General features: G+C 47.0%; 7 protein-coding genes across 8 annotated transcripts in view; 3 read left to right on the top strand and 4 right to left on the bottom strand.

The window, feature by feature from the left end:
- Positions 1-6,056: 6,056 nt before the first annotated feature.
- Positions 6,057-9,908, bottom strand: LOC109881800 (mitotic-spindle organizing protein 1). The gene is made up of 3 exons (XM_020473907.2): positions 9,641-9,908; positions 9,165-9,310; positions 6,057-6,671 (listed from the first exon to the last, which is right to left on the bottom strand). The coding sequence occupies exons 1-3, from the start codon at positions 9,693-9,695 to the stop codon at positions 6,657-6,659; spliced, it is 216 nt and encodes a 71-aa protein (XP_020329496.1). The 5' UTR covers positions 9,696-9,908; the 3' UTR covers positions 6,057-6,656.
- A 31-nt stretch (positions 9,909-9,939) lies between these two features.
- LOC109881804 (BORA aurora kinase A activator) lies at positions 9,940-18,112 on the top strand. Of its 2 annotated transcripts, none has more exons than XM_031813359.1 (10): positions 9,940-10,058; positions 10,372-10,539; positions 10,988-11,094; positions 12,271-12,401; positions 12,555-12,665; positions 13,137-13,390; positions 14,110-14,266; positions 14,648-15,339; positions 15,636-15,776; positions 17,292-18,112. In XM_031813359.1, exons 2-10 carry the CDS (start codon positions 10,387-10,389, stop codon positions 17,313-17,315), a joined length of 1,770 nt encoding a protein of 589 aa, XP_031669219.1. In that variant the 5' UTR covers positions 9,940-10,058; positions 10,372-10,386; the 3' UTR covers positions 17,316-18,112. The 2 variants fall into 2 exon arrangements, with proteins under 2 accessions (XP_031669219.1, XP_031669220.1); XM_031813360.1 differs by lacking the exon at positions 9,940-10,058 and adding an exon at positions 10,137-10,252.
- Positions 18,113-18,194: 82 nt separating this feature from the next.
- On the bottom strand, positions 18,195-19,866 carry LOC109881803 (exosome complex exonuclease RRP44-like). The gene is made up of 4 exons (XM_031813370.1): positions 19,672-19,866; positions 19,081-19,239; positions 18,875-18,997; positions 18,195-18,687 (listed from the first exon to the last, which is right to left on the bottom strand). The coding sequence occupies exons 1-4, from the start codon at positions 19,768-19,770 to the stop codon at positions 18,619-18,621; spliced, it is 450 nt and encodes a 149-aa protein (XP_031669230.1). The 5' UTR covers positions 19,771-19,866; the 3' UTR covers positions 18,195-18,618.
- Positions 19,819-27,090, top strand: LOC116359777 (protein aurora borealis-like). The gene is made up of 8 exons (XM_031813332.1): positions 19,819-20,066; positions 21,243-21,373; positions 21,527-21,637; positions 22,109-22,362; positions 23,082-23,238; positions 23,620-24,311; positions 24,608-24,748; positions 26,264-27,090. Exons 1-8 carry the CDS (start codon positions 19,819-19,821, stop codon positions 26,285-26,287), a joined length of 1,758 nt encoding a protein of 585 aa, XP_031669192.1. The 3' UTR covers positions 26,288-27,090.
- Positions 27,091-27,166: 76 nt separating this feature from the next.
- Positions 27,167-39,405, bottom strand: LOC116352981 (exosome complex exonuclease RRP44-like). Its single transcript, XM_031813355.1, is given in 21 exon segments — positions 27,167-27,659; positions 27,847-27,969; positions 28,053-28,211; positions 28,644-28,812; positions 29,024-29,238; positions 30,133-30,289; positions 31,136-31,222; positions 31,581-31,708; positions 31,827-31,911; positions 31,997-32,061; positions 32,705-32,806; positions 32,963-33,079; positions 33,321-33,467; positions 33,950-34,087; positions 34,302-34,580; positions 35,304-35,471; positions 35,730-35,803; positions 38,011-38,101; positions 38,103-38,205; positions 38,612-38,769; positions 39,187-39,405. Coding segments are annotated over 21 exon segments (2,853 nt in total). The 3' UTR covers positions 27,167-27,590.
- An 8,375-nt stretch (positions 39,406-47,780) lies between these two features.
- On the top strand, positions 47,781-52,271 carry LOC116359788 (sciellin). Its single transcript, XM_031813371.1, has 5 exons — positions 47,781-47,910; positions 49,283-49,351; positions 50,756-50,861; positions 51,726-51,828; positions 51,948-52,271. Exons 1-5 carry the CDS (start codon positions 47,882-47,884, stop codon positions 51,962-51,964), a joined length of 324 nt encoding a protein of 107 aa, XP_031669231.1. The 5' UTR covers positions 47,781-47,881; the 3' UTR covers positions 51,965-52,271.
- Positions 52,272-55,392: 3,121 nt separating this feature from the next.
- LOC116352781 (transforming growth factor-beta receptor-associated protein 1 homolog) overlaps positions 55,393-70,000 on the bottom strand; it is a 20,909-nt gene continuing 6,301 nt past the window's right edge. The window contains 8 exon segments of the mRNA XM_031813458.1: positions 55,393-59,467; positions 59,779-60,227; positions 62,073-62,232; positions 62,741-62,899; positions 63,209-63,352; positions 63,600-63,657; positions 64,141-64,326; positions 64,501-64,739. Coding sequence (XP_031669318.1) covers positions 59,276-59,467; positions 59,779-60,227; positions 62,073-62,232; positions 62,741-62,899; positions 63,209-63,352; positions 63,600-63,657; positions 64,141-64,326; positions 64,501-64,739 — 1,587 coding nt within the window. The 3' untranslated portion in view covers positions 55,393-59,275.

Raw genomic sequence — 70,000 nt, forward strand, 5'->3', positions numbered from 1 at the left:
GCAATGAGAGAGAGACAGACAGACCGAGACATTAGCCACATTTATAGCTGGTTCTAACATGCGCCCTTTGTGATTTTGATTTTGATCAGATTTTACATGTGTAAACTGGCAAGATCAGGATAAGATCAAGACAAGATCAGAACAAAGGAAACATGTAAGCGGCAGTCATAAACGGGGCTAGAGAGAGGCAGGAAAGAGGAGAAAGGAGAGGAGTCAGACAGGGTAGAAAGAGGAGACAGATAGACAGGGTAGAGAGAGGAGACAGACAGACAGACAGACAGACAGACAGACAGACAGACAGACAGACAGACAGACAGACAGACAGACAGACAGACAGACAGACAGACAGACAGACAGACAGACAGACAGACAGACAGACAGACAGACAGACAGACAGACAGACAGACAGACAGACAGACAGACAGACAGACAGACAGACAGGGTAGAGAGAGGAGACAGACAGACAGGGTAGAGAGAGGAGACAGACAGGGTAGAGAGAGGAGACAGACAGGTTAGAGGAGAGGCAGAACGACCGTCAGACCAGCAGCCATCTGCTCATCTCCTGTTAATGAACAAAGCAAACAGCAGGAGTCAAGGCCAGCTCAGCTCCGCTCCAAACCCGGGTTCTTTTTATTGACAGAAACACACACACTTTAATTGTATTAGGCTTGATTAAAAACAGAGGCAAGGACACCTTTCAGACCTTACTGCTCTCCGCTTCAGTCAACTAACGGTAATGGAGTTGCTAGGCTGCGTTCCTGAGGAAGAGTCACTCGTTGATCTGACTACAGGCCCAGGACTGAAGTAACTGCTGTCAGACCTTACTGCTCTCCGCTTCAGTCAACTAACGGTAATGGAGTCACTCGTTGTTGATCTGACTACAGGCCCAGGGTCGAAGTAACTGCTGTCAGACCTTACTGCTCTCCTCTTCAGTCAACTAATGGTAACGGAGTTGCTATGCTGTGTTCCTGAGGAAGAGTCACTCGTTGTTGATCTGACTACAGGCCCAGGGTTGAAGTAACTGCTGTCAGACCTTACTGCTCTCCTCTTCAGTCAACTAATGGTAACGGAGTTGCTAGGCTGTGTTCCTGAGGAAGAGTCACTCGTTGTTGATCTGACTACAGGCCCAGGGTTGAAGTAATTGCTGTCAGACCTTACTGCTCTCCTCTTCAGTCAACTAATGGTAATGGAGTTGCTAGGCTGTGTTCCTGAGGAAGAGTCACTCGTTGTTGATCTGACTACAGGCCCAGGACTGAAGTAACTGCTGTCAGACCTTACTGCTCTCCTTTTCAGTCAACTAATGGTAACGGAGTTGCTAGGCTGTGTTTCTGAGGAAGAGTCACTCGTTGTTGATCTGACTACAGGCCCAGGGTCGTAGTAACTGCTGTCAGACCTTACTGCTCTCCTCTTCAGTCAACTAATGGTAATGGAGTTGCTAGGCTGTGTTCCTGAGGAAGAGTCACTCGTTGTTGATCTGACTACAGGTCCAGGGTTGAAGTAACTGCTGTCAGACCTTACTGCTCTCCTCTTCAGTCAACTAATGGTAACGGAGTTGCTAGGCTGTGTTCCTGAGGAAGAGTCACTCGTTGTTGATCTGACTACAGGCCCAGGGTTGAAGTAACTGCTGTCAGACCTTACTGCTCGCCTCTTCAGTCAACTAATGGTAATGGAGTTGCTAGGCTGTGTTCCTGAGGAAGAGTCACTCGTTGTTGATCTGACTACAGGCCCAGGACTGAAGTAACTGCTGTCAGACCTTACTGCTCTCCTCTTCAGTCAACTAATGGTAACGGAGTTGCTAGGCTGTGTTCCTGAGGAAGAGTCACTCGTTGTTGATCTGACTACAGGCCCAGGGTTGAAGTAACTGCTGTAACGTTCACTGTGCCTATGGAAAAAGGCTTCTAGGAAGTACACTGTATACTGAGTAACCGATACTAAGGTCACAATGTTTAAAGGGGAAATCAGCAGTTGCTACATCCATTTTTGGACTTAATTTGTATAAATTAATGATATGTACCCATTGATTCTTGAAGAATATAAAGTATTAATGCCTCATGAACTCAGTTCAACTGTCGTACCCCGTCAGAACCCAAAATATAAGCCTGTTTTACTCCAGTGTTTATAAACAAAGTACATGTAAACAAACACGATATGAAACATGGTTCAAATGAACATGTTGATATCCTGGATGGTCAGTCCTTGCATCAATAGCTCTAACTATAAACTGTAGATCGGTGAAATTTCTCCAGCCCCATCCCTCAGCCTTTTACCGAAACAGGGGGGGGGGGGCCGCTTTGTTATCGTTTCTACTGCTGATTGCCGCTTTACAAGCAGACGATTGAGCTATTTGGAAATGTGATGATAACAAAGACAGGTCTGATTTCCATCATTAACTGTAGGCCTACAATATATTTGTAATGTAATCATCATTGATTGTAATATGGTTAGTCTCAGCAGCCACAGCTGGCTGTATCCAAACATCCCCATTGGTCATCAACTATTATTGTAGCCTACAACATGATGATGATAAACTCTCGTATTTACAGCCTCAAGATGATGATGATGCTGTTCATCTCGCGCCGTATTCGATACCGTGGGTCCCGTGCGCAGCACATATCAAATACCAAACAGATGGCTGGTAGACAAACAAGCTAATTTATCTCCGAGCCAGCGGCGGGGAACAAATGGAAGTCTTTTCTCACCTACCGAAGCTAAATGTTGATTTTTCTTCTCTTCTTCATTCCTCCACATTTAGCAGCTGGCTGCCTGCGCGTTTCACATCAACTCAAATGAAAGACAATCTTGTTTTCATTAATTTCCAACACAGTGAGTCTCTTGTTATGGAGATTAAAACGAGTCTGTGATGCCCATCATTTGTCTTGATGATAGACTGGGGGCCCCAACCCAGAGATGCCAATACACTACATACGGTTTGCCTGGGTAGATGTATCTATTAAATGCCTGCCTGTATTTGATAGACCACATGTGTCTTACTGCTCCCACAACACAGGAAACAAATGTTCAGCCACTGTGCAGGGCACCTTGGAAGGGCCCTGCTGAAGGGAACAACTACCTGCAACCAGTAGCCTTGTTAACAGTTCATCTTGCACCCTTAAAAAACAACAACACCCACCCAAGATTAAGGCAGCAGGGGGTAACTGCCCCCCCAACACATTCCCTAGTCTGTCACTGCTCTTACTCAACAACAAAAATGTCCTCATTGCAACTTTTGGAGATATTTCAACAAAACGATTTTGTGATAAGTTGATAAAATTATTTGAAATGTTGTAGATATATATGAATATAGTTAGATCTATAATTGTTGTTTAAATATACAAGTAGGAGAGCCTTAATTAAGATAAATAATCAAGAGAGAAACATGTAGATTATTTTTTAGAAAAGTAGTAATATGTTGGATGAGTGCAGCAGTTTTTAAATTGGCATCTCTCCCCCTGTTTTCAGTCACAGGTGGGGACTGGATTAGGTCTGAGCAGTGCAGGAGTTAGACTCATGAGTTGTGCTCCAATTTGACTGGGGATGGCTTTATTTGTGACCTACACTACCAGTCAACAGTTTGGACACAACTACTCATTCAAGGGGTTTTCTTTATTTTGACTATTTTCTACATTGTAGAATAATAGTGAAGACATCAGAACTATGAACTAACACATATGGAATCATGTAGTAAACAAAAAAGTGTTAAACAAATCTAAATATATTTTATATTTGAGATTATTCAAAGTAGCCACCCTTTGCAGGGTAGCCTAGTGGTTAGAGCGTTGGACTAGTAACCGGAAGGTTGCAAGTTCAAACCCCCGAGCTGACAAGGTACAAATCTGTCGTTCTGCCCCTGAACAGGCAGTTAACCCACTGTTCCTAGGCTGTCATTGAAAATAAGAATTTGTTCTTAACTGACTTTCCTGGTTAAATAAAGGTAAAATAAATGTAAAAAAATATTCTACAATGCAGAAAATAGTGAATATAAAGGAAAAACCGTTGAATGAGTCGGAGTGTCACACGTTGGACAGGTACTGTATGTACACGTTGGACAGGTACTGTATGTACACGTTGGACAGGTACTGTATGTACACGTTGGACAGGTACTGTATGTACACGTTGGACAGGTACTGTATGTACACGTTGGACAGGTACTGTATGTACACTTTGGACAGGTACTGTATGTACACTTTGGACAGGTACTGTATGTACACTTTGGACAGGTACTGTATGTACAAATGCAATAGCAGAACATAAGCTGCCACATCAATGTTACACTGAATTAATTAGTTAAGTTATTAAATGTTATACCCTATTGTCATTTTATATTATTAGTTATATTCATTCCAATTTTTAAAAAATGTATTAATTAAAAACAACTATTGAAAAACCTTTTGATCCTGAATGAAATGTTAAAGACGGTTGGGATTTAAAACCTTGCATTATTCAAATCATATTTAGTGCAATTGTACATCATGGATTGTATTGAAAAGGAACAAAGAGCAAAGAAAATGAATGTGCAGGTGAGTTAAAAAGAGGGACTTAATATTAATGGTGACACCATTCCCCCCCCCACATATTTTATTTAAATAATTTAAATAAAAACAACTAGACTTAGATTTCCAGTATTACTTACTAAAGAATGTCTAAATTAAACTGATTAAATGGATTTTAACACTCTTGTGTGAAACCCTATGGCACAATCTGCTACCGGGGTAACTGGCACAATCTGCTACCGGGGTAACTGGCACAATCTGCTACCAGGGTAACTGGCACAATCTGCTACCGGGGTAACTGGCACAATCTGCTACCGGGGTAACTGGCACAATCTGCTACCGGGGTAACTGGCACAATCAGCTACCGGGGTAACTGGCACAATCTGCTACCGGGGTAACTGGCACAATCTGCTACCGGGGTAACTGGCACAATCTTCTACCGGGGTAACTGGCACAATCTGCTACCAGGGTAACTGGCACAATCTGCTACCGGGGTAACTGGTACAATCTGCTACCGGGGTAACTGGCACAATCTGCTCCCGGGGTAACTGGCACAATCTGCTACCGGGGTAACTGGCACAATCTGCTACCAGGGTAACTGGCACAATCTGCTACCAGGGTAACTGGCACAATCTGCTACCAGGGTAACTGGCACAATCTGCTACCGGGGTAACTGGCACAATCTGCTCCCGGGGTAACTGGCACAATCTGCTCCCGGGGTAACTGGCACAATCTGCTCCCGGGGTAACTGGCACAATCTGCTCCCGGGGTAACTGGCACAATCTGCTACCAGGGTAACTGGCACAATCTGCTACCGGGGTAACTGGCACAATCTGCTCCCGGGGTAACTGGCACAATCTGCTCCCGGGGTAACTGGCACCGCAGGCACTTTAAAACACCCCTTTCCTAAAAACATTTCATGAAATAACTAAACTAAAAAAGTGAACAATAGCCATTTATTTCCCTTTCTAGTTGATTCACCAAAACATGACCTTCATCCACATACAATGTTTTCTCCAAATGTAGCTTTTTTGTGTCAGCAATTAGACATTGTTCTTAGGGGGGGGGGGCTAGTTACCCACTAGTTCCCTACCTCCTTTGTTCTTATTACTTGTGCAGAGACATTTTCCTGAGATCTCCAATTGAAAGATATTTAACTACGCAAGTCAAGAGGAAATTCTTATTTACAATGACGGCCTACCCCGGCCAAACCCTAATGACACTGGGCCAATTGTGGATGCTGCCCTATGGGTCTCCCAATCACAGCCAGTTGTGATACAGCCTGGAATCGAACCAGGCTGGTTCCAGTGTAAGAGGTAGTGACACCTCTTACACTGAGATGTAGTGCCTTAGACCGTTGCGCCACTCAGGTGTCCAGGTGTCCTTTTCAGAGAATTCCTCAACAGAAGAACATTTCAGACAGAGGACTTGGAGGATATAGTATCTACACCTATTTATGACTCTTTTTAATTTAACTAGGTAAACTTTTCTACTGGAAAACTGTGTAGTACTTCTGAATTATCATATCATGATCTAATGAGTAAGTAAAGAAACACTGCCACCTGGTGGATATAAAATGCAACTACTTTTAATATTGAGTTCCATCCATCATTGACAATCCTGGACACTTCGAGAGAGAGAGAGAAAAAAGAACTTTGACATGCCAGACATTGAAGGAAAAAAACTGACATTAAATTAATATAAAACTACACACAATTCGCAATAAATAAGACTTATTTTTTTACACATCCAAAAAGCCATGAAGGAATCGAAAACAACCCATCATTGTAGCACTGTGTGATGATGGGGAGTGCCAATCATTAGGCTTCCTTCAGTCAGAAGAAAGACGACTGAACTGACAACCTATATGATTGAGGGAGGGAGGGGTACTGAAACACTGGATATCAGGGCATTGCAGTCATTCATATTGTCAGATTGCACACCAAGCTGATGACAGGAACACAAGGAGAATTGGCCACTGATGTTGCCAGACCAAATGTTAAAACACACACCATATTTCTTCAAATGAAGCCGGGGATCAAATCCAGAGGCACGAGGAATAGGTCAGGGTAATAGACGCTCACTATTTGGCAATATTGTGAAATTTGACTGCGTGAAAAGACTTCCGCTCAGCAGAATTGTTTTGTTGGGATCCGTCTCAGATCTTCAGTTGTCAGAGGCCTGGAACAGAAGGTAGACAAATATTGGCAGATTTTTTACACATGAAGTTTGTGACTAAGTTTGTGACTACAGGTGCAACACAGTGGTGAGGCAGAGATGGAGGTACCGAGATCCAGTCAGAAAACATCTAGCCTATCAGATTGAAGCATAATGGACTTATTAAAACAGTGCCAGTTATGTGAAGGATAACCACAGCAATTGACCTTGTCCTGTACAGGGCAGAGTCTAATACAGGGCTCTCCAACCCTGTTCCTGGAGAGCTACGGTCCTGTACAGAGCAGAGTCTAATACAGGGCTCTCCAACCCTGTTCCTGGAGAGCTACGGTCCTGTACAGGGCAGAGTCTAATACAGGGCTCTCCAACCCTGTTCCTGGAGAGCTACGGTCCTGTACAGAGCAGAGTCTAATACAGGGCTCTCCAACCCTGTTCCTGGAGAGCTACGGTCCTGTACAGGGCAGAGTCTAATACAGGGCTCTCCAACCCTGTTCCTGGAGAGCTACGGTCCTGTACAGGGCAGAGCCTAATACAGGGCTCTCCAACCCTGTTCCTGGAGAGCTACGGTCCTGTACAGAGCAGAGTCTAATACAGGGCTCTCCAACCCTGTTCCTGGAGAGCTACGGTCCTGTACAGGGCAGAGTCTAATACAGGGCTCTCCAACCCTGTTCCTGGAGAGCTACCGTCCTGTACAGGGCAGAGTCTAATACAGGGCTCTCCAACCCTGTTCCTGGAGAGCTACGGCCCTGTACAGGGCAGTCTAATACAGGGCTCTCCAACCCTGTTCCTGGAGAGCTACGGTCCTGTACAGGGCAGTCTAATACAGGGCTCTCCAACCATGTTCCTGGAGAGCTACGGTCGTGTACAGAGCAGAGTCTAATACAGGGCTCTCCAACCCTGTTCCTGGAGAGCTACGGTCCTGTACAGGGCAGAGTCTAATACAGGGCTCTCCAACCCTGTTCCTGGAGAGCTACCGTCCTGTACAGGGCAGAGTCTAATACAGGGCTCTCCAACCCTGTTCCTGGAGAGCTACGGCCCTGTACAGGGCAGTCTAATACAGGGCTCTCCAACCCTGTTCCTGGAGAGCTACGGTCCTGTACAGGGCAGTCTAATACAGGGCTCTCCAACCATGTTCCTGGAGAGCTACGGTCCTGTACAGGGCAGAGTCTAATACAGGGCTCTCCGACCCTGTTCCTGGAGAGCTACAGTCCTGTACAGGGCAGAGTCTAATACAGGGCTCTCCAACCCTGTTCCTGGAGAGCTACGGCCCTGTACAGGGCAGTCTAATACAGGGCTCTCCAACCCTGTTCCTGGAGAGCTACGGTCCTGTACAGGGCAGTCTAATACAGGGCTCTCCAACCATGTTCCTGGAGAGCTACGGTCCTGTACAGAGCAGAGTCTAATACAGGGCTCTCCAACCCTGTTCCTGGAGAGCTACGGTCCTGTACAGGGCAGAGTCTAATACAGGGCTCTCCAACCCTGTTCCTGGAGAGCTACCGTCCTGTACAGGGCAGAGTCTAATACAGGGCTCTCCAACCCTGTTCCTGGAGAGCTACGGCCCTGTACAGGGCAGTCTAATACAGGGCTCTCCAACCCTGTTCCTGGAGAGCTACGGTCCTGTACAGGGCAGTCTAATACAGGGCTCTCCAACCATGTTCCTGGAGAGCTACGGTCCTGTACAGGGCAGAGTCTAATACAGGGCTCTCCGACCCTGTTCCTGGAGAGCTACAGTCCTGTACAGGGCAGAGTCTAATACAGGGCTCTCCAACCCTGTTCCTGGAGAGCTACGGTCCTGTACAGAGCAGAGTCTAATACAGGGCTCTCTAACCCTGTTCCTGGAGAGCTACGGTCCTGTACAGGGCAGAGTCTAATACAGGGCTCTCCAACCCTGTTCCTGGAGAGCTACGGTCCTGTACAGGGCAGAGTCTAATACAGGGCTCTCCAACCCTGTTCCTGGAGAGCTACGGTCCTGTACAGAGCAGAGTCTAATACAGGGCTCTCCAACCCTGTTCCTGGAGAGCTACGGTCCTGTACAGGGCAGAGTCTAATACAGGGCTCTCCAACCCTGTTCCTGGAGAGCTACGGCCCTGTACAGAGCAGAGTCTAATACAGGGCCCTCCAACCCTGTTCCTGGAGAGCTACAGTCCTGTACAGGGCAGTCTAATACAGGGCTCTCCAACCCTGTTCCTGGAGAGCTACGGCCCTGTACAGAGCAGAGTCTAATACAGGGCTCTCCAACCCTGTTCCTGGAGAGCTACGGCCCTGTACAGAGCAGAGTCTAATACAGGGCCCTCCAACCCTGTTCCTGGAGAGCTACGGTCCTGTACAGAGCAGAGTCCATTTAGTCCTAGTCCCATTGAGTCTCTATAGCAGGGCCCACGGGAGAAACTTGGTCCAGACAACATTTGGTTCTCAAAAGTGTGGGCAACCTTGTTCTATTGTGTCTCTATTGACTCCATTCTGTAAGTACCTATCCCTGTCCCCTGAACATGGCCTTACTTTTAGTGAATCGGAGGCTTTACGTAGCTCCTTGATGACAGAGGACAGGGCCTCTGGGTTGATGCCCTGCTCACACAGCCTGACACAGATAGACAGAGACTCCATGTCCAGTCCTGTGTTCAATAGCCTAGAGATCTCCAGCAGCACTTGTGGGGAAAAGTAGGAGAGAAAATAACAACATGAAATTGGCACCCTAGCTACCCATTGTCTGGCACATAACGAGCTGTATTGTTTAAACCATGTCGCCTTTCAAGATAAGTGTCCTCGCTAATACTGTTGTGTGGTGGACTGTTGCCATGGGTACAGAACGAAATGTGATAAATAGCTAGCTAGCTAAAGTTACCTAGCTAACTACCTTACTGTCAAGCCAATCTTGAGGCATTGCAATCAATAGTGTGTCACATGTGTTTTTACCAATATCTAGGTTCTACAACAGACATTATCATAACCTAGCAAGCTAACGTTAGCTAACTCACCATCCATCGTTTCTCGGACAGCATTCATGTTGTTAGCATTAGCACTGCTAGCCATGATCAATTCGTGTGGGACCTCCGAGAGTAACTCAACAGCAACTTCAACAGTTCAAGCTGATTTACAAAAATACTTCTACTATCACAACCCCGTCATTTGGATAAATTAGAAATAGTACATTTGTTGATAAAGTCTACCATGAGTATATACTTTGCTAGTTAGCTTACTAACGACCACACAAGCGAAAGGAAGTGACGTCGATGTAAATTTGGAGCGTTCTGAAATCTTCAATCGGATTGGTTATCAGGCACTTCCTGTTAATTTCTATTGGTCAATGGGGGTTGTGGGAAAATTGAAATTAACGTTTGAAACAACTGACTCTGGAACCTTATTTTGGTTGTGTTGAAAACTTCTGCAGCTGCTGTAAGTATCAGGGCTCTAATATAAAATAACATATCGAATAGATCTATCAAATGAACCTCTCAGAATAGTTGCCGAAGCCTTAGCTAGCCAGGCATTTAACGAAACGTTTGGGATAGCTAGTATGTAATACATTGTGGGACCAACAGCCAGCGAGTTTAGCTAACGTTAGCTAGCTACTCTTTCACGTAAGCAAGGTTTGTTCTCCTGATAGTATTACAGTAATTGTTTGGCTTTCTCTAGTACTTAGATTAACATACTATTTATACTGGATCAAAGCTGATTAATGTTTGAATTCCTGCATCAATGGGTTCAGGTTTGTGGCCAGACTATGGGAGATCTTCCAGATGTCCAGATCACTCCTGAGACTCCAGGGAGGGCAGCTATCCGTAACCCCTTCGAGAGCCCCAACGACTACCATCGCCTGCAAGAATCTGTGGTCCCCAGCCCCTCTGTCTTCAAGTCCTCCAAGACCTCCGCAACCGTAAGTGTAAACCCACACTGAGTGTACAAAACATTGAGTTGCCTTTTGACCTCAGAACAGCCTCAGTTCGTCGGGGGCATGGACTACAAGGTGTAGAAAGTGTTCCACAGGGAAGCTGGCCCATATTGACTTACAATGCTTCCCACAGGTGTGTCAAGTTGGCTGGATGTCCTTTGGTTGGTGGACCATTCTTGATCCACACGGGATTGTCATCCTAATATTTTGTACACATTTATGGTCTGGTCTCATACATATCTTGTGTAGTTCACCCACTTCGATAGCCTGAAGGACATGATCAGCAAGTCAGTTAACATGTTTGTCTCCTTCAGAAGTCCTGTCATTGTCCTCTTGTGAACGTAATCACCTGTTTTACAGAGCCACCTGGTGACGTTCCTTCAATCACTACCTGAATTGTTATTTTCAACGTTTTCTTGATCATTGTTTTCAGACACCAGCCAAGTTTAAATGGGACATAGATGAGATGTCTAGCCTGCTTCCTGTGGACATAGACGCTGAGGATATCCACCGCCAGTCCTTGTACCTCAGTCAGACCAGGTGAGGAACTAGTAACCAGTCCTTGTACCTAGATCAGACCAGGTGAGGAACTAGTAACCAGTCCATGTACTACAGTCAGACCAGGTGAGGAACTAGTAACCAGTCCTTGTACCTAGGTCAGACCATGTGAGGAACTAGTAACCAGTCCTTGTACCTAGGTCATACCAGGTGAGGAACTAGTAACCAGTCCTTGTACTGCAGTCAGACCAGGTGAGGAACTAGTAACCAGTCCTTGTACTGCAGTCAGACCAGGTGAGGAACTAGTAACCAGTCCTTGTACTGCAGTCAGACCAGGTGAGGAACTAGTAACCAGTCCATGTACTGCAGTCAGACCAGGTGAGGAACTAGTAACCAGTCCTTGTACCTAGGTCAGACCAGGTGAGGAACTAGTAACCAGTCCATGTACCTAGGTCAGACCAGGTGAGGAACTAGTAACCAGTCCTTGTACCTAGGTCGGACCAGTCCATGTACTGCAGTCAGACCAGGTGAGTAACTAGTAACCAGTCCTTGTACTGCAGTCAGACCAGGTGAGGAACTAGTAACTAGTCCTTGTACCTAGGTCGGACCAGTCCATGTACTGCAGTCAGACCAGGTGAGGAACTAGTAACCAGTCATGTACCTAGGTCAGACCAGGTGAGGAACTAGTAACCAGTCCATGTACCTAGGTCAGACCAGGTGAGGAACTAGTAACCAGTCCTTGTACCTAGGTCGGACCAGTCCATGTACTGCAGTCAGACCAGGTGAGTAACTAGTAACCAGTCCTTGTACTGCAGTCAGACCAGGTGAGGAACTAGTAACTAGTCCTTGTACCTAGGTCGGACCAGTCCATGTACTGTAGTGAGACCAGGTGAGGAACTAGTAACCAGTCATGTACCTAGGTCAGACCAGGTGAGGAACTAGTAACCAGTCCATGTACCTAGGTCAGACCAGGTGAGGAACTAGTAACCAGTCCTTGTACCTAGGTCGGACCAGTCCATGTACTGCAGTCAGACCAGGTGAGGAACTAGTAACCTGTCCTTGTACTGCAGTCAGACCAGGTGAGGAACTCTGACCAGGTTAAGGTTCACAATGCACACAAGACAAATGGGGAGCACTTTGAAATAGAACCGCTGCTGAGAGGTTGGGGGTATTGGTTTATTGGTCTGGTAACAGCTTTGTTTTTTTGAAAACATCCAGGATGGATTCTGACATCGAGGAGAAACGTCAGAATGCCATCGAGCAGTTTTTCACTAAAGGCGCCATTGTGCCTTCACCATGGACCGAACCAACAAGCAAACAGAAATCAGCACAGATGCACTTTGGGAAGAGTAAGTGAATCCAATGAGTTGGAGTTGAGTCGCTTTTCACTCACCAACACACACACACACACATTATAGTGTTTTATTTTCTATTTCCTGAATAACTGTTATGTTCAGCTATTTCTATGGATGTTAAAAATGTGTAAATGTTTCTATCTTCAGGTTCCATGTCCCCACTGATACTAGAAGAGCCACTACCAACTAAAAAAACCACAGTAGGCTGCCAGACAGTCCTGTCCTTACCTGTGGACTTCCACCTGGACAAAATATTAGGTAAACCTTTACACGTCCGTGAACACTCCATACACGTCATATTTATCTCTGTGCAGATAAAACTTATCAGGTCTCAAATAACCTCTCTGTCTGTCTCTGTTTGTGTCACTGTTTGTGTCTGTCTCTGTCTGTCTCTGTTTGTGTCTCTGTCTGTCTCTGTTTATGTCTCTGTCTGTCTCTGTTTATGTCTCTGTCTGTCTCTGTTTATGTCTCTGTCTGTCTCTGTTTATGTCTCTGTCTGTCTCTGTTTATGTCTCTGTCTGTCTCTGTTTATGTCTGTCTCTGTTTATGTCTGTCTCTGTTTATGTCTCTGTCTGTCTGTCTCTGTTTGTGTGTCTGTCTGTCTGTTTGTGTCTCTGTCTGTCTGTCTCTGTCTGTCTCTGTCTGTCTCTGTTTGTGTCTCTGTCTCTGTTTGTGTCTCTGTCTGTCTCTGTCTGTGTCTCTCTCTCGGCTGTCCCTCGCCCACCCCAGGAGAATACTACAGATTGAAGGAGGTGTCTCAGCAGGATCAGGTTCAGGAGACCCTGAGCTCCTCGTCTCTGAGACGGAAGTTGTTTCTGGATGGCCAAGGGAGTGGCTCGGAGTCCTCTAACCCCCCCAGCCCAGAAGGAGGAGGAGGGGAGGGAGAGCCCCCTGGGGGAGGGGATAGAGATTTCCTCTCACCCATGAGTGCCTCTCCTCTGTCCTGCCCGTTGTCTGGCATGTCTGCCCTGACCCCCTCCACTGTAAGTGTGCCACTATTCAATGTGAATGGTGTCTGACCAGTGTGTACAATTACAGTTTAAGGGAAACATGCAGCAAGTGTGGTTTGTTGCTTTGGTTCTAAGCATGGGTTGTTATTATCACAGGGCTGCCCAATCCTTTTCCTGGAGAGCTGCCATCCAAAAGGTTTTCACTGGGTCGGGTTAGTTACAACTGGGGTTGGAGTGAGAACCTACAGGAGGATAGCTCTCCAGGAACAGGGTTGGAGTGAACCTACAGGAGGGTAGCTCTCCAGGAACAGGGTTGGAGTGAAAACCTACAGGAGGTTAGCTCTCCAGGAACAGGGTTGGAGTGAACCTACAGGAGGGTAGCTCTCCGGGAACGGGGTTGGAGTGAAAACCTTCAGGAGGGTAGCTTTCCAGGAACAGGGTTGGAGTGAACCTACAGGAGGGTAGCTCTCCAGGAACAGGGTTGGAGTGAAAACCTACAGGAGGATAGCTCTCCAGGAACAGGGTTGGAGTGAAAACCTACAGGAGGGTAGCTCTCCAGGAACAGGGTTGGAGTGAACACCTACAGGAGGGTAGCTCTCCGGGAACAGGACAGCTCTGCTATAGCAGATGCTATATTCCTTCTAAAGTGGTACTGTGTATAACATCTAGGAGGGAATCTGTGTGAGGAAGAATCACAAAGGATTTCAAATAAAGACATAACCACTCGTTTCCTCTCTCTCTTTGTTTCAAAGGGTCTTTTCTCGTCCAGCCCTATCCAGGGTCGTTACCGAACCTACAGCCTGGGAAGTGTCACCAGCCCCTTGTGCCCTGAGCGGTCTTCTCCTGCTGGCTTCCAGTCCCCTGCCCTGTCCCCCATCGGGCCCCAGTTCACACAGACACCCGTAGCAGGTATACGAGACTGTTAAAGAGGTGTTTTACGTCCTTAATGGCATAATGTGTCTTAAATGTTCTTGTTATACCATAAATCTGATGCGGCTTTGGAGACAGTATCTATGGAAACTGATTGAATACGTCTGTGCAGATTTGCACAGTCATCTTTTACGGACCTCGACCTGTTGAGTCAAGTCATTAGGTGAAAAGGTATCCATGTTGTTGGTCATTTGAGTGATGCTGTGATTGTCTTTCTCGTCTAGGAGAGAGGAGGAAAGATATCCATGTTGTTGGTCATTTGAGGGATGCCGTGATTGTCTTTCTCGTCTAGAAGAGAGGAGGAAAGATATCCATGTTGTTGGTCATTTGAGTGATGCCGTGATTGTCTTTCTCGTCTAGGAGAGAGGAGGAAGCTGAGCTTCGTGACCCCTGAAGGTGTTCCCCTAGACATGGACATCAACTCCTGTACAGAGAGCCCCTATGTAGATGGCTGTTCCCCCATCCGCTTCTGCTCCTCCCTCCAGCCCCCGGGCCGGACCCAGGTCAACCCTCAGCTCAGACCCGGAGCCCGCTGCTGGGCCTCACCCCCAACCATCTCCCCCAACCCTTCCCTCCAGCCCCCGGGCCGGACCCAGGTCAACCCTCAGCTCAGACCCGGAGCCCACTGCTGGGCCTCACCCCCAACCATCTCCCCCAACCCTTCCCTCCTGGACCAGGGCAATATATGTCCTTCTACTTCACTACCACCCATGGAGATGGGCTCCTGTTCCCCCTCTCCGGTGCCGTGTGTACCCAGGACCAGTGGGGGTCTGCTGGGGATGGAGAGGCTGTGTGAGGGGGGTTCGGGGATGGACCAGCCTCTGTTGGACTCAGTGAAGATGGAGGAGGAGGAGGAGGAGGTGGAGGAGAACGGCGAGGTGGAAGTGGACATCCCTGTGGAAGAGGAGGAGGAGGAAGGAGGTGTGACTCCTGTTGGTGTCCGGTTGACCAGCTCCCGTGTGGGGGCGAGCGTGATGGCAGCGGAGGCGTCTCATCTGTTTGTGTCTCTGCTAGCTGAAGGAAGCAGCATCCCTTATGATAACAGCATGCAGGTCTGTATCCTGACGGCCGTCTACTGACTAAACCGCTCTAATCACAACAGAATAGACCTCTGACAAGCTGGACACCAATTTTAAATTTCAGAAAAGGCATTTTCATGTTTATAATTTTTTGGGGAAGAGTTACACTGACATGTATGTTACAATGACTGTGTTTTTGACACATTATTTTGCACTAAAATGTTATTGGGTTGAATGTACACAGATGGATCACGTACTTTGAATTATTCTTCTATTTTTGATGACCATGTTAATGGGAGTGATTTGAACTGCCTGTTTGCTCTGTGTAGGTGGACAGTGGGTACAACACATACGCTGGCACCGCCAGCCTGATAGATGCCATGAGTTCAGACAGCCAGAGTAAGGAGTCGTTTGACGCAGCACACAACCCCGACGAGGTCTTCCCTCACAGCAGACACACTAAGACCAAGGTAACGGAACCCACACTAAGACCAAGGTAACGGAACCCACACTAAGACCAAGGTAACGGAACCCACACTAAGACCAAGGTAACGGAACCCACACTGAGACCAAGGTAACGGAACCCACAGCAGACACACTGAGACCAAGGTAACGGAACCCACAGCAGACACACTGAGACCAAGGTAACGGAACCCACACTAAGACCAAGGTAACGGAACCCACAGCAGATACACTAAGACCAAGGTAACGGAACCCACAGCAGATACACTAAGACCAAGGTAACGGAACCCACAGCAGACACAAAGACCAAGGTAACGGAACCCACAGCAGATACACTAAGACCAAGGTAACGGAACCCACAGCAGATACACTAAGACCAAGGTAACGGAACCCACAGCAGATACACTAAGACCAAGGTAACGGAACCCACAGCAGACACACTAAGACCAAGGTAACGGAACCCACAGCAGACACACTGGGGTAACGGAACCCACAGCGGACACACTGGGGTAACGGAACCCACAGCAGACACACTGAGGTAACGGAACCCACAGCAGACACACTGAGGTAACGGAACCCACAGCAGACACACTGAGGTAACGGAACCCACAGCAGACACACTGAGGTAACGGAACCCACAGCAGACACACTGAGGTAACGGAACCCACAGCAGACACACTGAGGTAACGGAACCCACAGCAGACACACTGAGGTAACGGAACCCACAGCAGACACACTGGGGTAACGGAACCCACAGAAGACACACTGGGGTAACGGAACCCACAGCAGACACACTGGGGTAACGGAACCCACAGCAGACACACTGGGGTAACGGAACCCACAGTAGACACACTGAGGTAACGGAACCCGCAGCAGACACACTGAGGTAACGGAACCCGCAGCAGACACACTGAGGTAACGGAACCCGCAGCAGACACACTAAGACCAAGGTAACGGAACCCACAGCAGACACACCGAGGTAACGTAACTGGGGGTAGAAGCTGTTCAGCAGTCTGGCGGCCGGGGGGGTAGAAGCTGTTCAGCAGTCTGACGGGCGGCCTGGGGGTAGAAGCTGTTCAGCAGTCTGACGGACGGCCTAGGGGTAGAAGCTGTTCAGCAGTCTGACGGGCGGCCTGGGGGTAGAAGCTGTTCAGCAGTCTGACGGGCCTGGGGGTAGAAGCTGTTCAGCAGTCTGACGGCCTGGGGGGTAGAAGCTGTTCAGCGGTCTGACGGCCTGAGGGGTGGAAGCTGTTCAGCGGTCTGACGGCCTGGGGGTAGAAGCTGTTCAGCGGTCTGACGGCCTGGGTGGTAGAAGCTGTTCAGGAGACTTTTGGTCCCAGACTTGGTACTCCGGTACCTCTTGCTGTGTAGCAGAGAGAATAACTTAGATTGCTGGAGTCTTTGACAATGTTTAGGTCTTTCCTCTGACACCAGAATTAGATGGTATTTAATGTGTGTTTACACGTTGCTCAACCATGATTTGTCGTGGTACAGCTTATGGACAATCCTTTTTTGTTTTCCAGACTGTTTTTCCTCAACCCCATTGAGTGAGCTGATTGGAGGAGAACACAAGGAAGCCCCTCCCACCTTCAACCTCCCAGCTGAAGCTAATGATGATGTTTTGCCATGTTTTAAAGCGGCCGTGTCGGGGTGTATTCATTAGTCGGATTCTGTTGGAAACCCTTTACTCTAGACATGGAACCTACCTGAATTTGTCCAATAGAAACAAACTGTTGCCAAACACTTTTATTTAGAGTGAATCGTGTACTGAATAACACCCCGGCTAAGTGACAATGTTAAGATGCCGCCATTCGCACAAATGAACCTTGAAATGAATTCCTATTGGCGCTAGCTATCCCTCGTAGTGGAGTTGAAATGGCAGCCTATATAGTGCACTAGCCCTGTGGGCGTTGGTCAGTAGTGCACTATATAGGGAATAAGGTGCTGTTTTGGAAAACTTAGTGTTGACATGAACAAGGGACAGATGAAACTTGACTTTCAGTTATGTATTTTATATTCTTGTTGATTGTGAATTTAGCATTATTTTTAATCAGTTAAACAATTACGGGAATGTGAATTGTGATAAAGGGTTTTTATTGTACATTGTTATAAATATTTGTATAACTGCAGAGCTCCCCTTTAATCAAAGCGTTTTATGGAGGAAGTGTTATTGAATGAGTAACGTTCTGACTAGACCACTGAGACACATTAAATGTTGTACAACTGGAAGGCTAGAGGCTCTATGTTCTGACTAGACCACTGAGACACATTAAATGTTGTACAACTGGAAGGCTAGAGGCTCTATGTTCTGACTAGACCACTGAGACACATTAAATGTTGTACAACTGGGCTACTCTTCAGTTTCCTGGCTACATGTGAATTAAAGGCACCTACTCCAATCACAAAACAGAGACTAGCCAAAGAGATGAGAAAAGGAATATTGGCTAAAACCAAGAGCTTTATTGAGAGTTGTACAAGGTAACATTCCTTCCAGAATAGACCGTACAAACCCCATGGGTCAGGACTAGAAATACAATATATCATTATGTCTTGCCACAGTATATCATCCCATTCTACAGGTTACTGGCATCCCATTAACATTTACCTGGAAAGATGACATTCTACAGGTTACTGGCATCCCATTAACATTCTATAGGTTACTGGCATCCCATTAACATTTACCTGGAAAGATGACATTCAAGGAAAAAAGCTTCTGACTAAAGGTTTTAAAATCATAAACATATTAACCACAGGATGTTCTGTGATTGTAATGTAGAAAAAAGAACGCTAAACGCTAAAATAACTCTAAACTGAGCTCGGAGAAAAGTTTCAGTCTGAGGATGGTGTTGTTCAACGGTCCAGTTTAGCTCTCTTGACCTCTGGTTCTGGTTCAGACGGTGCCACACTCACTCCAGAGATCTAGAAAACAACAATATTAGTTACATGTCCAAGCCTGAAATTAGTGATTTGACACGACAGAAGGCTATTTTACCTCGTCGGACACAAACTGTTACCTGAACATGGTTTTAGTTCATAACTTCATGGAAATTACCACTATAGGATCTCTGTAATTACAGAGAGATTCAGTTTGAAACAACAAACGTACCACAGGTTCGACCAGGGACATCCTTATCTTCTGGTGCTGGACGTTGGACGCATCCAGACTGATGGTCACTTTGACCTTGTCAAACATGTTGAAGGAGTGGCCCTCCACCGTCAGACTAGGAGCCTGCACACACACACACACAGTTACAGTTGATCCATACACACACCAAAAAAGCTTTAATTTTCTCTGACACACAGCGAGGGTACCTCTTCGTTGAAGATCAGTTTGGGGCTGGGTTTATCTTTGTTCTCAAAGAACACCGTTCCCTCCAGACCAAACTTAGGGATGAGGACGATGATGGCGTTCTTCCTCACAAACAGGATGAAGCCCTCTTCGTTCAGGATGCCTCTGCTCTTGAAGAACAGCTGGAGGAAACAACACATTATCTCGTCAAACAGATGGAAACAGGGAGAGACTGCCCGGAAATGTCCAGTAAGAAATGTTATTTTTCAATTTCCGTTGCAAAGCATTTTGCTACAGTGCACTAATGAATATGACCTAGTTGTCCTTTTGTAAAAATGGGTCCCTCGTCTTCAATGGGACTTCCTGGTTAAATAGTTGTGAGTCCAGTACCTGTGTGTGGAAGGCTAGAGGCTCTAACAGGTCAGTGTGTTGGGTGAGTCCAGTACCTGTGTGTGGAAGGCTAGAGGCTCTAACAGGTCAGTGTGTTGGGTGAGTCCAGTACCTGTGTGTGGAAGGCTAGAGGCTCTAACAGGTCAGTGTGTTGGGTGAGTCCAGTACCTGTGTGTGGAAGGCTAGAGGCTCTAACAGGTCAGTGTGTTGGGTGAGTCCAGTACCTGTGTGTGGTAGGCTACAGAGGCTCGCTGTGCGTACTGGGCCATCTTGTGTCTGTAGTTGAGGTTGTTGCAGAGGGCAGACTGCTTGTGTTTGTCCATCAGGTCTGGGTAAGTGCTGTCTGCTCCAATGGCTACAGCCAGCAGCCGATGCACGATGATGTCAGAGTATCTGTAGAGGTTACAATCACATCAGAACCAGTCAGGGTAGAGGAAGGGGGGGTGTGGACGGACCAGTCAGGAGTAGAGGAGGGGTGTGGTCCAGTCAGAGGTAGAGAGGGGGGGGGGGTGGACCCAGCCAAGTTTAAATGGGACATAGATGAGATGTCTAGCCTGCTTCCTGTGGACATAGACGCTGAGGATATCCACCGCCAGTCCTTGTACCTCAGTCAGACCAGGTGAGGAACTAGTAACCAGTCCTTGTACCTAGATCAGACCAGGTGAGGAACTAGTAACCAGTCCATGTACTACAGTCAGACCAGGTGAGGAACTAGTAACCAGTCCTTGTACCTAGGTCAGACCATGTGAGGAACTAGTAACCAGTCCTTGTACCTAGGTCATACCAGGTGAGGAACTAGTAACCAGTCCTTGTACTGCAGTCAGACCAGGTGAGGAACTAGTAACCAGTCCTTGTACTGCAGTCAGACCAGGTGAGGAACTAGTAACCAGTCCTTGTACTGCAGTCAGACCAGGTGAGGAACTAGTAACCAGTCCATGTACTGCAGTCAGACCAGGTGAGGAACTAGTAACCAGTCCTTGTACCTAGGTCAGACCAGGTGAGGAACTAGTAACCAGTCCATGTACCTAGGTCAGACCAGGTGAGGAACTAGTAACCAGTCCTTGTACCTAGGTCGGACCAGTCCATGTACTGCAGTCAGACCAGGTGAGTAACTAGTAACCAGTCCTTGTACTGCAGTCAGACCAGGTGAGGAACTAGTAACTAGTCCTTGTACCTAGGTCGGACCAGTCCATGTACTGCAGTCAGACCAGGTGAGGAACTAGTAACCAGTCATGTACCTAGGTCAGACCAGGTGAGGAACTAGTAACCAGTCCATGTACCTAGGTCAGACCAGGTGAGGAACTAGTAACCAGTCCTTGTACCTAGGTCGGACCAGTCCATGTACTGCAGTCAGACCAGGTGAGTAACTAGTAACCAGTCCTTGTACTGCAGTCAGACCAGGTGAGGAACTAGTAACTAGTCCTTGTACCTAGGTCGGACCAGTCCATGTACTGTAGTGAGACCAGGTGAGGAACTAGTAACCAGTCATGTACCTAGGTCAGACCAGGTGAGGAACTAGTAACCAGTCCATGTACCTAGGTCAGACCAGGTGAGGAACTAGTAACCAGTCCTTGTACCTAGGTCGGACCAGTCCATGTACTGCAGTCAGACCAGGTGAGGAACTAGTAACCTGTCCTTGTACTGCAGTCAGACCAGGTGAGGAACTCTGACCAGGTTAAGGTTCACAATGCACACAAGACAAATGGGGAGCACTTTGAAATAGAACCGCTGCTGAGAGGTTGGGGGTATTGGTTTATTGGTCTGGTAACAGCTTTGTTTTTTTGAAAACATCCAGGATGGATTCTGACATCGAGGAGAAACGTCAGAATGCCATCGAGCAGTTTTTCACTAAAGGCGCCATTGTGCCTTCACCATGGACCGAACCAACAAGCAAACAGAAATCAGCACAGATGCACTTTGGGAAGAGTAAGTGAATCCAATGAGTTGGAGTTGAGTCGCTTTTCACTCACCAACACACACACACACACATTATAGTGTTTTATTTTCTATTTCCTGAATAACTGTTATGTTCAGCTATTTCTATGGATGTTAAAAATGTGTAAATGTTTCTATCTTCAGGTTCCATGTCCCCACTGATACTAGAAGAGCCACTACCAACTAAAAAAACCACAGTAGGCTGCCAGACAGTCCTGTCCTTACCTGTGGACTTCCACCTGGACAAAATATTAGGTAAACCTTTACACGTCCGTGAACACTCCATACACGTCATATTTATCTCTGTGCAGATAAAACTTATCAGGTCTCAAATAACCTCTCTGTCTGTCTCTGTTTGTGTCACTGTTTGTGTCTGTCTCTGTCTGTCTCTGTTTGTGTCTCTGTCTGTCTCTGTTTATGTCTCTGTCTGTCTCTGTTTATGTCTCTGTCTGTCTCTGTTTATGTCTCTGTCTGTCTCTGTTTATGTCTCTGTCTGTCTCTGTTTATGTCTCTGTCTGTCTCTGTTTATGTCTGTCTCTGTTTATGTCTGTCTCTGTTTATGTCTCTGTCTGTCTGTCTCTGTTTGTGTGTCTGTCTGTCTGTTTGTGTCTCTGTCTGTCTGTCTCTGTCTGTCTCTGTCTGTCTCTGTTTGTGTCTCTGTCTCTGTTTGTGTCTCTGTCTGTCTCTGTCTGTGTCTCTCTCTCGGCTGTCCCTCGCCCACCCCAGGAGAATACTACAGATTGAAGGAGGTGTCTCAGCAGGATCAGGTTCAGGAGACCCTGAGCTCCTCGTCTCTGAGACGGAAGTTGTTTCTGGATGGCCAAGGGAGTGGCTCGGAGTCCTCTAACCCCCCCAGCCCAGAAGGAGGAGGAGGGGAGGGAGAGCCCCCTGGGGGAGGGGATAGAGATTTCCTCTCACCCATGAGTGCCTCTCCTCTGTCCTGCCCGTTGTCTGGCATGTCTGCCCTGACCCCCTCCACTGTAAGTGTGCCACTATTCAATGTGAATGGTGTCTGACCAGTGTGTACAATTACAGTTTAAGGGAAACATGCAGCAAGTGTGGTTTGTTGCTTTGGTTCTAAGCATGGGTTGTTATTATCACAGGGCTGCCCAATCCTTTTCCTGGAGAGCTGCCATCCAAAAGGTTTTCACTGGGTCGGGTTAGTTACAACTGGGGTTGGAGTGAGAACCTACAGGAGGATAGCTCTCCAGGAACAGGGTTGGAGTGAACCTACAGGAGGGTAGCTCTCCAGGAACAGGGTTGGAGTGAAAACCTACAGGAGGTTAGCTCTCCAGGAACAGGGTTGGAGTGAACCTACAGGAGGGTAGCTCTCCGGGAACGGGGTTGGAGTGAAAACCTTCAGGAGGGTAGCTTTCCAGGAACAGGGTTGGAGTGAACCTACAGGAGGGTAGCTCTCCAGGAACAGGGTTGGAGTGAAAACCTACAGGAGGATAGCTCTCCAGGAACAGGGTTGGAGTGAAAACCTACAGGAGGGTAGCTCTCCAGGAACAGGGTTGGAGTGAACACCTACAGGAGGGTAGCTCTCCGGGAACAGGACAGCTCTGCTATAGCAGATGCTATATTCCTTCTAAAGTGGTACTGTGTATAACATCTAGGAGGGAATCTGTGTGAGGAAGAATCACAAAGGATTTCAAATAAAGACATAACCACTCGTTTCCTCTCTCTCTTTGTTTCAAAGGGTCTTTTCTCGTCCAGCCCTATCCAGGGTCGTTACCGAACCTACAGCCTGGGAAGTGTCACCAGCCCCTTGTGCCCTGAGCGGTCTTCTCCTGCTGGCTTCCAGTCCCCTGCCCTGTCCCCCATCGGGCCCCAGTTCACACAGACACCCGTAGCAGGTATACGAGACTGTTAAAGAGGTGTTTTACGTCCTTAATGGCATAATGTGTCTTAAATGTTCTTGTTATACCATAAATCTGATGCGGCTTTGGAGACAGTATCTATGGAAACTGATTGAATACGTCTGTGCAGATTTGCACAGTCATCTTTTACGGACCTCGACCTGTTGAGTCAAGTCATTAGGTGAAAAGGTATCCATGTTGTTGGTCATTTGAGTGATGCTGTGATTGTCTTTCTCGTCTAGGAGAGAGGAGGAAAGATATCCATGTTGTTGGTCATTTGAGGGATGCCGTGATTGTCTTTCTCGTCTAGAAGAGAGGAGGAAAGATATCCATGTTGTTGGTCATTTGAGTGATGCCGTGATTGTCTTTCTCGTCTAGGAGAGAGGAGGAAGCTGAGCTTCGTGACCCCTGAAGGTGTTCCCCTAGACATGGACATCAACTCCTGTACAGAGAGCCCCTATGTAGATGGCTGTTCCCCCATCCGCTTCTGCTCCTCCCTCCAGCCCCCGGGCCGGACCCAGGTCAACCCTCAGCTCAGACCCGGAGCCCGCTGCTGGGCCTCACCCCCAACCATCTCCCCCAACCCTTCCCTCCAGCCCCCGGGCCGGACCCAGGTCAACCCTCAGCTCAGACCCGGAGCCCACTGCTGGGCCTCACCCCCAACCATCTCCCCCAACCCTTCCCTCCTGGACCAGGGCAATATATGTCCTTCTACTTCACTACCACCCATGGAGATGGGCTCCTGTTCCCCCTCTCCGGTGCCGTGTGTACCCAGGACCAGTGGGGGTCTGCTGGGGATGGAGAGGCTGTGTGAGGGGGGTTCGGGGATGGACCAGCCTCTGTTGGACTCAGTGAAGATGGAGGAGGAGGAGGAGGAGGTGGAGGAGAACGGCGAGGTGGAAGTGGACATCCCTGTGGAAGAGGAGGAGGAGGAAGGAGGTGTGACTCCTGTTGGTGTCCGGTTGACCAGCTCCCGTGTGGGGGCGAGCGTGATGGCAGCGGAGGCGTCTCATCTGTTTGTGTCTCTGCTAGCTGAAGGAAGCAGCATCCCTTATGATAACAGCATGCAGGTCTGTATCCTGACGGCCGTCTACTGACTAAACCGCTCTAATCACAACAGAATAGACCTCTGACAAGCTGGACACCAATTTTAAATTTCAGAAAAGGCATTTTCATGTTTATAATTTTTTGGGGAAGAGTTACACTGACATGTATGTTACAATGACTGTGTTTTTGACACATTATTTTGCACTAAAATGTTATTGGGTTGAATGTACACAGATGGATCACGTACTTTGAATTATTCTTCTATTTTTGATGACCATGTTAATGGGAGTGATTTGAACTGCCTGTTTGCTCTGTGTAGGTGGACAGTGGGTACAACACATACGCTGGCACCGCCAGCCTGATAGATGCCATGAGTTCAGACAGCCAGAGTAAGGAGTCGTTTGACGCAGCACACAACCCCGACGAGGTCTTCCCTCACAGCAGACACACTAAGACCAAGGTAACGGAACCCACACTAAGACCAAGGTAACGGAACCCACACTAAGACCAAGGTAACGGAACCCACACTAAGACCAAGGTAACGGAACCCACACTGAGACCAAGGTAACGGAACCCACAGCAGACACACTGAGACCAAGGTAACGGAACCCACAGCAGACACACTGAGACCAAGGTAACGGAACCCACACTAAGACCAAGGTAACGGAACCCACAGCAGATACACTAAGACCAAGGTAACGGAACCCACAGCAGATACACTAAGACCAAGGTAACGGAACCCACAGCAGACACAAAGACCAAGGTAACGGAACCCACAGCAGATACACTAAGACCAAGGTAACGGAACCCACAGCAGATACACTAAGACCAAGGTAACGGAACCCACAGCAGATACACTAAGACCAAGGTAACGGAACCCACAGCAGACACACTAAGACCAAGGTAACGGAACCCACAGCAGACACACTGGGGTAACGGAACCCACAGCGGACACACTGGGGTAACGGAACCCACAGCAGACACACTGAGGTAACGGAACCCACAGCAGACACACTGAGGTAACGGAACCCACAGCAGACACACTGAGGTAACGGAACCCACAGCAGACACACTGAGGTAACGGAACCCACAGCAGACACACTGAGGTAACGGAACCCACAGCAGACACACTGAGGTAACGGAACCCACAGCAGACACACTGAGGTAACGGAACCCACAGCAGACACACTGGGGTAACGGAACCCACAGAAGACACACTGGGGTAACGGAACCCACAGCAGACACACTGGGGTAACGGAACCCACAGCAGACACACTGGGGTAACGGAACCCACAGTAGACACACTGAGGTAACGGAACCCGCAGCAGACACACTGAGGTAACGGAACCCGCAGCAGACACACTGAGGTAACGGAACCCGCAGCAGACACACTAAGACCAAGGTAACGGAACCCACAGCAGACACACCGAGGTAACGTAACTGGGGGTAGAAGCTGTTCAGCAGTCTGGCGGCCGGGGGGGTAGAAGCTGTTCAGCAGTCTGACGGGCGGCCTGGGGGTAGAAGCTGTTCAGCAGTCTGACGGACGGCCTAGGGGTAGAAGCTGTTCAGCAGTCTGACGGGCGGCCTGGGGGTAGAAGCTGTTCAGCAGTCTGACGGGCCTGGGGGTAGAAGCTGTTCAGCAGTCTGACGGCCTGGGGGGTAGAAGCTGTTCAGCGGTCTGACGGCCTGAGGGGTGGAAGCTGTTCAGCGGTCTGACGGCCTGGGGGTAGAAGCTGTTCAGCGGTCTGACGGCCTGGGTGGTAGAAGCTGTTCAGGAGACTTTTGGTCCCAGACTTGGTACTCCGGTACCTCTTGCTGTGTAGCAGAGAGAATAACTTAGATTGCTGGAGTCTTTGACAATGTTTAGGTCTTTCCTCTGACACCAGAATTAGATGGTATTTAATGTGTGTTTACACGTTGCTCAACCATGATTTGTCGTGGTACAGCTTATGGACAATCCTTTTTTGTTTTCCAGACTGTTTTTCCTCAACCCCATTGAGTGAGCTGATTGGAGGAGAACACAAGGAAGCCCCTCCCACCTTCAACCTCCCAGCTGAAGCTAATGATGATGTTTTGCCATGTTTTAAAGCGGCCGTGTCGGGGTGTATTCATTAGTCGGATTCTGTTGGAAACCCTTTACTCTAGACATGGAACCTACCTGAATTTGTCCAATAGAAACAAACTGTTGCCAAACACTTTTATTTAGAGTGAATCGTGTACTGAATAACACCCCGGCTAAGTGACAATGTTAAGATGCCGCCATTCGCACAAATGAACCTTGAAATGAATTCCTATTGGCGCTAGCTATCCCTCGTAGTGGAGTTGAAATGGCAGCCTATATAGTGCACTAGCCCTGTGGGCGTTGGTCAGTAGTGCACTATATAGGGAATAAGGTGCTGTTTTGGAAAACTTAGTGTTGACATGAACAAGGGACAGATGAAACTTGACTTTCAGTTATGTATTTTATATTCTTGTTGATTGTGAATTTAGCATTATTTTTAATCAGTTAAACAATTACGGGAATGTGAATTGTGATAAAGGGTTTTTATTGTACATTGTTATAAATATTTGTATAACTGCAGAGCTCCCCTTTAATCAAAGCGTTTTATGGAGGAAGTGTTATTGAATGAGTAACGTTCTGACTAGACCACTGAGACACATTAAATGTTGTACAACTGGAAGGCTAGAGGCTCTATGTTCTGACTAGACCACTGAGACACATTAAATGTTGTACAACTGGAAGGCTAGAGGCTCTATGTTCTGACTAGACCACTGAGACACATTAAATGTTGTACAACTGGGCTACTCTTCAGTTTCCTGGCTACATGTGAATTAAAGGCACCTACTCCAATCACAAAACAGAGACTAGCCAAAGAGATGAGAAAAGGAATATTGGCTAAAACCAAGAGCTTTATTGAGAGTTGTACAAGGTAACATTCCTTCCAGAATAGACCGTACAAACCCCATGGGTCAGGACTAGAAATACAATATATCATTATGTCTTGCCACAGTATATCATCCCATTCTACAGGTTACTGGCATCCCATTAACATTTACCTGGAAAGATGACATTCTACAGGTTACTGGCATCCCATTAACATTCTATAGGTTACTGGCATCCCATTAACATTTACCTGGAAAGATGACATTCAAGGAAAAAAGCTTCTGACTAAAGGTTTTAAAATCATAAACATATTAACCACAGGATGTTCTGTGATTGTAATGTAGAAAAAAGAACGCTAAACGCTAAAATAACTCTAAACTGAGCTCGGAGAAAAGTTTCAGTCTGAGGATGGTGTTGTTCAACGGTCCAGTTTAGCTCTCTTGACCTCTGGTTCTGGTTCAGACGGTGCCACACTCACTCCAGAGATCTAGAAAACAACAATATTAGTTACATGTCCAAGCCTGAAATTAGTGATTTGACACGACAGAAGGCTATTTTACCTCGTCGGACACAAACTGTTACCTGAACATGGTTTTAGTTCATAACTTCATGGAAATTACCACTATAGGATCTCTGTAATTACAGAGAGATTCAGTTTGAAACAACAAACGTACCACAGGTTCGACCAGGGACATCCTTATCTTCTGGTGCTGGACGTTGGACGCATCCAGACTGATGGTCACTTTGACCTTGTCAAACATGTTGAAGGAGTGGCCCTCCACCGTCAGACTAGGAGCCTGCACACACACACACACAGTTACAGTTGATCCATACACACACCAAAAAAGCTTTCATTTTCTCTGACACACAGCGAGGGTACCTCTTCGTTGAAGATCAGTTTGGGGCTGGGTTTATCTTTGTTCTCAAAGAACACCGTTCCCTCCAGACCAAACTTAGGGATGAGGACGATGATGGCGTTCTTCCTCACAAACAGGATGAAGCCCTCTTCGTTCAGGATGCCTCTGCTCTTGAAGAACAGCTGGAGGAAACAACACATTATCTCGTCAAACAGATGGAAACAGGGAGAGACTGCCCGGAAATGTCCAGTAAGAAATGTTATTTTTCAATTTCCGTTGCAAAGCATTTTGCTACAGTGCACTAATGAATATGACCTAGTTGTCCTTTTGTAAAAATGGGTCCCTCGTCTTCAATGGGACTTCCTGGTTAAATAGTTGTGAGTCCAGTACCTGTGTGTGGAAGGCTAGAGGCTCTAACAGGTCAGTGTGTTGGGTGAGTCCAGTACCTGTGTGTGGAAGGCTAGAGGCTCTAACAGGTCAGTGTGTTGGGTGAGTCCAGTACCTGTGTGTGGAAGGCTAGAGGCTCTAACAGGTCAGTGTGTTGGGTGAGTCCAGTACCTGTGTGTGGAAGGCTAGAGGCTCTAACAGGTCAGTGTGTTGGGTGAGTCCAGTACCTGTGTGTGGTAGGCTACAGAGGCTCGCTGTGCGTACTGGGCCATCTTGTGTCTGTAGTTGAGGTTGTTGCAGAGGGCAGACTGCTTGTGTTTGTCCATCAGGTCTGGGTAAGTGCTGTCTGCTCCAATGGCTACAGCCAGCAGCCGATGCACGATGATGTCAGAGTATCTGTAGAGGTTACAATCACATCAGAACCAGTCAGGGTAGAGGAAGGGGGGGTGTGGACGGACCAGTCAGGAGTAGAGGAGGGGTGTGGTCCAGTCAGAGGTAGAGAGGGGGGGGGGGTGGACCAGTAGAGAGAGAGTGTGGACCTACAGATGGGTTAGGTGAAGTGTGTGTTCTCACTGTCCAATAGGTGAGGTGAAGTGTGTGTTCTCACCGTCTGATAGGTGAGGTGAAGTGTGTGTAGATGGGAGAGGCCAGTCCATAGTGGTGGAAGTCACTGTCCATCCCGGAGCAGAAGTACACAGCCTGCATCATGCAGCGTGTTGCTAGGATACGCAGCAAGGTGTTGAAGTAAGGGAAGCCGTCCACCTGGGCCGCGTCCAGAGAGTCAGCTAGAGCCTTGGCCGAGTCCGTGTGGATCACCATGTCCTGAGGGGAGGGACAACAATGTTAGGACTACGTTAGACTGATGTCAGAAACAACAACGTTAGGACTACATTAGACTGATGTCAGAAACAACAACGTGAGGACTACATTAGACTGATGTCAGAAACAACAACGTTAGGACTACATTAGACTGATGTCAGAAACAACAACGTTAGGACTACATTAGACTGATGTCAGAAACAACAACATTAGGACTACATTAGACTGATGTCAGAAACAACAACGTTAGGACTACATTAGACTGATGTCAGAAACAACAACGTTAGGACTACATTAGACTGATGTCAGAAACAACAACGTTAGGACTACATTAGACTGTCAGAAACAACAACGTGAGGACTACATTAGACTGATGTCAGAAACAACAACGTTAGGACTACATTAGACTGATGTCAGAAACAACAACATTAGGACTACATTAGACTGATGTCAGAAACAACAACGTTAGGACTATATTAGACTGTCAGAAACAACAACGTGAGGACTACATTAGACTGATGTCAGAAACAACAACGTTAGGACTACATTAGACTGAAGGTCCTACGTCTATTTCGTTGTCCTTCGACCCGGAAAGGAACAATTGTACCTGTCATTAGACTGGTTATAGATAGAAGTGTTGTCTATAGATGTACCTGTCATTAGACTGGTTATAGATAGAAGTGTTGTCTATAGATGTACCTGTCATTAGACTGGTTATAGATGTCTAGTCTGTCTGAATATGTAGATGTCATTAGACTGGTTTTAGATGTCTAGTCTGAATATATAGATGTCATTAGACTGGTTTTAGATGTTGATGTCTAGTCAGTCTGAGTATATAGATGTCATTAGACTGGTTTTAGATGTTGATGTCTAGTCAGTCTGAATACGTAGATGTACCTTAGACTTGGCAGCCTTGTTGAGGATGTCGTAGTTGGATGGAGGAGGGGCAGGGTGCTTCCTGAGAAGAGCGCACTCTGAGAACTCATCATAAATCTTCTGAGCTACTGAGATGTTGGCCAGCAACATGAACTCCTCCACCATCGAGTTGGTCTCCCTGAGGAACAATAAAGTTATTTGAATTTGAACCCACCGATACAGCGTGAACATCAAGTCTCTGAGCAGAGATCTACTGCTGGGTGTTATAACCCAGTGACAAGGTAAAACTGGAAACAGCAGGATGCTTTGACAGGCCACAAAAAGCCTGTCAATATTCAGGTGAATTCAGCTGAACTTGTTGAAGTTTAAACCACTTTAGTCAGGGTCAAAACGACAGCACAGTTTCAAGCCCCATGAATAGAACCTTATTTTAAATTCTAAATTCTAAAAGCCTTATTTTAAATTCTAAATTCTACATTCTAAAAGCCTTATTTTAAATTCTAAATTCTAAAAGCCTTATTTTAAATTCTAAATTCTAAAAGCCTTATTTTAAATTCTAAATTCTAAAAGCCTTATTTTAAATTCTAAATTCTAAAAGCCTTATTTTAAATTCTAAATTCTAAAAGCCTTATTTTAAATTCTAAATTCTACACACTAAAAGCCTTATTTTAAATTCTAAATTCTAAAAGCCTTATTTTAAATTCTAAATTCTAAAAGCCTTATTTTAAATTCTAAATTCTAAAAGCCTTATTTTAAATTCTAAATTCTACATTCTAAAAGCCTTATTTTAAATTCTACATTCTAAAAGCCTTATTTTAAATTCTACATTCTAAAAGCCTTATTTTAAATTCTATATTCTACATTCTAAAAGCCTTATTTTAAATTCTACATTCTAAAAGCCTTATTTTAAATTCTACATTCTAAAAGCCTTATTTTAAATTCTACATTCTAAAAGCCTTATTTTAAATTCTACATTCTAAAAGCCTTATTTTAAATTCTACATTCTAAAAGCCTAACAACGTACTTGAGTTCCTTGGTCTGTAGGTCTATGGGGTCGTGAGTCTCACTGTCGATGTGGAAGCGAACCTCGGGCGAGGAGAGAGTCAACGCACTGAAACACACAACGGAAAACCACCATGTTAGATTACCAACAAAGACATGTATTTATACATTCCACACAGAGTACAACATATAGATTAATGACACCAGCAACCAGATCAATAAACACAATCAATCCATCAACCAACTAATCACCTTCGGGAATACATCAATCTGCCACAGTTCTAACGATCCGTCTCTTTCAACAGTTAGGGAAATGGTTATCAACTACTGACATCACATAGTCACAAACCCTTTATCCTGTCTCTTCAGGGTCCTGGCTAGTCTGTTCAGGCCTCGTAACCTCTTACTCTTTCTCTATCCTGTCTCTTCAGGGTCCTGGCTAGTCTGTTCAGGTCTAGTAACCTCACCCTTTCTCTATCCTCCGTTTCTTCAGGATCTTGGCTAGTCTGTTCAGGCCTCGTAAGCTCTTGGTGGTGTCATCATTCATGTTGGCGTCATCAATCCTCATCTGGGCCTCGGCGTACGTCAGCGAGGCCTGGAGGAAGAATTGTCTTTCAATTCAATAAACTTTATTGATCCCTGAGGGGCATTTATTATATTGTCTCAATCACAACTGTTACATTGTCAAATGTGTGAGTTTCCTCTCCCTCTACCTTGGAGTTGATGACACTTTTAGTGAATCTGGTCTTGACTATCTCAGCCTTGTCGTTGATCTCCCATATACAAGAGAAGGCCAGCCTACAGAGAGAAGACACCATGAACATCACTAACGGTAAATAACAACAACAACATATATGATGTCTTCAGGAAGTCTTAAAGTCACCTCTCCACACTGGACCTTAGAGAACACAGGTTGGAGCTCAGCAGTTCAGGAACCATGTCGATCCTCTGTGGGAGACAGTCATCTGTGTTAGCAATACAACACTGAAGTGGAATCCTATTCCCTATATCTACCTGCACATGACCATCTGATCATTTACCACTTCAATCTGCTAAATTGTAATTATTCACCTACCTCCTCATGCCTTTTGCACACAATGTATATAGACTATTTTTTCCCCTTCTACTGTGTTATTGACTTGTTTATTGTTTACTCCATGTGTAACTCTGTGTTATTGACTTGTTTATTGTTTACTCCATGTGTAACTCTGTGTTATTGACTTGTTTATTGTTTACTCCATGTGTAACTCTGTGTTATTGACTTGTTTATTGTTTACTCCATGTGTAACTCTGTGTTATTGACTTGTTTATTGTTTACTCCATGTGTAACTCTGTGTTGTCTGTTCACACTGCTGTGCTTTATCTTGACACGGTCGCAGTTGTAAATGAGAACTTGTTCTCAACTAGCCTACCTGGTTAAATAAAGGTGAAATAAAAATATATTTCGGACTACTTTTGACCCGGGCTCTGGTAAAAAAGAAAGAAAGAAAGTAGTGCACTTATATAGTGAATAGGGTGCCGTTTAAGACGAACTAAAAGAACTAGCTAGGGGTCATCAAGGTCACTATGTGATGAAACAGATGGTCTGTACCCTTCCAGTCAGGTAGACTGTAGTTCCTCTGTTAGCAGCCTCCAGGTCCATAGCGTTGCCTGGCCGGATGAAGTGGCTCACATCAGCAATGTGGACACCAACCTTCAACCCACAAAGAAACACACACACGATGACTTCTCAACTTTCAATTCTGTTCCACCGTATTACCAATTAAAATAGATTATGTTACCTCATCCAAACATTCACCCGTCCCAATGAAATGCTGTGGTAAACTGTGTTAGTTCCTCAGTGTCCTACCTCTTGGTTTCCATTGGGCAGGTCTCTACAGTGCAGAGCATCATCTATGTCCGTACAGCCAGGAGGATCCACACTGCAGACGGTCAGGTTCCTCAGGTCCTCTCTCACAGCCATGTCCTGATAGGAGATCAAATAAGGTTTAGTGATGCATTATTACCTGTTATAAGCATGTTATGAGCCTTTATAAAGTATTATAACCACACCATAATGCAATTATACCAACAGGCTTTAAGTAGTGTTACCAAATTGTTGATTGGTATAGCTACAACAATGTAGCCACCAGCTGACAACCATTGATATATATGTCTTGACACAAAATGGCCGCCATAACAGAACCCCCCCTGTGCGGTGCAGTTACCTCCTCTGTGATGTTCCAGGGCATCTTGGGGAGGAAACTGAGGACGGCCTGTGAGAAGTCCTGGTGAGGGACATCATGCTCCAGCAGTAGCACCTCCGTCTCCGTCTCCTTGTCCCCTGCACTTCCCAGACTACGAACAAAATGGCCCTGAGAGGAGGAGAGAGGGAGAGAAGGAGAGGAGGAGAGGAGGAGAGAGGGAGAGAAGGAGAGAAGGAGAGAGGGAGAGGAGGAGAGAGGGAGAGGAGGAGAGAGGGGTGGGTGAGGAGAGAGGGAGAGGAGGAGAGAGGGGTGGGTGAGGAGGAGAGAGGGAGAGGAGGAGAGAGGGAGAGGAGGAGAGAGGGAGAGAGGGGTGGGTGAGGAGAGAGGGAGAGAGGGGTGGGTGAGGAGAGAGGGAGAGAAGGAGAAAGGAAAGGTGAGGAGAGAATGGTGTCTAGTCTCTGCTAGTTCCTCAAAGACCGAAAGAGGAGAGATGAGCCGTTATGATTGAGGTGGGTTCCAGGTCCTCTTCATTGCAGTCGAGCTGCACATCTCATGTACATCACACACTTCTCCAGGCATTGATATCCCATAATGATACGTGATCATCTGAGCAGCCCAACTGTAATCAAGAGGACCTGAGAGACACATACATTAGGGTATCTGGAGTGCTTGGGCCAGCCGTCGACGGCCACCATGATCCTCTGTCCTGCCAACGTGGCCGCCTGGCGCGTCTCTATACGGATCCTGGGGATACGGCGGTCGGCTGGGGTGAAGAGGTGACGGGTCGCCTGGGAAGGGGAGGACGGGGTATAACAGACCAGGAACAATGAGATATCTTCGTCAGCACAAAACAAGTACGACAGACGACAAAAATAATCACAAGAGAAACCAAAGCATGGTGGTATACGCATCCATATGGATAAATACTCGTGTAGGATTTCTGAAGGGTTTGATTTGATTGATGTGTTGATTGACAGAGCAGAGCGAGGTGATGCTAGTTACCTCTTTGATTTGGGACAGGAAGAGCATGCCACAGAAGGGTCTCCAGTTCCTCTTGATGATGCCCACCACCCTGCCTGTGGGCTTTCGTGACGCCGCCCCAGACGGACCACTCTTCAACTCTGCCTCCTCCTCCTCCTCTGTGACATCATCCTCCTTGGGCCCCTCGTCCTGCAGCACCACAGAGGACGGAGCCACCCATTGGTTCAGAGGCAGGATCTCCACAGCAACCAGGTCCTGATGGACAGCCCTGTTCAGGTTCTGCAGGCCTTGGATCAGAACCTGAGGGGCGGGAAGAGGAAGTGTTACCATGGTAACCAACACTGCTTCGTTTACATTTCCCACATTTCCCATCCAATCACTCCCTCATCCCCATCTCGCCGGCTGGCACTTAGAACAGCATCAAATATTCTCCACTCCCATCCAATGGTAAAGGAACAGAGGAGTTAACTAACCAGGTACATGAACAGAGGAGTTAACTAACCAGGTACATGAACAGAGGAGTTAACTAACCAGGTACATGAACAGAGGAGTTAACTAACCAGGTACATGAACAGAGGAGTTAACTAACCAGGTACATGAACAGAGGAGTTAACTAACCAGGTACATGAACAGAGGAGTTAACTAACCAGGTACATGAACAGAGGAGTTAACTAACCAGGTACATTAACAGAGGAGTTAACTAACCAGGTACATGAACAGAGGAGTTAACTAACCAGGTACATGAACAGAGGAGTTAACTAACCAGGTACATGAACAGAGGAGTTAACTAACCAGGTACATGAACAGAGGAGTTAACTAACCAGGTACATGAACAGAGGAGTTAACTAACCAGGTACATGAACAGAGGAGTTAACTAACCAGGTACATGAACAGAGGAGTTAACTAACCATGAGGAAATATTCAGCAACTGTTGGAGGACTTAAAGAATGTTCCATACTTCTATGGCAGGTTACACGGCCAGAATCCACAAATGAACATGAGCTATGCTTCAGCAGCACTCACCTCTGTACTGTCATCTCCTTCTCCGTGGACAAACACAGTAGCCTCCAGGTAGTTGTCTCTGCTAGCCCGGAATGTTCCCTGTTGGAAGGTCCCACTCTTAATCCCAGACTGGATCCTAGACAGGGGCAGGTGCTCCGGGAACAACACCTTACTGCTGGTGATCTCATTCTGGGGGAGGGAGAGAGAAATTAAAGGGATAAATTACAGGAATAACCATGAATATGCAGATCTAACTTTCTCTATGAATATGCAGATCTGCGGCCTCCCGGGTGGCGCAGTGGTTAAGGGCGCTGTACTGCAGCGCCAGCTGTGCCACCAGAGTCCCTGGGTTCGCGCCCAGGCTCTGTCGTAACCGAATAGGAATATAAAATAGCTGCTGTAGAAAGTACATATGTGTAAATGTGATATTGTGTAGATATGAGTTACCTTGTCATCGTTGGTCAAAGCCAGTCGATCCACCAGCTCAGGGTTGGCTATCAGACTCTTGACGTACTCCTCACCTGTGTGGAACAGAGGATGGATGTAGATGGCATCTTCTAGAGTAAACATGTAGTCCACATCGACTAAAGTAAACATCTACTAGAGTAAACATGTAGTCCACATCTACTAGAGTAAACATGTAGTCCACATCTTCTAGAGTAAACATGTAGTCCACATTGACTAGAGTAAACATGTAGTCCACATTGACTAGAGTAAACATGTAGTCCACATCTACTAGAGTAAACATGTAGTCCACATCTACTAGAGTAAACATGTAGTCCACATCTACTAGAGTAAACATGTAGTCGACATCTACTAGAGTAAACATGTAGTCCACATCTACTAGAGTAAACATGTAGTCGACATTCTATATACTTTCGGCCCGTCTTTGGACACTGTGCTATCTAACCTCCAAACAAGCTTCAATGCCATACAACACTCCTTTGTGGCCTCCAACTGCTCTTAAACGCTAGTAAAACCAAATGCATGCTTTTCAACCGGTCGCTGCCTGCACCTGCATGCCCGACTAGCATCACCACCCTGGATGGTTCCGACCTAGAATATGTGGACGTCTATAAGTACCTAGGTGTCTGGCTAGACTGCAAACTCTCCTTCCAGACTCATATCAAACATCTCCAATCGAAAATCAAATCAAGAGTCGGCTTTCTATTCCGTAACAAAGCCTCCTTCACTCACGCCGCCAAGCTTACCCTAGTAAAACTGACTATCCTACCGATCCTCGACTTCGGCGATGTCATCTACAAAATGGCTTCCAACACTCTACTCAGCAAACTGGATGCAGTCTATCACAGTGCCATCCGTTTTGTCACTAAAGCACCTTATACCACCCACCACTGCGACTTGTACGCTCTAGTCGGCTGGCCCTCGCTACATATTCGTCGCCAGACCCACTGGCTCCAGGTCATCTACAAGTCCATGCTAGGTAAAGCTCCGCCTTATCTCAGCTCACTGGTCACGATGGCAACACCCATCCGTAGCACGCGCTCCAGCAGGTGTATCTCACTGATCATCCCTAAAGCCAACACCTCATTTGGCCGCCTCTCGTTCCAGTACTCTGCTGCCTGTGACTGGAACGAATTGCAAAAATCACTGAAGTTGGAGACTTTTATCTCCCTCACCAACTTCAAACATCAGCTATCTGAGCAGCTAACCGATCGCTGCAGCTGTACATAGTCTATTGGTAAATAGCCCACCCTTTTCACCTACCTCATCCCCATACTGTTTTTATTTATTTACTTTTCTGCTCTTCTGCACACCAATATCTCTACCTGTACATGACCATCTGATCATTTATCACTCCAGTGTTAATCTGCAAAATTGTAATTATTTGCCTACCTCCTCATGCCTTTTGCACACATTGTATATAGACCCCCCCTTTGTTTTCTACTGTGTTATTGACTTGTTAATTGTTTACTCCATGTGTAACTCTTTGTTGTATGCTCACACTGCTATGCTTTATCTTGGCCAGGTCGCAGTTGCAAATGAGAACTTGTTCTCAACTAGCCTACCTGGTTAAATAAAGGTTAAATAAAAAATAAAAATTTTAAAAACCTAGTATTGTGACCTTGTGTTTAAGGTTAAAGACAAGAACAGCGGTCTCATCTTGGGGTACTGAGGTAAGAACAGCGGTCTCATCTTGGGGTACTGAGGTAACAGATATTGTGATATTAAAGACAACAACAGCGGTCTCATCTTGGGGTACTGAGGTAAGAACAGCAGTCTGATCTTGGGGTACTGAGGTAAGAGATATCGTGATTTTTAAAGACAAGAACAGTGGTCTCATCTTGGGGTACTGAGGTAACAGATATTGTGATATTAAAGACAAGAACAGCGGTCTCATCTTGGGGTACTGAGGTAAGAACAGCAGTCTCATCTTGGGGTACTGAGGTAACAGATATTGTGATATTAAAGACAAGAACAGCGGTCTCATCTTGGGGTACTGAGGTAAGAACAGCAGTCTCATCTTGGGGTACTGAGGTAACAGATATTGTGATATTAAAGACAAGAACAGCGGTCTCATCTTGGGGTACTGAGGTAAGAACAGCAGTCTCATCTTGGGGTACTGAGGTAACAGATATTGTGATTTTAAAGACAAGAACAGAGGTCTCATCTTGGGGTACTGAGGTAACAGATATTGTGATTTTAAAGACAAGAACAGCGGTCTCATCTTGGGGTACTGAGGTAACTGAGGTGTGTTGTTTCTTACATCTGTATGTGAGCAGGCCGAACTCCTCTGCTTTCTCCTTGTTGCCCCGGTCATTGGTCAGCAAAACAACCTTTAACCTCTTGTCCGTGGGGGGTGTTGTTCAGGTGATCGCTGTACCACTTGGTAGATATGCGGATGGCTCTGTCATTACGATCGTTGGCGCTTTCCCCCTGCTCTCTCTCTATATACGTTTCTCTGGAACAGAAGAATACAACCATACGTCGCTTTTGAAAAGCATTGATCACAAATGGATGGACAGTTAAGGAGTCAGCATGCTTCAGTTCGGCTGGCGACTAGCCTGAGCTAAATTTAGTTTTTTGCCTAGGAGATCTTAGTCACGCAATTTTTCAAAAAGTCCAAAGTCCAAAAAACAAACAAAATGTCGTTTGTCGTTTAATATACGCAAACTCTCCCAAACTATTTTGGTTGGGAAACATGCTGACTTCAGTCTTGCTCCAACTTATTTCAGTCAATTGCTACATTGGCGTCAGTGGTGGGATAACCCCAAGGGTCACTGATTCAAAACCAAGTTAGGCTGCACCCTCTTAAATCACTACAAAACAGTCAGTTATCTAAGGCAAACAGTATATCTATTTTCTACCTGTGATGTTCGTTAGTGAAAGTGTAAAAGTGTTTTTCCTTGTCGTGAAGGATGTCTTTCAACCGCTTGTAGATGGGAGCGCTCCTGTGGCGGACCTCTTGGAGTACAGTCTGCAGAATGATCACGTTCTTGATCAAGGGATCCTCCAGGATATCAATCTACAGACATTAAAAGGGATACTGACTCAGCGTGGTAGAATGTCACACCTGAAAGTTAGTCAAATTAGTGTTAGCTAGATCAGGGTTTCCTAAACTTGATCCTGCACGTTTGGGTTTTTGCCCCAGCACTACATAGCGGACTCAAATATTCAACTCATTATCAAGCTTTCATTATTTTAATCAGCTGGGTAGGGCAAAAAAACAGAACGTGCCACAGGGGGACGGGGGCAGGACCGAGTTTGCGAAACCCTGAGCTCGATAAGTGGGGTTCACACTTTCACTAGAGGCGTGTCAGACATCTAAAACTGTAGTGATGCGGTGGGAAAATCTAGCGTTAACTTTAGACATGTACTTGTTTTGTATTGATTTGTTGTCAATAATAACGTTTACGTTAGACATTATTGCACAGTAACTTACCTGGCTCAACACAATATTTGTGTCTGGGAGTAAATAGTGTGGGAAAGAACACAAGTTGCTTTCAATGTAAGTGTCTTTCTGCAACACAGTCTCTTCTTGCTTGCATTCTGTACAAACTTCACTTCCGCACCAAATATCGTCTCGCAGGTAATGCTCACGGACTATTTTCATGATCCCGCCTGATCGGGTTTTCTTTACGAAAGTTTTTGATTTCAACATTACTCCGATATATATATATTACAACAGTAATTTTGATACGTTTCTACTCATAGGTGTACATCAACAAACATTCCACCCGAGACCGATGTACACACGTGGGGGGGAGGGAAGATAAAAACATTCCCGGGGTTTCTTGTGACGGATCATATCTGATTCATATTCTATTGTGAAAGTTACCAGATACTTTGTGTGCTTTTTATACATATATCAATGAAATGTGTGTATTTTAAAAACAATTTACGGGGAATTTTATGATAGATAATTAAATATGTCATAATATAATATTTTCCAACTCTGTGTAAAACTTTTTAAGGCCATCTTCTTTTTCTTCTTCATTTGAATGGCGGTGTGCAAACCAACGTCAAGAAGCATTTCAGCTCCGTTGCGGGCTGGAGTGTGATAGACACAGTGCAAGTGCTCATCAACAACACTTGCATGCATAATCAGGGTGGATACGTCATCTAGCGACAGATAATGTAATAACTGACAATAATGGAATATCTGGTAATAATGTGATAACTTTTACATTGAACATTTTATAAATGCTGATAATGTAATACATTGCCAATAATGTGTAAGAAATATGCTGAACGCATAACGTAATAACATTTTCGAGCATAATGTAATAGTTACTACAGTTAGTTATTACATTATGTGTTGATTATGACAAAGTGTGTAACTTTTTTTTTCACGAATAGTGTAATGACTTCAATCAAAGATGACATCACTCTCTTTGTTTAATGGCATGTATATTAAGTGTCACACACTTGACAGATACTGAAAAGGCCAAGGTTGCCTCAGGTCAGTCGCAATGCCACAATACACAGGATTCAAAACAGAAACATGTAGCCATTACTACATCCCTTAATAATGGCAGCCACACATCCACGATCACCACTGTTGTTGCTTTGTAGAGCAGCTCATTGAGTTTAGTCCTGATCAATTCTTTATGATCACCACTGTTGTTGCTTTGTAGAGCAGCTCATTGAGTTTAGTCCTGATCAGTTCTTTATGATCACCACTGTTGTTGCTTTGTAGAGCAGCTCATTGAGTTTAGTCCTGATCAGTTCTTTATGATCACCACTGTTGTTGCTTTGTAGAGCAGCTCATTGAGTTTAGTCCTGATCAGTTCTTTATGATCATCCTCCAGTGGTTTTCTAGTCTCACTGATAACAGTCAACTCAGGTAACTCACCTTTCAGGTTTACATGTGTGTACTGTTCTGGCTCAGAGCATGACACACCTCCCTCCCTGACCCCTATCCTTACCCTTCAGGACAGAAAGGGTAGCGTCAGAGAGAGAGAGACAGACAGAGAGACAGAGACAGACAGAGAGACAGAGTGAGTTACAGAAAGAGAGACAGAGAGAGACAGAGAGAGAGAGAAAGAGAGAGAGAGAGAGAGAGAGAGAGAGAGAGAGAGAGAGAGAGAGAGACAGAGAGAGAGAAAATCCTCTATTCCACGACCATCAGCCACTATTGTGAACACTGGTCTTCTTCACGGTGAGTTAAACAGATACATCTATCATTTTCTATAAAGAGGGCACATCTTTGGTAGTGGTCTCTTTGGTAGTTGTCTCTTTGGTAGTGGTCTCTTTGGTAGTTGTCTCTTTGGTAGTGGTCTCTTTGGTAGTGGTCTCTTTGGTAGTGGTCTCGTATCGTTGCTGAGTTTCACTGTTTGAAATGATCCTACATGATATTGATTGAGAGATGCATCATTAAGAGCAGTTGGTAGCTGGGATTTCCATATCCCTGTGTGTTTTTCTGAGATGTTTAACTTTGTTTGTTAAGGATGGGTTATGGCATGGTCAGTGTTCTGTTACCACAGTTCTCAAAAGCTGCAAGCCACAACACTATTATGCCATAGCAACACTATTATGCCATAGCAACACTATTAAGCCCTAGCAACACCCTTTTAGCCCTAGCAAAACAATTAAGCCATAACACTATTAAGCCATAACACTATTATGCCATAGCAACACAATTAAGCCATAGCAACACTATTAAGCCATAGCAACACTATTAAGCCATGACAACACTATTAAGCCATAGCAACACTATTAAGCCATGACAACACTATTAAGCCCTGACAACACAATTAAGCCCTAATAACACCCTTTTAGCCCTAGCAACACAATTAAGCTATAGCAACACTATTAAGCCATAGCAACACTATTAAGCCATAGCAACACCATTAAGCCATGACAACACTATTAAGCCCTATAACACCCTTTTAGCCCTAGCAACACTATTAAGCCCTGACAACACTATTAAGCCCTGACAACACTAGTAAGCCCTGACAACACTAGTAAGCCCTGACAACACTAGTAAGCCCTGACAACACTAGTAAGCCCTGACTACACTATTAATCCCTGACAACACTAGTAAGCCCTGACAACACCAGTAAGCCCTAACAACACTATTAAGCCCTAACAACACTATTAAGCCCTGACAACACTATTAAGCCCTAACAACACTATTAAGCCCTGACAACACCAGTAAGCCCTAACAACACTATTAAGCCCTAACAACACTATTAAGCCCTGACAACACTATTAAGCCCTGACAACACCAGTAAGCCCTAACAACACTATTAAGCCCTAACAACACTATTAAGCCCTAACAACACTATTAAGCCCTGACAACACCAGTAAGCCCTAACAACACTATTAAGCCCTAACAACACTATTAAGCCCTGACAACACTATTAATCCCTGACAACACTATTAAGCCCTGACAACACTATTAAGCCATAGCAACACTATTAAGCCATAACAACACTATTAATCGTTAACAACACTATTAAGCCCTAATAACACCCTTTTAGCCCTAGCAACACTATTAAGCCATAGCAACACTATTAAGCCATAACAACACTATTAAGCCCTGACAACACTATTAAGCCATAACAACACTATTAAGCCATAACAACACTATTAAGCCACAACAACACTATTAAGCCATAGCAACACTATTAAGCCATAACAACACTATTAAGCCATAACAACACTATTAATCCCTGACAACACTATTAAGCCCTGACAACACTATTAAGCCATAGCAACACTATTAAGCCATAACAACACTATTAATCGTTAACAACACTATTAAGCCCTAATAACACCCTTTTAGCCCTAGCAACACTATTAAGCCATAGCAACACTATTAAGCCATAACAACACTATTAAGCCACAACAACACTATTAAGCCCTAACAACACTATTAAGCCATAACAACACTATTAAGCCATAGCAACACTATGAAGCCCTGACAACACTATTAAGCCATAGCAACACTATTAAGCCATAGCAACACTATTAAGCCATAACACTATTAAGCCATAGCAACACTATTAAGCCATAACAACACTATTAAGCCATAACAACACTATTAATCCATGAGAACACTATTAAGCCCTGACAACACTATTAAGCCATAACAACACTATTAATCCATGAGAACACTATTAAGCCCTGACAACACTATTAAGCCACAACAACACTATTAAGCCATAGCAACACTATTAATCCATGACAACACTATTAAGCCACAACAACACTATTAATCCATGACAACACTATTAATCCATGACAACACTATTTAGCCACAACAACACTATTAAGCCACAACAACACTATTAAGCCATAGCAACACTATTAAGCCATAACAACACTATTAAGCCATAGCAACACTATTAAGCCCTGACAACACTATTAAGCCATAGCAACACTATTAAGCCACAGTGAAACAAAGTCTGCTGTTCTCAACCATTTAAGTTTGTGATTGTTCAATCATTGTGATTGTGTTGAACATTATTGCGTAATCAAACATACCATCTAGCATGCCATTCTTAACCACATCAGGAAGTGTTTGTCATAAAACAGATCCATCCACATTCAGGTATGTCCTCAGGACAGGTCATTGGAATGTTGAAACGTAGCAGGTGACCCAGGTTGTGAGTGTTCATCACACCAATATCTCTGTTACATTTCATGTTTCTTCTAGCACAGACTGGAACATCCTCGCCTGCTTTCTGCGATGTCTGTTTTCAGTCAGAAGTCGAAGCCTGTCAGATGGAGTCAGGAGATGAGTGCCAGTCAGAACATCGTTGACAGCAGCAGGAAGAAGACCAGTCTGCTGAAAGACAACTGCTGGATCAGACGCAGCATGGAGGAGGAGGAGGGGCTAGTGGAGTAAGTGGGACACACACACACACACACTGTGTGGAGAGGTTCTGAGCTGTCTCAAATCTACTGACACTGTCACCATGGTTAGAAGTTTACCAATGTCAAACATCTAAATGATTTGACAATATCAAATTTGGTAGAATTCTCTCTCTCTCTAACATCCATCTCCCTCTGTCTGTTTAATGCTAACCACAGCCTGCAGTCGGAGCTGTGCCAGCCCGTCCCTGCCAGCCCGTCCCTGCCAGCCTGTCCCTGCCAGCCCGTCCCTGCCAGCCCCAGCACCCCAGTCAACCATCTGACCAAGAGGTACATTTGCATTGTGTTTATCTTAGCAGCGTTCCTGCCTAGAAGGCAAGCATCCCGGAGTCGCCTCTTCACTGTTGACGTTGAGACTGGTGTTTTGCGGGTACTATTTAATGAAGCTGCCAGTTGAGGACTTGTGAGGTGTCCGTTTCTCAAACTAGACCCTCTAATGTACTTGTCCTCTTGCTCAGTTGGGAGTGGGAGGCCCCGGTGCACAACGGCAGTTTGCGTCTTTCTTTGAAGGGAGTAGTACACAGCATTGTACGCGATCTTCAGTTCCTTGGCAATTTCTCGCATTGAATAGCCTTAATTTCTCAGAACAAGAATAGACTGATGAGTTTCAGAAGAAAGTTCTTTGTTTCTGGCCATTTTGAGCCTGTAATCGAACCCACAAATGCTGACGCTCCAGATACTCAACTAGTTTCAAGAAGGTCAGTTTTATTGCATCTTTAATCAGAACAACAGTTTTCAGCTGTGCTAACATAATTGCAAAAGGGTTTTCTAATGATCAATTAGCCTTTTAAAATGATAAACTTGGATGAGCAAACACAACGTGCCCTTGGAACACAGGAGTTGTCACAGCTTCCGCTCGGCATCGGGTCCTCTCCTATGTACGGGCGGCGCTCTGCGTCGGGTCCTCTCCTATGTACGGACGGCGCTCGGCGTCGTGTCCTCTCCTATGTACGGGCGGTGCTCGGCGTCGGGTCCTCTCCTATGTACGGGCGGCACTCGGCGTCGGGTCCTCTCCTATGTACGGACGGCGCTCGGCGTCGGGTCCTCTCCTATGTACGGACGGCGCTCGGCGTCGGGTCCTCTCCTATGTACGGGCGGCGCTCGGCGTCGGGTCCTCTCCTATGTACGGGCGGTGCTCGGCGTCGGGTCCTCTCCTATGTACGGACGGCGCTCGGCGTCGGGTCCTCTCCTATGTACGGACGGCGCTCGGCGTCGCCGGTCTTCTAGCCATCATCGATCCACTTTTCATTTTCCATGTGTTTCGTCATGTTTTTCCTCACACCTGGTTTCAATCCCCTCAATCACTTGTTGTGTATTTAACCCTCTGTTCCCCCCATGTCTTTGTGTGGGATTGTTTATTGTAAGTGCTTGTGCACGTGTTGTTTGGTGCGCGAGGGGTTTTTGTACCCAATTATTCTTGTTATTTTTATGCCGTGGGTTTTGCTATTAAACTGCTCCGGCTATAGTTCTGCTCTCCTCTGTCTGACTTCCCTGCCACCAATTACACACCCTGTAACGGCGTTCTTCGTTTGTCGAAAGAGAGTCGGACCGAAATGCAGCGTGGTAATCATGATCTTTAATAAAGAAAATGGCGATACATGAAATAACTAAATAAATACGAAAACAACAAACGGAACGTGAAACCTATAACAGCCTATCTGGTGAACACTACACAGAGACAGGAACAATCACCCACGAAATACAAAGTGAAACTCAGGCTACCTAAATACGGTTCCCAATCAGAGGCAACGAGAATCACCTGACAGCTGATTGAGAACCGCCTCAGGCAGCCAAGCCTATACAACACCCCTAATCAGCCGCGATCCCAAATACAACAAACCAACCCCAATACGAAATACAACACGTAAACCCCTGTCACACCCTGGCCTGACCAAATATATAACGAAAACACAAAACACTAAGACCAAGGCGTGACACACCCCTTACTGGAGTGGTGCTGATAGTGGGCCTCTGTAGCCTATGTAGATATTCCATTTAAAAAATCTGTCTTTTGCACCTACAACATTAACAATGTCTACACTGTATTTCTGATTAATTTGATGTTATTTTAAATGGACAAAAAAAATTGCTTTTCTCTAACTAGATATCTACTATCTGGTAGTCACAGTGTTTTCTCTAACTAGATATCTACTATCTGATAGTCACCGTGTTTTCTCTAACTAGATATCTACTATCTGATAGTCACAGTGTTTTCTCTACCTAGATATCTACTATCTGGTAGTCACAGTGTTTTCTCTAACTAGATATCTACTATCTGATAGTCACCGTGTTTTCTCTAACTAGATATCTACTATCTGATAGTCACAGTGTTTTCCTTAAACTGATAGTCACTCTCTACCTGTATCTTCATCATATTTAGTCATTCTCACACAGGTGTGTCTCTTTACCTCACAAATGTATTTGTGTTTTTCGTTTGTTTCGTTTTACCTCAGCCCTCCACTTCCTCCGAAGACCAAGACTGTGTCCTTCGTTTTAAGGTAGAGGTCAAAATTCGAACTCAGGGGACTAAAATTGTACCAAACTCAGAAAAAAACTGTCAGACACTCCTAATAGTGTACTCAACCGTGACTGTCTTCCCTCTCCTCCCAGCACCACCTCAAAGAGCATGAAAGATCCCAAGACAGCCATGAGTCCTGGGAGCACCTCCCCAAAGTCCCTAAACTCCCCAAAGTACCTAAACTCCCCAAAGTCCCCAAAGTCCCTAAACTCCCCAGAGTCCCTAAACTCCCCAAAGTCCCTAAACTCCCCAAAGTCCCTAAACTCCCCAAAGTCCCCAAAGTCCCCAAAGTCCCGAAACTCCCCAAAGTCCCTAAACTCCCCAAAGTCCCTAAACTCCCCAAAGTCCCTAAACTCCCCAAAGTCCCTAAACTCCCCAAAGTCCCTAAATTCCCCAAAGTCCCTAAACTCCCCAAAGTCCCTAAACTCCCCCACGTAAGTCAGACACATAGAACAAGGGACTTTACATGAGTTTAAAGTTTGATTGTGTTTGTGAGCTTTTATTTAATGCTGTTTTACAGTAACTGACTAAAACTCTTTGTTTTATTTCCGTGTGGTTTTGTAGAAGCTCATCGCTGAAGAGCCCATCCATCTCATCGCTGAAGAGCCCATCCATCTCATCGCTGAAGAGCCCATCCATCTCATCGCTGAAGAGCCCATCCATCTCATCGCTGAAGAGCCCATCCATCTCATCGCTGAAGAGCCCATCCATCTCATCGCTGAAGAGCCCATCCATCTCATCGCTGAAGAGCCCATCCATCTCATCGCTGAAGAGCCCATCCATGTCCCTCTTTACTGCAAGGGTCTTTTCCTCCCCCAAAAAACTATTCTACTCCCCACTAAGCCCTCCAGAGGTACTCCCCCACGCCATTACCCACATCACTGATGAAGAGCCCCCGGCAGTCCCAACAACTCTACCACCACCACCAACAACAACTCTACCACCACCACCTCCTCCAACAACTCTACCACCACCACCTCCTCCAACAACTCTACCACCACCACCTCCTCCAACAACTCTACCACCACCACCTTCTCCAACAACTCTACCACCACCACCACCAACAACTCCCCCACCACCACCACCACCTCCTCCAACAACTCTACCACCACCACCTTCTCCAACAACTCTACCACCACCACCTTCTCCAACAACTCTACCACCACCACCTTCTCCAACAACTCTACCACCACCACCTTCTCCAACAACTCTACCACCACCACCTTCTCCAACAACTCTACCACCACCACCTTCTCCAACAACTCTACCACCACCTCCTCCAACAACTCTACCACCACCACCTCCTCCAACAACTCTACCACCACCACCTCCTCCAACAACTCTACCACCACCACCTTCTCCAACAACTCTACCACCACCACCAACAACTCCCCCACCACCACCACCACCTCCTCCAACAACTCTACCACCACCACCTTCTCCAACAACTCTACCACCACCACCTTCTCCAACAACTCTACCACCACCACCTTCTCCAACAACTCTACCACCACCACCTTCTCCAACAACTCTACCACCACCTCCTCCAACAACTCTACCACCACCACCTCCTCCAACAACTCTACCACCACCACCTTCTCCAACAACTCCACCACCTTCTCCAACAACTCCACCACCACCTCCAACAACTCCACCACCACCTCCAACAACTCCACCACCTCCTCCAACAACTCCACCACCTCCTCCAACAACTCCACCACCTCCACCACCACCTCCAATGCCCCAAGTTGTAATCAGTGAGATCAGGTACTTCTGACATAATGAACATTGATGATTGACAGTATGCATTTAAAGTCATGACAACAATGAACAGTTATTTTATTGTGTTACTGTTTCCTTTGTTATGTTCTTACTTTTTAACTCTGCACTGTGATTATTATTTGATCCTGCTGGTCATCTATGAACGTTTGAACATCTTGGAGAACGATCTGGACTTAATGGCCATGTACTCTTATCTCCACCCAGCACAGCTGGAATTTTCTCAATGTATGATATGTTACGAATTCCAATTTGTGGTGGCTAACGTTGGCTAAGTGGCTAAAGCTAATGTTAGCTAGGTGGGTAACATTAGCTAGGCTAGGGGTTAGGGTTAAGATTAGTAGTTAAATTAAAGGGTAGTTGCAATGTTGCTAATTGGCTAAAATGCTAAGGTTAAAGTTGTCCATGATGAGATTCAAACACGCAACATTTGGGGTTTTGCCTTAATAACCTTCTGTCTTATGTAACCATACCCAAGGTAACATATCATACTGATTAGAGTCCTGGAATTACTTTTACTATGTTACGTCTAGTCTATGAGACCAGGCTCTCACAAGGGGGAAGATTTGTTTTTGGAATTCTCAAAATATTTCCAAAGCGATTCATTTCCATGTTGGCTCTATGCCAGGAGATGTTGTTCTCCGGATTTCAAACTCTCCAAAAAAGTGTTTAAAATTCTAAAATAATAATGAATATATAATGAATTCTAAAATAATAATGAATTCTACAATAATAATTAATATAGAATGAATTCTACAATAATAATGAATATAGAATGAATTCTACAATAATAATGAATATATAATGAATTCTACAATAATAATGAATATATAATGAATTCTAAAATAATAATGAATTCTACAATAATAATGAATATATAATGAATTCTACAATAATAATGAATATATAATGAATTCTACAATAATAATGAATATATAATGAATTCTACAATAATAATGAATATATAATGAATTCTACAATAATAATTAATATATGATGAATTCTAAAATAATAATGAATATATAATGAATTCTACAATAATAATGAATATATGATGAATTCTAAAATAATAATGAATATATAATGAATTCTACAATAATAATGAATATATGATGAATTCTACAATAATAATGAATATAGAATGAATTCTACAATAATAATGAATATGAACTAAAAAAGGGTTTAATGTATCTTCTTGCCCTCTATGACTTTAAATAACTTTTATCTCAAAACTGTGATTCCGATAAAATGTGTCCGGAGATTTGGTCAACTGTCAGATTTGTCTAAAATCCTAAATGAATCAGGACTGAGCAGGGTCAGCGACACCATAACGACCCTTCTTCATTCTCTCCTCTCTCAGTTTAGAGACCAGACTCCCTGACCAGCCCTCTCTGACTCCAACCCAGACTCTACTCTCCATACCGAACAGGTTAGTCCTGCCTTTAACCCAGACTCTCCTCTCCATACCGAACAGGTCAGTCCTGCCTCCAACCCAGACTCTCCTCTCCATACCGAACAGGTCAGTCCTGACTCCAACCCAGACTCTACTCTCCATATCTAACAGGTCAGTCCTGACTCCAACCCAGACTCTACTCTCCATACCGAACAGGTCAGTCCTGACTCCAACCCAGACTCTCCATACCTAACAGGTCAGTCCTGCCTCCAACCCAGACTCTCCTCTCCATAACGAAGAGGTCAGTCCTGACTCCAACCCAGACTCTCCTCTCCATACCGAACAGGTTAGTCCTGCCTCCAACCCAGACTCTACTCTCCATACCGAACAGGTCAGTCCTGCCTCCAACCCAGACTCTCCTCTCCATACCGAACAGGTCAGTCCTGACTCCAACCCAGACTCTACTCTCCATATCTAACAGGTCAGTCCTGACTCCAACCCAGACTCTCCATACCTAACAGGTCAGTCCTGACTCCAACCCAGACTCTCCTCTCCATACCCAACAGGTCAGTCCTGGCTCCAACCCAGACTCTACTCTCCATACCGAACAGGTTAGTCCTGCCTCCAAACCAGACTCTACTCTCCATACCTAACAGGCCAGTCCTGACTCCAACCCAGACTCTACTCTCCATACCGAACAGGTTAGTCCTGCCTCCAACCCAGACTCTACTCTCCATACCGAACAGGTTAGTCCTGCCTCCAAACCAGACTCTACTCTCCATACCTAACAGGTCAGTCCTGACTCCAACCCAGACTCTACTCTCCATACCGAACAGGTCAGTCCTGACTCCAACCCAGACTCTCCATACCTAACAGGTCAGTCCTGACTCTAACCCAGACTCTCCTCTAGTCCATACCTAACAGGTCATCCCTGACTCCAACCCAGACTCTCTTCTCTATACCCTCCCTGCCTCCAAACCAGACTCTACTCTCCATACCCAACAGGTCAGTCCTGACTCCAACCCAGACTCTCCTCTAGTCCATACCTAACAGGTCATCCCTGACTCCAACCCAGACTCTCTTCTCTATACCCTCCCTGCCTCCAAACCAGACTCTACTCTCCATACCCAACAGGTCAGTCCTGACTCCAACCCAGACTCTCCTCTAGTCCATACCTAACAGGTCAGTCCTGACTCCAACCCAGACTCTCCTCTAGTCCATACCCAACATGTCAGCCATGTGTTTTGTGTTCATGTAGCAAATACATTTTCTGTCTGAAGTTAAAATAAATGTTAAGATTATAATGTGTAAATGAACACGGTATCAGGACTGTGTTTGTCTTATCGTCCTTGAACATCACAGGTGCTGACTCTGCACTCAGCAAAGCTGTCACTATGTGTTCTCTCTATCCCCAACTCACTACTGCCCTCTGCTGTACAGGAGTGTGACCAAGGGCCTGTGTTCGTACTGCTGTACACCGATGGTGGCTGGAGCCAACATGATCCTGGAGGATCTACAGATCTACAGCCACTCATCCTGCTTCAAGGTAAAGCAACACACCCGTCTATTCAACATATATCTATGTGTGTCCCAATTGCCTCTCCTAAGCTCTTTAAAAACTGCACTACTTCAGACCAGGCCCAATGGATCCTATAGGCTCTGGTCAAAAGTAGTGCACTATATAGGGAATAGTGTGGCATTTTCACACACGTACAGTACGTCTCACACGTCTATCTATTCAACACACATCTACAGGAAGTCACACATCTTCCACATAGTTGTGCTGTAGTGATAACTGGATATGCCCTCTAGACTGCACACATGTGTATCATGTGTGCAGTCAGGCAGGCAGGCAGTCAGTCAATCAGTTGGCAGTCAGTCAGTCAGTTGGCAGTCAGTCAGTCAGTCAGTTGGCAGTCAGTCAGTCAGTCAATCAGTTGGCAGTCAGTCAGTCAATCAGTTGGCAGTCAGTCAGTCAATCAGTTGGCAGTCAGTCAGTCAGTCAGTCAGTCAATCAGTTTTATTTTACCTTTATTTAACCAGGCAAGTCAGTTAAGAACAAATTCTTATTTTCAATGATGGCCTAGGAACAGTGGGTTAACTGCCTGTTCAGGGGCAGAACGACAGATTTGTACCTTGTCAGCTCGGGAGTTTGACCTTGCAACCTTCCGGTTACTAGTCCAACGCGGTAACCACTAGGCTACCCTGCCGTTGGCAGTCAGTCAGTAGGCAGTCAGTCAGGCAATCAGTAGGCAGTCAGTCAATCAGTAAGCAGTCAGTCAGGCAGTCAATCAGTAGTCAGTCAGTCAATCAGTAGGCGGTCAGTCAATCAGTAGGCAGTTATTCATGTGATTCTAATAATCTGTCTCTGAACCCAAACTGTATGTAACCATCTTCCTCTCCTCGGCAGTGTGAGGTGTGCCATTGTCCTCTAGGAGACCTCCATGTAGGAGACAGTATGTGGCTCCACAGAGGGACAGTCCACTGTGAAGGCTGCTTCAGCACAGCCAGAGGTGTGTGTGTGTGTGTGTGTGTGTGTGTGTGTGTGTGTGTGTGTGTGTGTGTGTGTCCACAAATCCGTCATGCTATGCTGGCTTGGCTCTAATCCAGTCCTGTACGGGTTTCTTTACAGAGAAGTATCTCCTCTAGGGAAGGATGACAGAACGCTCACGTCTCCACGGTAACACAGACAGAACAAAGAGACACCGCTTTAGAAGTCAGAAAAGGACACATTGCTTTTCCATGGGTGGATCTGGCGGTTGACGCAACAGTAAATGACATTTTATAATGTCATCTGGATCTATAATCTTCACAACATCTCTTGCAAATGATTGTCACATATAGAATCAGATCCAATGACCTGGATGGATTCTTTATGTACTTCTCTATGTATCTATTTTCATGTAATATGACGATTTGTTCAATCACATTACAATATAACCACCAACTGATGTCAGCATGTCGTCATGTTTATTCAAATGGACATCTTCACGTGTTGTACATTCCACCTACATTGATTTACAAAGCAACAAACTACTATATATACAGTATATACACATACCAGTATCTATATATTTATAAAATACATCAGGAGAGAGACAGAGAGATAGAGCTAGAGAGGAAGAGAGCTAGAGGGAGAGAGAGAGCCAGAGAGGGAGAGAGAGAGAGCCAGAGAGGGAGAGAGAGAGAGCCAGAGAGGGAGAGAGAGAGAGAGAGAGAGCCAGAGAGGGAGAGAGAGAGAGCCAGAGAGGGAGAGAGAGAGAGAGAGAGAGCCAGAGAGCTAGAGGGAGAGAGCCAGAGAGGAAGAGAGCTAGAGGGAGAGAGAGAGCCAGAGAGGGAGAGAGAGAGAGCCAGAGAGGGAGAGAGAGAGAGAGCCAGAGAGCTAGAGGGAGAGAGCCAGAGAGGAGGTTTGTTTAAGGTCATGTTTAGACACATGATGTGTTATTGGTGCCAGGGGAGAAGGCAGAAGACAGTAAGTACTTGTTTGTGCAGAGTAAACCACTGCATCCCAAATGGCACCCTATTCCCTATATAGTGCACTACTTCAGACCAGGGCAAATGGCACCCCATTCCCTATATAGTGCACTACTTTAGACCAGGGCAAATGACTCCCTATATAGTGCACTACTTTTGACCAGGGCAAATGACACCCCATTCCCTATATAGTGCACTACTTTAGACCAGGGCAAATGGCACCCCATTTCCTATATAGTGCACTACTTCAGACCAGGGCAAATGGCACCCCATTCCCTATATAGTGCACTACTTCAGACCAGGGCCCCATTCCCTATATAGTGCACTACTTTAGACCAGGGCAAATGGCACCCCATTCCCTATATAGTGCACTACTTCAGACCAGGGCAAATGGCACCCTATTCCCTATATAGTGCACTACTTTAGACCTGAGCCCATGTGTATAGCGTCGACAGCCCAGGCACTAACAGAAGGAAGCCTGGAACCAAAGTTAAAGATGTTATTCAACATGTAACAAAAAATGTTAATCTTGAAATCAGACGTCACTGAAATGATCTGAGAAGTGATGGGAAAGATGGGTCCATTTTGAACATCCATCCAGAGATGACCACACAGAAGGATGGGATGGTCCTGAAGCTGTGTGAAATGGAACCCTGTTCCAGAGATGACCACACAGAAGGATGGTCCTGAAGCTGTGTGAAATGGAACCCCGTTCCAGAGATGACCACACAGAAGGATGGTCCTGAAGCTGTGTGAAATGGAACCCCGTTCCAGAGATGACCACACAGAAGGATGGTCCTGAAGCTGTCTGAAATGGAACCCCGTTCCCTATATAGTGCACTACTTTAGACCAGGGCAAATGGAACCCCGTTCCCTATATAGTGCACTACTTTAAACCAGACCCATTATGTGCTCTGGTCCAAAGTAGTGCACTACATACTAAATAGGGTGCCAGATAGTGTTAAAGGTGTTGTCCACTGACATCATCTCCTCCAAAACGTGCCACTCTTGGGGGGGGGGGGCGGAGTTATTGTAATTAATGTGTCCAATCGGTACATCTGACCTAGTTATCCTGGCCAATCACTGTGCATGGAACCAGCCACTGGAATAGTCAGCCCTGCCCACAAATATGCTCCTGGCTTTGTGTACACAGGAATTATCCTTTTTTATTTTTGTTTTCCCCAGATATCAGGGGAACAATACCTTTGGCGTTTTAACAAAACCTAGAAGACTGCTCAGTCCGGTATTCTACACTTCCCTCTTTCAACAATTAAAAAAATAATAATTTAGATCTTCAATCGTGTAACGGACAGTGATTCATTCCTTTATCAAGTAACAAGTGCATCATCGGTGCAGGTGCCAATAGGGAGTCAAACCAGTAGTGGAGTATGGAGGGAATAGAGAGCCAGACAACAACACCTTCATCTACAACATGTAGAGTCATATCTGGCTGTTTCCAGTCACATGGCAGCAGTTACGGTGTGATCAGGAACGCTGTGATCAGTTACGGTGTGATCAGGACAGGTGTGATCAGTTATGGTGTGATCAGTTACGGTGTGATCAGTTACGGGTGTGATCAGTTACGGGTGTGATCAGTTACGGTGTGATCAGTTACGGTGTAATCAGCGTCGGGTGTGATCAGTTACGGGTGTGATCAGTTATGCTGTGATCAGTTACGCTGTGATCAGTTACAGGTGTGATCAGTTACGGGTGTGATCAGTTACGCTGTGATCAGTTATGCTGTGATCAGTTACAGGTGTGATCAGTTACAGGTGTGATCAGTTACGCTGTGATCGGTTATGGTGTGATCAGTTACGCTGTGATCAGTTATGGGTGTGATCAGTTACGGGTGTGATCAGTTACAGGTGTGATCAGTTACAGGTGTGATTAGTTACGGGTGTGATCAGTTACGCTGTGATCAGTTACGGGTGTGATCAGTTACGCTGTGATCAGTTACGGGTGTGATCAGTTACAGGTGTGATCAGTTACGCTGTGATCAGTTACGGGTGTGATCAGTTATGCTGTGATCAGTTACGGGTGTGATCAGTTATGCTGTGATCAGTTACGGGTGTGATCAGTTACAGGTGTGATCAGTTATGGTGTGATCAGTTATGGTGTGATCAGTTACGGGTGTGATCAGGACAGGTGTGATCAGGACGGGAATAGAGTGCATCCCAAATGGCTAGAGGTCCTGGTCAAATGTAGTGTATTATATAGGGAATAGGGTGCATCCCAAACGGCCAGATGTCCTGGTCAAATGTAGTGTATTATATAGGGAATATAGGGTGCATCCCAAATGTAGTGTATTATATAGGGAATAGGGTGCATCCCAAACAGCCAGAGGTCCTGGTCAAATGTAGTGTATTATATAGGGAATAGGGTGCATCCCAAACAGCCAGAGGTCCTGGTCAAATGTAGTGTATTATATAGGGAATAGGGTGCCACCTGAGAAACAGACAGACACAACACCCTTCACCAACAGAGAAACAAACTGGATATCATAGAGAAGAAGAACAGAGAAGTGTGTGTGTGTGTGGGTGTGTGTGTGTGTGTGTGTGTGTGTGTGTGTGTGTGTGTGTGTGTAAAAGAGGAGTTTCACTTAGTCTGTGCTCATCAAATGGTCTATTGCAAAATCCATCAAAAAGTTTGACATTTCACACATTTTAAAAAGTCAAAATAGTTTTTTTGACCGATAAATCAGTTTGCTATAAACCTTGCAAGCAGGGTGAGAACAAAACAACTAAAGCCTTTAAACAAACAGACAGACTGCATTGCAATGCGTTTTCCCTTTTACTGTTCACAAAACGCTCATCTGGTTTTAACGCCTCGACACAAAAAACTAATTCGATTTTACCGGCTAATTTGCATAATTGAAGGATTCCCTGTAAATCCATGTGTTAATACAAAGGCTAATTTCTTGCTTTGTTCGACCCACAATCATGTTGTTCACTGATCGACGTGAACTGGGACAGGACCATAGAGATGGAGAGAGATCAGTACTTGGAAATAACACTATTTGCATGGGCTTTGCCACGGAGCGCTTCCACCATTTTAAAGTAGTCAACTGGACAGCGATTCCTATGAGTTGGGAGCTATCGGTCAATGATCAGAGCATTGTCTTCTTCAAATTGGTTTGCTTAGTTTTGTAAATGGCTTTAAGCTATATCAAAGCCTTGTAGTGGCCACAACAAATGAATGACAAGATTTGGTTCAAGACCCCGGGCAATGCAGGTGGAGGTAAATCACTAATATTAACGATACACGATACACTCAAACATAAAAAAAAGAAGAAAATGTACTACTTTAAAATGGTGATAGCCTCAATGGTGCTGCTCATGCCGTCACTGATGTTATAATGGGACAGATACAAAGATGAGAACTCTATAAATAGGACATAGCTTAGCCTGAGTGCCAGTCTGTTTGTGTCACCATGACAACTCCTTGTCACTCATAGTCATGCCAAAAATAATTGGCTTGACTAATAGCAATGAAGTTGGCATGAGCACGAACAGATCTGGGATCAGGTTAAACGTTTGCTTTGGTCAGTGAAACATTAGCCAATTCTTCTGTTCAGTGTTTTAGTATTTCACATCCCATTGAGCTGGGTCATGTTCATCAGGGAACACCGAAGCAAAATGTTTCGGAGTGGAAAAGGAAAACAAGTTTCTTTTTCGAGATGGCTCAGCTAGTCCCTGTCATGTTTACTTCAGTTTGGTGCCTAATGAATACAGCCCTGGTCTGAGCTGAAACCAGCTAGCATCAGGTTAGCTGGATGTTTCAACCCCACCTGGTCTGAGCTGAAACCAGCTAGCATCAGGTTAGCTGGATGTTTCAACCCCACCTGGTCTGAGCTGAAACCAGCTAGCATCAGGTTAGCTGGATGTTTCAACCCCACCTGGTCTGAGCTGAAACCAGCTAGCATCAGGTTAGCTGGATGTTTCAACCCCACCTGGTCTGAGCTGAAACCAGCTAGCATCAGGTTAGCTGGATGTTTCAACCCCACCTGGTCTGAGCTGAAACCAGCTAGCATCAGGTTAGCTGGATGTTTCAACCCCACCTGGTCTGAGCTGAAACCAGCTAGCATCAGGTTAGCTGGATGTTTCAACCCCACCTGGTCTGAGCTGAAACCAGCTAGCATCAGGTTAGCTGGATGTTTCAACCCCACCTGGTCTGAGCTGAAACCAGCTAGCATCAGGTTAGCTGGATGTTTCAACCCCACCTGGTCTGAGCTGAAACCAGCTAGCATCAGGTTAGCTGGATGTTTCAACCCCACCTGGTCTGAGCTGAAACCAGCTAGCATCAGGTTAGCTGGATGTTTCAACCCCACCTTGGTCAGAGCTGAAACCAGCTAGCATCAGGTTAGCTGGATGTTTCAACCCCACCTGGTCTGAGCTGAAACCAGCTAGCATCAGGTTAGCTGGATGTTTCACCCCCACCTGGTTAGCAAAGTGAAAACCAAACCATTGTGTTTTTTGCTTGAAGGCAGAGAGACAGTTCTTGAGTAGTGTGGACACAAGGTTCAGGAAGGGGAGCAGGTTGGAGGGGTGAGAGAGAGTGTGTGCAACACAGCAGAACATTTAGCAACAATTAGGAACGCTCCTGGCTGTGAACACAGCCTCACTGGGGAATCATCGTCTTCAAGTTCAGTCTCAGATACCAGCAGCAGAGAGGAGCCACTGTAGTGAAGGAGGAGATGTCTAACTGGTCTGCTTGCACTGTGTTCTGCAGTAAGACCCTCCCCAGGGATAGACTCAAGCTCATCTCAGGTTTGGGCCTGGACAGACATAGCAGAGGGAGGGGTTCAGCTCTAGACCAGGACAGAACAGAGGGGTTCAGCACTAGACCAGGACAAACATAACAGAGGAGGGGTTCAGCACTAGACCAGGACATAACAGAGGGGTTCAGCACTAGACCAGGACAAACATAGCAGAGGAGGGGTTCAGCACTAGACCAGGACAAACATAGCAGAGGAGGGGTTCAGCACTAGACCAGGACAGACATAGCAGAGGAGGGGTTCAGCACTAGACCAGGACAGACATAGCAGAGGAGGGGTTCAGCACTAGACCAGGACAGACATAGCAGAGGAGGGGTTCAGCACTAGACCAGGACAGACATAGCAGAGGAGGGGTTCAGCTCTAGACCAGGACAGACATAGCAGAGGAGGGGTTCAGCACTAGACCAGGACAGACATAACAGAGGGGTTCAGCTCTAGACCAGGACATAACAGAGGGGTTCAGCACTAGACCAGGACAGACATAGCAGAGGAGGGGTTCAGCTCTAGACCAGGACAGACATAGCAGAGGAGGGGTTCAGCTCTAGACCAGGACAGACATAGCAGAGGAGGGGTTCAGCTCTAGACCAGGACATAACAGAGGGGTTCAGCTCTAGACCAGGACATAACAGAGGGGTTCAGCACTAGACCAGGACATAACAGAGGAGGGGTTCAGCTCTAGACCAGGACAGACATAACAGAGGAGGGGTTCAGCTCTAGACCAGGACATAACAGAGGAGGGGTTCAGCTCTAGACCAGGACAGACATAACAGAGGAGGGGTTCAGCTCTAGACCAGGACAGACATAACAGAGGAGGGGTTCAGCTCTAGACCAGGACATAACATAACAGAGGAGGGGTTCAGCTCTAGACCAGGACATAACAGAGGAGGGGTTCAGCACTAGACCAGGACAGACATAACAGAGGAGGGGTTCAGCACTAGACCAGGACAGACATAACAGAGGAGGGGTTCAGCACTAGACCAGGACAGACATAACAGAGGAGGGGTTCAGCTCTAGACCAGGACAGACATAACAGAGGAGGGGTTCAGCACTGGACCAGGACAGACATAACAGAGGAGGGGTTCAGCACTGGACCAGGACATAACAGAGGAGGGGTTCAGCTCTAGACCAGGACAGACATAACAGAGGAGGGGTTCAGCTCTAGACCAGGACATAACAGAGGGGTTCAGCACTAGACCAGGACATAACAGAGGGGTTCAGCACTAGACCAGGACAGACATAACAGAGGAGGGGTTCAGCTCTAGACCAGGACAGACTGTAGGTTTCACTTCAATGTTTAGAGTCATTAGGGATGGATGTGGAGTTAAGTTCTTGTTGTAGAACTTCATTCACAACTCAGTCGGTCATCAGTCTCCCTGTTGTTTATGAATGGTGGCACTGGAATAAGTACCTTCCTTCCTTCACACACACACACACACACACACACACACACACACACACACACACACACACACACACAGTAGAGAGGTGTGGTCAGCTCTGTGTTTCTGAGTATGCTCCAGGGCTGCTCCCACTATGCTGGACCACGGTAGCCATGGTAACCGCTGTGCTTTTATCCCCCATAGTCATCATCTGATGTGACCACCCCCCCCCCCCCCCCCAGACGCAACCAATCACAGCCCAGGCTGCTGCTAGGCTCCTCCCATCACACTGGCTCTGGGCGAGGCTTGGGTGGTGATGGTGGTCAAGGGGCTTCATGTGTGATTGTTGCTATTGGCTAGTTGTCTCCTGGTGGGCGAGTCTCGTACCACCCTCTGGGCGGCACAGTGTGTGTGTACGGGCACACCTCCTGGAAGACACACACAGTCTGGCTCGCTGAAGGTGTTGTGGCACAGAACACACCCCTTCTTCTGTGATACCAGGACTGGGCTCCTCCTCTGCTCCAACTGATGACACGACAACATGGCCACAGTTACATCTCACCTTCATCACGACTCAGCAGAACGTAGAAGCAATTACAAAGACTTAAAATCAGAAGAGCTTTGTCGTAAACACATAATGCAGAGTTGTGTGTGTGTGTGTGTTGTTGTGAATGGGTAGATATTACTGCACTGTTGGAGCTAGAAACACAAGCATTTCACTACACCCGCAATAACATCTGCTGAACACGTGTATGTGACCCAAAAAAATGTGATTTGATTTTGTTTGTGTGTGTGTGTGTGCGCGCAGTATGTGTGTCGCGTCGTTCCAATCTCACCCTGTCGTGCTGCAGCTGTAGGTTCTCTGACCTCGCCAGCCCCAGTGCAACCTGGGAGGTGCGGCAGGCGTGCATACTCCCCCGCAGGGCACGTCCGAGGAACGGGCGAAGCAGCTGCAGGGACCAGCCTTCAGGAAGCAGGTCCAGCACGCGCACAGCGTCGAACACCTCCCCGTGCCGGTTTAACAGGTCCACCGCTGCCATCTCCAGCTCCCCGGTGACCGTACTACTGGGAAGGTCCCGGTCCAGATAGACCCCCAGGAGGAGGTGAAAGAGGCTCTGCTGGTAGGCCGGGTCCCGGGAGGCGGAACCCCACACGCAGTAGGCCTCAGCAGCGGGGAAGTCTTTTAGCTGGTGCACCAGGATGTGTAACGCCTTATCGTGCTCCTCTAGTTTCCCGTGGAGCGTGGCTCTCTCCAGTAACAACTGGTCACATTCCTGGATCTTACCTGAGGGAGGGAGGGGGAGACAGAGCCATAGGTTGTAGTAGGTTATAACCACGTCATCGTGGCTAAAACCAGGGTTATAACCACGTCATCGTGGCTAAAACCAGGGTTATAACCACGTCATCGTGGCTAAAACCAGGGTTATAACCACGTCATCGTGGCTAAAACCAGGGTTATAACCACGTCATCGTGGCTAAAACCAGGGTTATAACCACGTCATCGTGGCTAAAACCAGGGTTATAACCACGTCATCGTGGCTAAAACCAGGGTTATAACCACGTCATCGTGGCCAAAACCAGGGTTATAACCACGTCATCGTGGCTAAAACCAGGGTTATAACCACGTCATCGTGGCTAAAACCAGGGTTATAACCACGTCATCGTGGCTAAAACCAGGGTTATAACCACGTCATCGTGGCTAAAACCAGGGTTATAACCACGTCATCGTGGCTAAAACCAGGGTTATAACCACGTCATCGTGGCTAAAACCAGGGTTATAACCACGTCATCGTGGCTAAAACCAGGGTTATAACCACGTCATCGTGGATAAAACCAGGGTTATAACCACGTCATCGTGGATAAAACCAGGGTTATAGCAGGTTATAGCCACGTCATCGTGGATAAAACCAGGGTTATAACCAGGGTTATAGCAGGTTATAACCAGGGTTATAGCAGGTTATAACCAGGGTTATAGCAGGTTATAACCAGGGTTATAACCAGGGTTATAGCAGGTTAAAACCAGGGTTATAGCAGGTTAAAACCAGGGTTATAGCAGGTTATAGCCACGTCATCGTGGATAAAACCAGGGTTATAGCAGGTTATAACCACGTCATCGTGGATAAAACCAGGGTTATAGCAGGTTATAGCCATGTCATCATGGATAAAACCAGGGTTATAGCAGGTTATAACCAGGGTTATAGCAGGTTATAACCAGGGTTATAGCAGGTTATAGCCACGTAATCGTGGATAAAACCAGGGTTATAGCAGGTTATAACCACGTCATCGTGGATAAAACCAGGGTTATAGCAGGTTATAGCCATGTCATCATGGATAAAACCAGGGTTATAGCAGGTTATAACCACGTCATCGTGGATAAAACCAGGGTTATAGTAGGTTATAACCAGGGTTATAGCAGGTTATAACCACGTCATCGTGGATAAAACCAGGGTTATAGTAGGTTATAACCAGGGTTATAGTAGGTTATAACCAGGGTTATAGTAGGTTATAACCATGTCATCGTGGATAAAACCAGGGTTATAGCAGGTTATAACCAGGGTTATAGTAGGTTATAACCAGGGTTATAGTAGGTTATAACCATGTCATCGTGGATAAAACCAGGGTTATAGCAGGTTATAACCAGGGTTATAGCAGGTTATAACCAGGGTTATAGCAGGTTATAACCAGGGTTATAGCAGGTTATAACCAGGGTTATAGCAGGTTATAACCAGGGTTATAGCAGGTTATAACCAGGGTTATAGCAGGTTATAACCAGGGTTATAGTAGGTTATAACCATGTCATCGTGGATAAAACCAGGGTTATAGCAGGTTATAACCAGGGTTATAGCAGGTTATAGACATTGTCCTTTTGGGAGGACCCCATTATTCTGCCAGGAAACTAAATGTAGTGTATTGGCATTATCTCATGTTTAAACAGTAACAATACCTCACCTGGACGAGATCAAACTCAAATATCGTTTTAAAAAAGTGGAAATCAACAACATTGGCCACCTACAAAATTACACCCCATTCCTGATGTAGTGCACTACTTTTGACCTGAGCCCTGTGCACTGGATACGGAATAGGGTGTAATAGGGTGTAATTTGGGACACAATGACAATGGACAGCTCACCCAGTAGTAGTTGGACGCGGTACAGGCTGGACTCCCTGAGGAGGAGCTGGAGTTTGTCCCGGGCTACAGACACCTGTTGGTCCACTGGGGGGGACTGAGACAGGAGAAACAGGACTCTGTCTGTGTACTGCACTGCTAGGTGTGTGTGGAGCTTCTCTTTCTACAGAGAGACAGAGTTACATACAGTAGACAGAGAGAGAGAGAGAGTTACATACAGTAGACAGAGAGAGAGACAGAGAGTTACATACAGTAGAGAGAGAGAGAGTTACATACAGTAGACAGAGAGAGAGTTACATACAGTAGACAGAGAGAGAGTTACATACAGTAGACAGAGTTACATACAGTAGACAGAGTTACATACAGTAGACAGAGGCAGAGAGAGAGACAGAGAGTTACATACAGTAGACAGAGACAGACAGCGAGAGAGAGACAGAGTTACATACAGTAGACAGAGACAGCGAGACAGAGAGAGACAGCGAGACAGAGAGAGACAGCGAGACAGAGAGAGAGCGAGAGACAGAGAAAGACAGAGAGAGACAGAGACAAACAGACAGAGACAAACAGACAGAGAGAGAGAGAGAGAGAGCAGTAAAGACCAAGCACCAGGGGAAGTTCAAGGAGGTAAATCGTGGAGTATGGAATATGTTCTGAAGTCCTGTCCTTCTGACCTGTATCCGTCGGCCCAGCACCAGGTGTTCCAGGTAGAGCAGCAGAGCCTGGCTGTGTTTCCCCAGGTACGTAATGACGTCGTCTGTGTTCACCTGGTCCTTCTGCTCCTTAACCTGGTCCTGACCCACCGGCCTTCTGGTGAAGATCTGCACCCCTATCTAGAGAGACCACAGATAAACACCCATAGAATTACAATGAGGAGAGTCTTCTTTACTCCTGCGGGTATATCCAAAATGGCCGGCAGTCGACATCATTACTTAGTTTCTGCTAGAACTTAGGGCCCTGGTCAAAAGTAGTACACAATATAGGGCCCTGGTCAAAAGTAGTATACAATACAGGGCCCTGGTCAAAAGTAGTATACAATACAGGGCCCTGGTCAAAAGTAGTATACAATACAGGGCCCTGGTCAAAAGTAGTATACAATATAGGGATTAAGGTGCCATTTGGAAACGCAGACAGAAACGTACCGTCTGGTCTCTCTGCAGGGCCCAGTCCGCATATTTCCACACCAGGTCCGGGTTGGAACAGAAACCCAGGAAGTCCACAATGTACTCATACAGGTCAGACCTGGTAGAGTCCTGAAGGTCCCCATTCACTACCTGCACCCACAACTACAGGAGGAGAGGAGAGAGGCATCTTACAAACCCCATAGTCATTTCATTACAATTCATATTCAATTAATAATCAAGATAATGGATTGGATTTAATAGGGCTTTTCAACCTAGGTGCTCAAAACGCAGTCGTTTAAGATGTGGCCATATCTGATTAAGATATATTTGATTTGCCATATAAAAAGAGCCATGGTGGTACGGTCACCGTGGTCATACTAAAGGTAGTGTACAGTAGTAGCATGTTTACCTGTAGAGCAGCTGAATCCTGTCCGTTATAATGGTAGAGGAGGCCTAGTGCAAAATACCTGATGTTCAGGAGAAAGGTAAACCAACATAAAAAAAACACACTCATTACACACTTTAAAAGGCAATAGCATAGCAGGCTACTTTGAACACAATATCTTAGTGCCCACTAGGCTAACTATAGTAGTGCCAACTAGACTAGGCTAGCTGTCGTACCGGCTGGGCTAGGCTAGGTACCGTACCCGCTAGGCTAACTATAGTAGTGCCAACTAGGACTAGGCTAGCTGTCGTACCGGCTGGGCTAGGCTAGCTATAGTAGTGCCCACTAGACTAGGCTAGCTGTCATACCGGCTGGGCTAGGCTAGCTGCCGTGCCCGCTAGGCAAGGCTAGCTGCCGTACCCGCTAGGCAAGGCTAGCTGCCGTACCCGCTAGGCAAGGCTAGCTGCCGTACCGGCTGGGCTAGGCTAGCTACCGTACCCGCTAGGCTAGCTGCCGTACCCACTAGGCTAGCTGCAGTACCCACTAGGCTAGCTGCAGTACCCACTTGTGGTGTTTCTCTAGCCAGGGGGCGCTGTCTGCCAGTAAACAGGCGTTGGGGGAGGCCAGCAGGTCCAGAAGACTCTCGTGGTCCTGCTCAGCGTACAGCTTCAACAGAGCCGTGTCCACGTCCTCCTGGCAACCGTTAGCCCCCTCCGTGCTTCGCACCTCACCCAGGTACGTGATGAGGAACCTAGAATAATAATAATAATAATAATAATAATAATAATAATAATAATAATAGCCATTTAGCAGCCACTTTATTCTGTATTTTACGTACAGATGGTCCTGGGAATCAAACCAACTATTATAGTGGTTGCAAACATCATACTCTGCCAACTGAGCTACAGAGGACCACGTCTCTTACCTCTTGCACCTCTGGACCTTGTCCTGGTCCCCCTGCGCCAGGTGGTTGAGGTCGGCGAACCCGTGGAGCGGCGGGTGGCAGCGGGCGAAGGAGGAGGAGGCCGGGAGGAGGAGAGGGTAGAGGGAGATCAACTCCCGGACGTCCAACTGACCTGTCCTGAAGTGTTCTTTCGCTTCGAGAAACTGAAGCTGTCCAAACTGTATGAATCCTGCTTGCTGGAGGATTCTTTTGTGCAATATCTGGGGAAGGGGGGGGGGGGATGATGCATCACTGTCACAATAACCCCCTGGGCTGTACTCACAAAAGAATAAACTATAGAAATCAACTTTTTTTTGTTATTAAAAATGCCCCCCTTTTTTCCAATTTCGTGGTTTCCAATTGGTAGTTACAGTCTTGTCCCTATGAGAGTTGCAGCGATGGGACTCGGGAGAGGAGAAGGTCGGGAGCCGTGCGTCCTCCGAAACACAACCCAACCAAGCCGCACTGCTTCTTGGCACAATGCCCACTTAACCCGGAAGCCAGCCGCACCAATGTGTCGGAGGAAACGCTGTACACCTGTACACCTGCCCTACTAGTGGCACAGCTAGCGCTGCCTTAGACCCCTGCTCCACTAGTGGCACAGCTAGCGCTGCCTTAGACCACTGCTCCACTAGTGGCACAGCTAGCGCTGCCTTAGACCACTGCTCCACTAGTGGCACAGCTAGCGCTGCCTTAGACCACTGCTCCACTAGTGGCACAGCTAGCGCTGCCTTAGACCACTGCTCCACTAGTGGCACAGCTAGCGCTGCCTTAGACCACTGCTCTACTAGTGGCACAGCGCTGCCTTAGACCACTGCTCTACTTGTGGCACAGCGCTGCCTTAGACCCCTGCTCCACTAGTGGCACAGCTAGCGCTGCCTTAGACCACTGCTCTACTAGTGGCACAGCTAGCGCTGCCTTAGACCCCTGCTCCACTAGTGGCACAGCTAGCGCTGCCTTAGACCACTGCTCCACTAGTGGCACAGCTAGCGCTGCCTTAGACCACTGCTCCACTAGTGGCACAGCTAGCGCTGCCTTAGACCACTGCTCCACTAGTGGCACAGCTAGCGCTGCCTTAGACCACTGCTCCACTAGTGGCACAGCTAGCGCTGCCTTAGACCACTGCTCCACTAGTGGCACAGCTAGCGCTGCCTTAGACCACTGCTCCACTAGTGGCACAGCTAGCGCTGCCTTAGACCACTGCTCCACTAGTGGCACAGCTAGCGCTGCCTTAGACCACTGCTCCACTAGTGGCACAGCTAGCGCTGCCTTAGACCACTGCTCTACTAGTGGCACAGCGCTGCCTTAGACCCCTGCTCCACTAGTGGCACAGCTAGCGCTGCCTTAGACCACTGCTCTACTAGTGGCACAGCTAGCGCTGCCTTAGACCACTGCTCTACTAGTGGCACAGCTAGCGCTGCCTTAGACCACTGCTCCACTAGTGGCACAGCGCTGCCTTAGACCACTGCTCCACTAGTGGCACAGCTAGCGCTGCCTTAGACCCCTGCTCCACTAGTGGCACAGCTAGCGCTGCCTTAGACCACTGCTCTACTAGTGGCACAGCGCTGCCTTAGACCCCTGCTCCACTAGTGGCACAGCTAGCGCTGCCTTAGACCACTGCTCTACTAGTGGCACAGCTAGCGCTGCCTTAGACCACTGCTCTACTAGTGGCACAGCTAGCGCTGCCTTAGACCCCTGCTCCACTAGTGGCACAGCTAGCGCTGCCTTAGACCACTGCTCTACTAGTGGCACAGCTAGCGCTGCCTTAGACCACTGCTCTACTAGTGGCACAGCTAGCGCTGCCTTAGACCACTGCTCTACTAGTGGCACAGCTAGCGCTGCCTTAGACCACTGCTCTACTAGTGGCACAGCTAGCGCTGCCTTAGACCACTGCTCTACTAGTGGCACAGCTAGCGCTGCCTTAGACCACTGCTCTACTAGTGGCACAGCTAGCGCTGCCTTAGACCACTGCTCCACTAGTGGCACAGCGATGCCTTAGACCACTGCTCCACTAGTGGCACAGCTAGCGCTGCCTTAGACCACTGCTATACTAGTGGCACAGCTAGCGCTGCCTTAGACCACTGCTCTACTAGTGGCACAGCGCTGCCTTAGACCCCTGCTCCACTAGTGGCACAGCTAGCGCTGCCTTAGACCACTGCTCCACTAGTGGCACAGCTAGCGCTGCCTTAGACCACTGCTATACTAGTGGCACAGCTAGCGCTGCCTTAGACCACTGCTCTACTAGTGGCACAGCTAGCGCTGCCTTAGACCACTGCTCTACTAGTGGCACAGCGCTGCCTTAGACCACTGCTCTACTTGTGGCACAGCGCTGCCTTAGACCCCTGCTCCACTAGTGGCACAGCTAGCGCTGCCTTAGACCACTGCTATACTAGTGGCACAGCTAGCGCTGCCTTAGACCCCTGCTCCACTAGTGGCACAGCTAGCGCTGCCTTAGACCACTGCTCTACTAGTGGCACAGCGCTGCCTTAGACCCCTGCTCCACTAGTGGCACAGCTAGCGCTGCCTTAGACCACTGCTCTACTAGTGGCACAGCGCTGCCTTAGACCCCTGCTCCACTAGTGGCACAGCTAGCGCTGCCTTAGACCACTGCTATACTAGTGGCACAGCTAGCGCTGCCTTAGACCACTGCTCTACTAGTGGCACAGCGCTGCCTTAGACCACTGCTCTACTTGTGGCACAGCGCTGCCTTAGACCCCTGCTCCACTAGTGGCACAGCTAGCGCTGCCTTAGACCACTGCTCTACTAGTGGCACAGCTAGCGCTGCCTTAGACCACTGCTCTACTAGTGGCACAGCTAGCGCTGCCTTAGACCACTGCTCTACTAGTGGCACAGCTAGCGCTGCCTTAGACCACTGCTCCACTAGTGGCACAGCTAGCGCTGCCTTAGACCACTGCTCCACTAGTGGCACAGCTAGCGCTGCCTTAGACCACTGCTCCGCTAGTGGCACAGCTAGCGCTGCCTTAGACCACTGCTCCACTAGTGGCACAGCTAGCGCTGCCTTAGACCACTGCTATACTAGTGGCACAGCTAGCGCTGCCTTAGACCACTGCTCTACTAGTGGCACAGCGCTGCCTTAGACCCCTGCTCCACTAGTGGCACAGCTAGCACTGCCTTAGACCACTGCTATACTAGTGGCACAGCTAGCGCTGCCTTAGACCACTGCTATACTAGTGGCACAGCTAGCGCTGCCTTAGACCACTGCTCTACTAGTGGCACAGCGCTGCCTTAGACCACTGCTCTACTTGTGGCACAGCGCTGCCTTAGACCCCTGCTCCACTAGTGGCACAGCTAGCGCTGCCTTAGACCACTGCTCTACTAGTGGCACAGCTAGCGCTGCCTTAGACCCCTGCTCCACTAGTGGCACAGCTAGCGCTGCCTTAGACCACTGCTCCACTAGTGGCACAGCTAGCGCTGCCTTAGACCCCTGCTCTACTAGTGGCACAGCTAGCGCTGCCTTAGACCACTGCTCCACTAGTGGCACAGCTAGCGCTGCCTTAGACCACTGCTATACTAGTGGCACAGCTAGCGCTGCCTTAGACCCCTGCTCCACTAGTGGCACAGCTAGCGCTGCCTTAGACCACTGCTCTACTAGTGGCACAGCGCTGCCTTAGACCCCTGCTCCACTAGTGGCACAGCGCTGCCTTAGACCACTGCTCTACTAGTGGCACAGCGCTGCCTTAGACCCCTGCTCCACTAGTGGCACAGCTAGCGCTGCCTTAGACCACTGCTATACTAGTGGCACAGCTAGCGCTACCTTAGACCACTGCTCTACTAGTGGCACAGCGCTGCCTTAGACCCCTGCTCCACTAGTGGCACAGCTAGCACTGCCTTAGACCACTGCTATACTAGTGGCACAGCTAGCGCTGCCTTAGACCACTGCTATACTAGTGGCACAGCTAGCGCTGCCTTAGACCACTGCTCTACTAGTGGCACAGCGCTGCCTTAGACCACTGCTCTACTTGTGGCACAGCGCTGCCTTAGACCCCTGCTCCACTAGTGGCACAGCTAGCGCTGCCTTAGACCACTGCTCTACTAGTGGCACAGCTAGCGCTGCCTTAGACCCCTGCTCCACTAGTGGCACAGCTAGCGCTGCCTTAGACCACTGCTCCACTAGTGGCACAGCTAGCGCTGCCTTAGACCCCTGCTCTACTAGTGGCACAGCTAGCGCTGCCTTAGACCACTGCTCCACTAGTGGCACAGCGATGCCTTAGACCACTGCTCCACTAGTGGCACAGCTAGCGCTGCCTTAGACCACTGCTATACTAGTGGCACAGCTAGCGCTGCCTTAGACCCCTGCTCCACTAGTGGCACAGCTAGCGCTGCCTTAGACCACTGCTCTACTAGTGGCACAGCGCTGCCTTAGACCCCTGCTCCACTAGTGGCACAGCGCTGCCTTAGACCACTGCTCTACTAGTGGCACAGCGCTGCCTTAGACCCCTGCTCCACTAGTGGCACAGCTAGCGCTGCCTTAGACCACTGCTATACTAGTGGCACAGCTAGCGCTACCTTAGACCACTGCTCTACTAGTGGCACAGCGCTGCCTTAGACCACTGCTCCACTAGTGGCACAGCTAGCGCTGCCTTAGACCACTGCTCTACTAGTGGCACAGCTAGCGCTGCCTTAGACCACTGCTCTACTAGTGGCACAGCTAGCGCTGCCTTAGACCACTGCTCCACTAGTGGCACAGCTAGCGCTGCCTTAGACCACTGCTCCACTAGTGGCACAGCTAGCGCTGCCTTAGACCACTGCTCCACTAGTGGCACAGCTAGCGCTGCCTTAGACCACTGCTCCACTAGTGGCACAGCTAGCGCTGCCTTAGACCACTGCTCCACTAGTGGCACAGCTAGCGCTGCCTTAGACCACTGCTCCACTAGTGGCACAGCTAGCGCTGCCTTAGACCACTGCTCTACTAGTGGCACAGCTAGCGCTGCCTTAGACCACTGCTCCACTAGTGGCACAGCTAGCGCTGCCTTAGACCCCTGCTCTACTAGTGGCACAGCGATGCCTTAGACCCCTACTCCACTAGTGGCACAGCGATGCCTTAGACCCCTGCTCTACTAGTGGCACAGCGATGCCTTAGACCCCTGCTCCTCTAGTGGCACAGCGCTGCCTTAGACCACTGCTCTACTAGTGGCACAGCGCTGCCTTAGACCCCTGCTCCACTAGTGGCACAGCGATGCCTTAGACCCCTGCTCCACTAGTGGCACATCGATGCCTTAGACCCCTGCTCCACTAGTGGCACAGCGATGCCTTAGACCCCTGCTCCACTAGTGGCACAGCGATGCCTTACACCCCTGCTCCACTAGTGGCACAGCGATGCCTTAGACCCCTGCTCCACTAGTGGCACAGCGATGCCTTAGACCCCTGCTCCACTAGTGGCACAGCGATGCCTTAGACCCCTGCTCCACTAGTGGCACAGCGATGCCTTAGACCCCTGCTCCACTAGTGGCACAGCGATGCC

This window comes from Oncorhynchus kisutch, unplaced genomic scaffold, assembly GCF_002021735.2.
Source record: "Oncorhynchus kisutch isolate 150728-3 unplaced genomic scaffold, Okis_V2 Okis05a-Okis16b_hom, whole genome shotgun sequence".
NCBI classification, from domain to species: domain Eukaryota; kingdom Metazoa; phylum Chordata; class Actinopteri; order Salmoniformes; family Salmonidae; genus Oncorhynchus; species Oncorhynchus kisutch.

Bases quoted from the DNA above. Each gene is read 5' to 3' on its own strand.
- LOC116359788 (XM_031813371.1), top strand. From the start codon at position 47,882: ATGCCCCAAGTTGTAATCAGTGAGATCAG. The intron at 47,911-49,282 runs GTACTTCTGACA...CTCCTCTCTCAG, and splicing joins GTTGTAATCAGTGAGATCAG to TTTAGAGACCAGACTCCCTG. The intron at 49,352-50,755 runs GTTAGTCCTGCC...TCTGCTGTACAG, and splicing joins CTACTCTCCATACCGAACAG to GAGTGTGACCAAGGGCCTGT.
- LOC109881804 (XM_031813359.1), top strand. From the start codon at position 10,387: ATGGGAGATCTTCCAGATGTCCAGATCACTCCTGAGACTCCAGGGAGG. The intron at 10,540-10,987 runs GTAAGTGTAAAC...CATTGTTTTCAG, and splicing joins CCTCCAAGACCTCCGCAACC to ACACCAGCCAAGTTTAAATG. The intron at 11,095-12,270 runs GTGAGGAACTAG...GAAAACATCCAG, and splicing joins TTGTACCTCAGTCAGACCAG to GATGGATTCTGACATCGAGG.
- LOC109881803 (XM_031813370.1), bottom strand. From the start codon at position 19,770: ATGGACAAACACAAGCAGTCTGCCCTCTGCAACAACCTCAACTACAGA. The intron at 18,998-19,080 runs GTACCCTCGCTG...GTGTGTGTGCAG, and splicing joins AACTGATCTTCAACGAAGAG to GCTCCTAGTCTGACGGTGGA. The intron at 18,688-18,874 runs GTACGTTTGTTG...GTTGTTTTCTAG, and splicing joins TGTCCCTGGTCGAACCTGTG to ATCTCTGGAGTGAGTGTGGC.
- LOC109881800 (XM_020473907.2), bottom strand. From the start codon at position 9,695: ATGGCTAGCAGTGCTAATGCTAACAACATGAATGCTGTCCGAGAAACG. The intron at 9,311-9,640 runs GTGAGTTAGCTA...TTTCCCCACAAG, and splicing joins TGTCCGAGAAACGATGGATG to TGCTGCTGGAGATCTCTAGG.
- LOC116359777 (XM_031813332.1), top strand. From the start codon at position 19,819: ATGCACGATGATGTCAGAGTATCTGTAGAGGTTACAATCACATCAGAA. The intron at 21,374-21,526 runs GTAAGTGAATCC...TTCTATCTTCAG, and splicing joins ACAGATGCACTTTGGGAAGA to GTTCCATGTCCCCACTGATA. The intron at 24,749-26,263 runs GTAACGGAACCC...TTTGTTTTCCAG, and splicing joins GCAGACACACTAAGACCAAG to ACTGTTTTTCCTCAACCCCA.